Below are 60,948 nucleotides of genomic sequence, written 5' to 3'. Positions count from 1 at the left end.
GGATGCAAACACATCCACAAGTTGGGCAAGGACTGCAAATCCACACCATTAACAAGTCCAGATGGGTGGGTGTTGGCAAGGGGAAAACTACAGCATTTTCCTCTTTCAGTTGCCCCATCACCCTTAACTGTATGAACATCACCCTGACATTATTATAATTCCTGATGCTCCATTGCTGAAGATGCTCCTCCCTGATTTGGAAAAAGTTATTTATTCCAGCTCGGAGCCACCTCTTTGTCCAATGATATTCTAACTAACTGGATAATCTTCAGAGCCTTAGGAACCTCTGACATCTTCAGGAACAATATCCTCTTCTCCCTGCCATGAGCAGGGACACCTTCCACTATCTCAGATTGCTCCAAGTGCAGTCCAACCCAGCCTTGGACACTTCCAGGGATCCAGGGACAGCCACAGCTTCACTGGGCCACCTGTGTTGGGGCCTCACCATCCTCACAGGAAAGAACTTCTTCCCACGACCCACCTACAGGCCTCTTCTTTCAGTTTGAAGCCACTCCCCCTTGTCCTGTCACTCTATGCCCTTGCCAAGTCTCTTTCACGATCTGATCCTATCCCTCTGATCCTCTGAGATGTCCTCCTCCCCTTCTGATATCCGACTGCCACCCTGTGGCTATTCCACAATGTTCAGGTTCCATTTTTAAGGCCAAAAGGTTTCCACTAGATGGCAAAGTTGGGGCTGGTCTTCTTCCAAGGTCGTGTAATTCAGTGTATTTCTTGAGCCTGGAAAACTCTCTGGAGAACTCTTCTCGAGCCTGGAAAACTTCCAGGAAACTCACCACATTCATATCTGGTTATGCTGAGTCAGGTCCCCGTTCACTCTTACCCTTCAGGACTGTGAATCTACTCATCTGTGTTATTCTTCCTGGTTATCCAGGCATTTGGTTTATTGCATGGTGGATGCTCCCTCCTTACTGTGGCAGGGAAAACACAAGAGAAGCACGTTCTGAAGAAAGAGGTTTATGGCATTTCTCTCTCTGTAGCTGTGGACAGCCATTTGTTCCACCTTTTACACAGTGAAGACTCTTGCACAGATGTATTTTACTCTGATGACAGCAAAATTGGTAAGACAAGAAATTTTATTAATAGACTTTCCTCCATCCACAGTTGTAATACGAGGGAAAGAAATGGAGCAGGAACAAACCAAGGTAAAACAGTAACTAAGGCCCACTTCCTTTATGGTCTTAATCAACAGGTATTTGATTGTATGATGTATTGTTATTATATAACAATATATTATTATATTATAACAATAACAATATTATAGATATTATACAGGTATGATTGTATTAATATTCCCATTACAATTTTATCCTGTGCTTAACAACACTCTTGGCCTGAGAAGATCTATTTCTTCCATTCCATCAACACCTCGTCCTCATTTTCGATGTTAATTGGCAAAAAATTCCTCAAAGTCAACCCATCCCTCCTGGATTCTAATCACCAGTCCCTGGGGGACCAGGGTGATGGAGCATCTTCCTCAGTGATGTGGCAGGTGCCACACCCTGGTTTCATTGGGGCAGTAAATTCAAAAGCCACACGAAAGGCAGTAAGACTATTCAGTAAATCCCACAGGATTGGGGGTGAGTTTGGAAGGCACATCATCCAAGACAAGGGAGATCAGCAATGTTTTGGCTGAGGTGTGCCTGTGGATATGCAGCTGAATGAAAAGTTAAACACTTTTAAACAGCAGTCAGACCCCCACCACCTTTCTAACTTCCTTAGCTTTGTCTGCTGCTCAGGCAGGAATGCCTCACTCTCCCTGGGCAAGGAGGCAGGAATTCTCTCCTTTTAACAAATCACCCAGAGGTCCAAAAAAGCCCAAAGCTTCAGGCAATCACAGAGTGATTATGATCACCCTTCACACAGAATCATTGTAGAACAGTTTGAGATGGAAGGGACCTTTAAACTCAGCACATTCCATCCCCTGCCATGGTTTACTGTATCCAGTAAACCAGGCTGCTCCAAGCCTTGTCCAGCCTGGTCTGGAATGCTTTTGCTTCCTTAGTCACTCTTGTAGGCATCCTGGGTATGGATGGGACAGGTTTCTCTCTCTTCTGACTCAGTAATGGCTTCATAACACTCCAAAGTCTGGCATGAGGAAACCCCTTGCAGGTCCCCCCGGAATGTCACCAGTGGCCAAATAACCCAGAGGCTTCCAGAGATGTGGAGGGCATCATTTCCACAGAATACAGCACATGGAAAAACTCCCACTTTCCTGTTTCCCTACCTCAATTAGGGCCCTAACTAGATCCTGTTCCTAGAGAACTGCTGCCTGCACTTCCCTACCCCACCCACATATGTACAAATTGGTCTAGGAACTCCCTATTAGAAACAGGAATTTGAAAATACTGAACATAACCCATTCCCTAGAGCTTCCACATTTCCCTAATTCCCACATTCCCTGATTTCACGCTGTCCCAACTTTCTTACTACACTCACAATGAGAGCCACCCCAAAAAGCCTATGTTAGATAAGAAGCTTCCCTTCTATATACTCAGCAAATAAAGGATCAGCAGATGGAAAGGAATCTGTTCCCAGTCCCAAAGCTGCACCCAGCTCGGTGGGACACAACCTCCTTCATCCAGCTTTTCCCCAGAACTCAGCACCAGAGAAGAGGAATGAAAGAAGCACAAGAAAAAATTAAGAGCACATATTACAAAAACAAAACAAAACAAAAAAAAACCAAAATCAAAACAAAACCTAAAAAAAGGAAAAATCATATTAATTACATTCATCCATGGAATTAAGCAGCACCACCTCCCCAAATCTGGCTTAGCCAGTTCTCTTCAGTGCAGGATCTTCAGGGTGACCACCACAGGAGGCAGCAAGGCTGGGGAATTCCTCTGCAGGGATCCACTGCTGCTTACTTATGTAGATAAGCATCGAGCCAGAGCTCCCCGGAATCCTTCAAAGAGCTGCCAAGAGAGAAACAAGGCAATGAACCCCATGTTCCACCCAGATCCTCGTGGGGAGAATTCTACAGACACAGCAAAGGAGATCATGAAGTGATTTGGGTCAGAAGGGACCTTCAGAGGCTGCCCCTCCCTGTCCATGTCCCTCCCCTTCCCAATGACAACCCTTGACTTGGGAACACGGCGGGTCAATACTCACTGCACGATGTCTGCGAAGGCTGTGAGCAGAGGCTTGCACTGGTACTCGAGGCCATGCTTGGCACACAGGGACTTCACCAGAGGGGCCACCTTCCAGTAGTTGTGCCGTGGCATTGTAGGGAAAAGGCTGTGGGAAAAGGAGGTGCTGATTCAATGGCATCCCTCACCACCACATGGAATCCTGGCCCCGCTGCTGTGCCTAATTCTGGAAGTGGCCCAAGCTCCCCTTATGCCAAAGCCATGGATGCTCTGCAATGGTCCTTCTCATGTCCCTTCAGTGCCTGTGCTGGCAATTCTCCCCCCATCCCATGCAGCTTAGATCTGAAGTGGTGCTGGTGCTCACTGGTGCTCCAGAAGTTTTCTTTCTGAAGTTCCTGTTCCACCCCCACACAAAGCACAAAATGAACCCACATTATCTTTTGTTCCTGTCTCAGCTGACAGAGGGACCTTGGAGACTCTTCAGCCCTGGTGTATCTAGCACTCCTTGGAACTATTCCCAAGCCATGTTTCCACTCACTGGTGCTCGATCTGGAAGTTCAGGTGGCCACTGAACCAGTCATTGAACAAGGACTGATGAACATTGCAGGTTGCCTGGAGCTGAAAGAAAAAAAAGGAAGTCCTGTTTTAAGCATTGTTTTAGCAATGCCCCATCTCAAACATCCCCACAGGGCTTCTGTGGGCTTCTCATCCCCACAGGAATTCTGTCTGGACACAACAGCTCCAGGACTTATTTCCAGCCAACAAGAGGTGGCCAGGCTGAGACAGATGGATTTTACACACCCAGAACTGCCACAGATCTCCATAAATAAGGTCTCACCTGGGTAGAAAACCAGTCCACATTCTTATCATAATCAATGTGCATGGGGATGTGATTCATTTGTGTGACCCAGACAAACCAGTTGCTTTCTATAAACCTGTGCAAAAACAAAAAACCATCACAGATCACACACCCATGATGTGACAAGTCAGTACAAAACACTTGTGCACACACCAGCTGGTTGTTGCCTGACAAAACGAACACCAGAAACCCAAAGAGATCAGACCTACACACACCTTCCACCTCCTGCAGCCTGACAGGAAACCACCCCTGTCCCACTGAAAGGATCAGGAGAGAGAACAGGGAGTGATGAGAAAAATAACCAGGGGGCTGGAGAACAGCTAACATGAAGGAATTGATACAAACTGGGCAGAGAAAATGTTGGAATTTTAAGTTGGATGATACCTGACTAACAGGTGGAGCCCCAGGGTACCCTTCACACCCAGGAAGGGCAAGTAGGTGAGGAAGAATCGGATGTAGAAGGACAGCATCCAGGCCAGGTCCTGTAGTAGAGGGGACAGGGAAAACTTCATTAGAAGGAAGAATTTCTGACTTCTGAATTTACCATTACTCCCTTTAAAACCTCCCATAACATCTTCTACTGATCAATTTTTCCACCCCAGCCTGATCACAAAATAACCTGACACCAGCCATTCCCTGTGCTCAGGAATTATCCTGGTTCCCTAAGCCCAGCAGAGGGCCAACACCAGACAGGACATGCTCTAAAGCACCACGTTTTCCTCTGGATCTAAAGAGGAACCAAGCAGTGAGGAAACCAAAACCCAGAATACCAGAGGACATCTTCTGTTACCCAGAGGATCTTTCACAAAGAAAGGCTGTGAAGATCCCCCTTTGCACACACCATTCCCAAATGTATACCCACATCCTTTGCTGCAGACACACACACAACTCCCAGTAAATCTGGCACTGGAATTCATCCCTAAAGCCAGGAGAAGCTCCCCTGGCCCCTGTGGAGCTGACTCACCACCCACTGCTTTCGCTGCACGGCGAAGTAGAAGATGTACCACTGGAAATAAAGGGGCACCAGCGCCGGGGGACCGACTGGAGGGACAAACAGAGCCATGAATTATCCCAGCAGGATGGGATGGAATGGGAAAACAAGGGGCAGAGTGACTGCTGGCCACGGAACTGCCCAGGGGGAGGTTACTCACTGATGAAGAAGTACTTGTGCTGGTGGTTGTAAGGCATGAATTTCTTCTTCTGCACACCGAGCTGTTGAAATACACAAATTACTCAGGCCATGAAGACACCCGTGCACACACTCCTAAACTTCCAGGAGATGCTCTATCCAACCAAACCAGCATCCACCATCCCCTGGAACCTCGGCCTGGATGAGTTTTCACCCTGCAGAAGGGGCTGGGCCGTGCCTTGCACGCACACAGCAACCTGCACAGGAAGCTCTGCCCCTACAGAGGGCACAAGCTGCCTAAAAATGCTGAAATAGAAGCGCACACAAACAGTTTGCTGACAAAGCAGAGCTTCAGAATTAAAAAAACCCCAAGCTATGGTACTGTTATGATACTGTTAATGAAGTGTGTGAAACTCCCATCTCCTTGCAATTAGTCTGGAAAACAGAGAAGTGAGCATCTAGGCATGAAACTGTGTCCACAAGAATGAGGGTGAACGGATTATCTTCCCTCTGAGGCTGCTCATTTTTCAATGTTTGCTGTACAAACATAGCAGATCAAGCCACTGGCTTCCTTAAGGAATGCCATGATATCCCTGTACATGTTCAAATTAGTTCCCAATAGTCCATCCCTTAATTTCAACACAAATCAGAGCATTTAAAGCGACACAATGAATTTACATAGCTTTTTTTTTAAAGGACAGCAAATGCTAAAGCCACTCATTTAACTGCAGAGCTGTACCAGAAATAGAGCTGGACTCCATATGGGAAGCACTGTGACACCCACTGCCAGGCTGAGACCACTGAAATAGCTTCTTTGATCAGGAATTGTAAAAGTTCCAGACAGCCCTGGCTTGTCATCTGCTGCTTCCATCCCCAGATCACTACAATTAGTCACACTGATCTTGGCAAAAGAGAACAACTTGTAATTCTGATCTTCATAAAACTGAAATTCTCTCATCAAGGGAAATAGGAACTTGTAATCATGGCAAATATTTCATTCTTATCTTCCAACACTGCAAAAATAACTTTGAATGAAGTTTTAAGAATATAAAGATGTCAGAATTGCTGGAACATTACTGAGGCATCTTAGGGACTAGTGGAAGGCAAAGAAGCACCATATAAAATCATGGACACTAATTAGTGTCCAGGCTCTCTGCAGTTTCCCAAATTTGAATCCTACTGCCGTCACCTCCCAGCTTTTCCCTCAGGTCTCACCTCCACAGAGAGGGTTTTCCCCAAAGCAAAAAACAAGGGGTGCATGTTGACATCGGGATCCTTCCGGAAGCAGTTGGGTTTGGCATGGTGCTGGAAGTGGAGGTGATTCCACCAGCTGGCTGGGGCTCCCTGTGGGAATGGATGAGAAGAAAGTGCCCTAAAGAAAGTGGATCTTCTGCTCTCAGTTCTCTCCCTACCCTGGGATTGGTTCTGGCTGCAGAGCAAGGCTCGGGCAGCCCCTCCCCACAGCCAGTGCTCACCTTGAGGTGGCCGATGACAAACTTGTGCACCCAGTGGTTCCACCTGGACTTGCTGAAGACTGACAGGTGTCCAAAATCATGCTGGAGCCAGCCAGCCTGGGCCTGGAATTAAGAATACAACAGTGCTGCTGGGGAAAAAGAGCTGTCAGGAGGGTCTGTGTCTGAAAAGGGATTTCTTCTCCCACTCCCACGCTCCTCACAACGTATCCCTGGATAGCAAAAGCGCTTCCACTGCCAGGGCCCAATCCCAATTCTCCTTTTTCACTACACACCAGTGCACTCCAGACTCTGCCTAATGACTTTTAGTCCTGGACAGTTGTTTCCATGAGGAAGGGAAAATAAGTAATGGGAAAAAAACAGCCACAGAGCTGAGAACCAGCATTTATTCCTTCACAAAACTGCTCTGAAATCGGCAACAAAGTCTCCTTTAAGGAGCAGCTTGCTGCTGCCTCCTCCAAGTACTTGTAATTCCAAGGGGATCAGCTGGCCACAGGAGGAATAGCTGGGGCTTTGAGAGCTGCTCTGCCCTCTCCTCTAACTCCCTGCAAGTTCCCATGGGAACACAGTGGCTTGGCCCCTGCACACTGCCTCGGAGTTCTGGCACCGTGGAGCTCAGGAGCGGGGCACGGCTTTCATCGTGGGGAAGGCTGGAATAAGGAAGGCTTTGATGGAATATGGGGAGGAAAAAGCAAGGCAAAGCCTGCTCTACCACGGCAGCATGTGTAGTTTTGCCTGTTGGTGGAATTCAGAGAGAAGCAGGATTTGGGGAAGTCCACGATGATAAGATCTGTCCCCTGCTTATGGCAACAAGCACCCAAGTCCCAAACTTGGCTTTTTGGGGCTTATTTTGTGTAGCTGCTCACCTGGACAGTGCCCAGAAGCACAGCGGAGAAGAGGAAAGGCACCAAGGATGCTCCAAAATACCAGATGATGAGCCAGGCTGCAACATCCAGCATCAAGATGTGGCAGAGACAGAGGATGAAAAAGGCGTGGTTGGGCTGGAGAAGCCCCATCCTCTCCACGGTGGCACGGAGCTCACGGAAATCCTCCACCAGCTTTTTCTGTGGGGAGACCCAAAAGTATCCACTGGTCAGAAAACACCTCAGGAACATCAATAGGAGCATAGTTCTCCCTCTCAGGGATGAAAAGGGGGAGACCTGAGGGTCACCTGGAGACAAATCTTTGCTAAAACTACAAATAATGATGTGAAATGAAGCTTCAGCCAACAGTGATTCCAGGAAATCCTAAGATCTTATGTACAGGGAGTTCAGCCTACCAGTCAGAAAAGTTAAAGAGTACAATTTCAACCCCAAAATCAAGGTTTTATGACACTCACGTTCTTGCTGGGCTCAAAGCTGGGCTGATCTGGTGCCAGTTCCCCAATCAGGAGAGGGTTCATGTACTTCCTTACCAGTGCCTTGTCAAGATGAAAAGCAATGAAAGGATCCTGAAATGCAGAGGAACACGACGAAGAAAAAACATCATTCAGGTGGCAGCAAAAGAAATCTATTCCATGATATGCTGGACCATTCAAAAGACCCCTGTTGGGGAAACCATTTACTTTTATTATTTAAATGTGATGTCAATCTCCACAGCAACCAGGTGAAAAAACACACTAGTGGCTGCTATCACTACAGATTCTGTCCCTGTATTTAAATTACAAATCCTGTAGGCACACATGGCACTTTGGCATCTAATTCCTGATCTCCCATTTACCTCCTTTTTGACATTTCTCTCCTGATGCCCAAATTAGCATATTTTTACCATCTCCCTCAACCTAGGGATGCGGGTTTTTTAAATTTTCTGGGACAATATTTGCTTGCTGGGTATCACTTAGTAAGATTCCTGCACCATGCATTGTTCATCACTATAATTTCTAGGCCATCATTGTGTGCTTTTAAAATAAAATGTGCTTTTAAAAGATCTCTAGTCAGGAAAAGTTAAAAATCTGGCTGGCTCTAGGTCAGCTGTAGCATCCTCCCTGCTCAGCGTCACTGAATAAAGGAGGGAAAAAGAGAGGGGAACCAACATTTGCATTTTCTCATTAGAAAAGGGGTGAAAAATGGGGAGGAGTATGTGGGCAGAGCAGGGGAGGATGGTACCACACATTTAGACCAATCCTTTCCACGGAGGCTGTAAAACCTGGAGTGCAATCCCAGCTGGGGGTTAGGGGACGGCTGACTGCACCTTCTAGAACTCAGAACAGCGAGCCAGAGGACTTCTTCCTTTACTTCCCAGTTTTTCCTTGTTTTGTGGAGTCTCGTTCTTTTCATCCCCAGGGACAAAATCACTGGGAAATAAAACTTGGCAGAGGTTTCTGAGTTGTCAGCAGTTCAACTGCAGCCGGCAGTGGCACTGATATCATCACCATCACCTAAAGAATGCAGCCGGCTGCAATCCCAAAATGCAGCCCCGCTCACTCCGTGGGCTGACCCTTTTCTGCTCACAGAAACACAGAATGCTTGGCTGAGAAAGGCTCTTCCAAGCTCATCTCATTGCCCCCTGCCACGGACACCTTGCAGGTTGCTGCAAGCTCCACCCAGCCAGGCCTGGAACACTTCCAGGGATGAGGCTCCACCACTTCTCTGGGCAACCTGTGCCAGTGGCAACCTGTGCACCCTGCCCTCGCGAAATGTTGCAAATTCACTTGTTATTTTTGGCTCTGAATGATATTCCTGCCACGGGATCTTCACGGGGAGATCTCAAGTTCCAACCTGGCTGAAACACAGTCGATCAACACCATCCTAGAGGTGGATTCCCACCCTATATCCACCCTTGGGTCCAAACGCGCGCATTTGGAGATATTCATGGAAAAGGCACAAGCAGACAAAGGAAGGAAACACCACTGGCAAACCACCCCACACCCTACTCCAGCAGCATTTACTCCAACAACAGCCGCTGGCACTCAGACACGAGTGATTCATTCCTTTTTCGTGACTGAAATACGACTTTCAGTGATATTCTGCTCTAGTGCCATCTCTCGGGCTCGGGAAGTTCGAGGAGGGCGAAGGCACCCGCCTCCCGCCCAGTGGGCTGCGCCCGCCGTGCGCCCGCCCCCGGGGCCCGAGAGGGGCGGCCGGGATGCGGGGGCGGCCGGGGGACACCGCGGGACGGAAGGGAGCTCGGCCCGCCCGGGCTGGGATGGCTCCCGGAATCGTTTCGTTGGGAGCAGCGAGTCCCCAGCACTGCCCAGCCCATCGGCCACAGAGCCACGGGAGCGGCTGGAAGGGAGCCCTGGAGATCATTCAGCTGAACCCCCTGGCAAGGCAGGGTCGCCTGGAGCACACAGGATCCAGGTGGGTTTGGAGACTCCAGAGAGTTTGGAGACTCCACATCCTTCCTGAGGTCCCTGAGCCGCCTGTCCCAGTGCCCTGCCATCCTCAATGTAAAGTTCTTCCTCACGTTGAGGTGAAACTTCTGGAGTTTTAGTTTATAGCCTTTGCTCCTCATCCTGTTGCTGGGCCCCACAGAAACACATACACAGGTTTTTAAATCCAGCTGATTCCACCACTGCTCTGGACAGTCTGTTCCAGGGCTTGTTAAGCCTTGACAACAATTCTCGCTCATATCCAACTTAAACTTCCCCTGGCACACCCTGAGGCTGTTTCCTCTTGTGCTGTCACTTGTTACCTGGGGAAGACACTGACCCCCAGCTGTCTCCACTGTCCTTCCAGGTGATGCCTAGAGAGGCTACACAGAGTTAAAGGAATAAAGTAGGTATTTATTAAAAGGCCTTCAAAGGATACATCTTGGGCACAACAAGAGCCTGGCCATGTCTCTACCCAAGATGGAGCTAAGATGAAGGACTGGTCGTGAGTTTTCGCCTTTTTATAAGTTTTTGTCCACAGACATATTGGGGTTAATTGTCCAATTACAGCTTCAGGTTATGAAGTCCTCCCAGACTGCTCTCCTCAATTTGATTTTTTATACTTTTGGACTCCAAGCTGCAATGGTGTCATTGGTTCTCAGGCTGGAAAAGGATTGTTTTGTCTAACTGAACTGTGAAGACAACTTGCTAACACTTTATGTGAAATTCAGAGTTATATACTAATGCAGTGCAGAATCTGGAAAACACAAAAGCTAAAACTTAAGGCATCACAGGGAGTTTCCCTTCCTCACACTCAAGTTCCTTCTTTTGAACCACTTTTACAAGCTGTTTCTCCTTATTTCTATGCTGAATGTAACATATCTTCCCTACCCTTGATTTTGCTTCCCCTTTCCAGCAGATTCCTCCCTCTCTTCCATCTGTTCTGCCTCTCCCTTCCAGCTGCCTCAGCCTTTCCTGTTCCTGAGGCTCCTTTTGGCTGCTCATGCCTGGATATGCAGCCAGAGGGAGAGAAGGTGTTGCCACAGGTAAATCACATCAAAACCCTGCAGATGATTCTTCAGACAGCAGAATAACGCTGGAAGAGTGAATGATGCTGAAACAGACCAATCCCTCTGTGTGGGACCTCATCTATATGAGTTACAAATTTAAATTCCTCCCCCCACACTCATCTCCCTTTCCATAGCAGCACCAGCCTTCTCCCTGAACTCTCGTTATTGATCCCAGATTTCTTTGTTTCCATTCACACCTTCCAATCTGACCTACTTACAGCAATTCCAGTTGAAGGTAACCATAGAAACAAAGAGCCACCAGGCTGCATCACCTGATGGCTACATCACATCTTGGAATTCTGTGCCTACAAAATGCTGGATGAAATGTTTTTATTTCTGTCCCTTCAGCAATCCATATTAATAAACATTAATGGATGTTTAGTATCTTTTTAAACATATTGAGAACAATGCAGTAATTATTTCAAATTCTCTTTTTCCCATCATCAATTGCACAACAGAATATTTATCCTAAATTTAGTCAATATTTATGATCTTTTATCATGAATACAGGGGACATGCAGAGATCAGTTTTCTTTTTCCTATATTTGTTAAAAGTAAATAAATTTCATCTTCCTACACGAGTTACACCTTTGGATACTTGCTTTGAGGGATCTTAACAGGCAAAAAGCACCACTAAACTTGATAAAATCCATTCTTGTTCCCTTCATATGCTTCCTCTGATTTCAGCAGCCATAAGGGCTGTTAATGCCTTATTAACACAAATTATACAACAGCCCTTGGAATTTTCTTCCATGCTCCTTGTGACATGAAATCCCTGGCTGTGATTGTTTTCCCCTCAGCAGATGATTCAAGAGAAGCCAGGGAGGCTCCTGGAAGCACCACAAACTCTAAGCAGGGAAGGTTCCTGTGTCCTGCCAGTTGCCAGCAGTGCTTGTTTGCCCTGCCCTTGCCCCACTCGGGATCTCAATGGGTGTCTCAGAGACAAGAACGGGACCTTTGTCATGAAAACTGCCAGGGAAAAAACAGCTGCTCTTATAGACTCACCAGCACCCTGCATCCAGCTGGCATTCCTGGCATCAATCCCTGCTGGAACACAATTCACCAGGTAAAATGAGTCCTTGTTTTACCTTCACTGCTTCCATCTCTGTATCTGCTGTCACCACCATGCTGTGACCCAGCACCCCAGACTACCAAAACCACCACCATGTACCAAACCCAGTACCATGAACCACCAGAAATTCCAGGGGAGGGAAGAGATGCTCTTTGCTTCACTCCTCTGATCAGCCTGCAAATCTGGTGACTGGGGATCACCAGAATTTGGAAAAAATAGATTAATATTCCTTATTTCACTACCATGATTTGGCTGGAACATGCTTTAAAATACCCAAGGGACCTGGGTGGTAAGGGATCACTAAGTATTCACTAAATATTCACTAAATATTTGGGCATCTGGTGACCAAACCAGTAATCAGGGAGAGAGAGATGGTTTGAAAGGATTGCAGTCTTTCTTTTCTCCTTTTAGAGAAAATGAGTTACAATGATGGATGGCGAGGTCTGAAACCACAGAAATAAAAATAAAAGGAAAACAACAAATGCTGAAAAACAGTTTAAAAGGGCAGAGCCTAAAAGAAGACTCAGTTCTTGGCTTTGATTCAGCCTAAGAAAAGCTAAAGATTCCAGGCACAGGGGAATTGTGGTGGCATGATTTACAAGTTTCTGTCATCAGTGCAATTAAAACAGCCACGTTGATGAAGCAAATGCAGCAGGAAACCACTAATTTAGTCTTTGTGTTACTACCAGGGAAGAGTCTGACAGCTCCCTGTAACACCATTCCTACACCAGGCTTAGGATCCACTGCAAGCATCTGTGTAACACCAGCAGAAGAGGGAGAATCTGGAAATATTGCCTTTATTCTTGTTGTATTATTGGGAATGAGCTGGAATACTGGAATAAGTTGGCCTAAATGAGTTAGTGTTGTACCCAGAACTCTTTGTTAGGGTTGCTAACACTTCATACCCACAATAAAGTCTTGATTTTCCGTACAAACGGTGTAACTTCATGGAATATTTGCTCAGCGCTCTGCTCTAATAACTCAAGTGACTGTTAAATGCAAGAGTGACTGTTTAGATGCAAAAAAGACTGAGACTGTGAGGAGTTTGCATCTTGGCAGGAAAAGCACCCAGGAATTACTCTGTGCAAGGGAAGAGATAAAAATAAGCTTATTTTTTGTCCTTCAGAAGTCATAAATTCAGATTAGCAACTGAGGGAGTGAGGTGGTGATTGTTTGGAGTTCTACACTTTTGAAAGCAAAACCTGAGTAAGGAAAAAAAGGAAGGGATCTGACGATAACATGGGAATACCAGCAAGACTTTCACTAGAAATCACTACAAAGCAGCATCAGAACAGAGCATTTATCTCCTTATTCCTGGCCTGCTGCAGTGTCTGCTGCTCTCTGAGCGTGATTCCCTCCCCTGCTCCCCTGGCAGTTTGTGCCCTGACCCTGATAAACCCACGGGCAGCCCAAGATCCACTGCAGAATGTGGAATCCCTGCCAGCCATGGCCGCACAATGGGGATTTCTGTTCCATTGTTGGTTGTTTCCCTCAAAAAGTTCCTCAGCTCTCAGCCACCCTCCCAGGACTAGAAAAAAAAAAGTGGAGTATGTCAAGTAAAAAAAGATTGAGGAAATCTTTGGTAGCAGTTTGTTTTAAATACATGGACAGCTAGAGCATCCCCACCTAATCACTGGGTTCCCTCACCTCAGGTTCCAGGCTCCAGCCCCCTATTCCCAGCCCAGCTGTTTTCCACTATGCTTGAATTTATTATTCTACTTGTTATTTATTTTTATGTTCAGAGCTCCTCAGCCTTGTGAAAGACAGGGAAAACCTGGGGTCCTTTCTCTCCTTACATGTATTTTTCTTCGGCAGAAAGGGAAAAGGTATCAAAAAGACTATTAAAAGTATCAAAAAGTTTAAAGGTGCAGCTAAATCTGATTTTCACTCTGTTTTTCTCCCCAGATCCTCAGTTCCCGCCTTCTTCCCCTTCAGAAAGCTGCTCTGTGTCTTTCCCTTGTTCACTGCTCTTTCCTGCTGCCTCTTTTTCCCACCACATGCCTTGGAGCCATCTGGCCTTACCAAGTGATGGATCTCATACTATAAACTGGGGGAAAAGGAGGATTTTCCCTGCATCCATGAGGATTGCAGCACAGCTACAGGGCATTTCCATGTGCTAGTGCCAGTCTGCATGCTGCTGTCCAAGTCTAATCCTTTCTAAAAACCAAATTAAAAGCAACTTATCAGACCTTTCCAAAAAACCTACCAGACCTTGCCAAAAGAACTTATCAGACCTTGCCAAAAAAACTTATCAGACCTTGGCAAAAAAACTTATCAGACCTTGCCTCCTACATAAAACTCCACAATGGGATGAGACAATGAACACAGAAAATGTTGTGGTTTTGCTACTTTTTTTAAGTGCTTTCCTCAGGGAAAAGGAGCTTCTTTTACATTAAACCAATGCATGAGAGTGTAAAGATGCCTGAGCTACCAGTTTTCCCTGTTTTTTCACCATTCCAGTCTTCTCCAGTAAGAAATCCTTCACTGACTCATTAGCTGAAGAGCAGACATGCCACTTCTACGTGTGCTCCCTGCAAAAACTCTTCCACTTCTACATCCCCCTTCCCAAACTTTGCTCCCTTTCACAATCCTCACCTTTTCTGCCCACATCCCGTGACTCTTTGGTTAAACTCAGGGCTTTTATGTCCCTCACACAAGCTCTTTGTGCTGCTAAAGCTACACCGGGCAGCGACCGCAGCCTTTCACCCACTTGGCCACAGAGCAGAGCCTGTTCTCCTCTCTTTGCTGGGGCTGGTTGGTGTCCCAGGAGCCAAAGAAAACTCGGAACAAGCCCTGCCTGAAGCCTGACAGCCTGGCTGGCTGTGCTGCAGGAGGCTGAGAGCAGCAGGGATTATTTTAGAAGCATCTTTCAATGGCTTGTCATTAAGTTACGGTGCGATTTTCCATGGGAAATATCCAGGTGGGGAGTTCTGGGAGCTGATTTTGCTTCTTTGTCCATCTGCAGGTAAATTCCAAAATGGACCAACCTCCTTTTCAGCTTATTTCATAGAATCAACATAGAATCCAGGAATGATTTGGGTTGGGAGAGACCTTAAAGCTCATCCCATTCCAACCCCCTGCCATGGGCAGGGACACCTTCCACTATCCCAGGCTGCTTCGAACCCCATCCAATCTGGCCTGGGACACTTCCAGGGATGGGGCAGCCACAGCCTCTATGGGCAACCTGTGCCAGGGCCTCAGCATCCTCACAGGGGAGGATTTCTTCCTGAGTTGTACATATCTAGGCACACCTACAGGATTAAAATCCCCAAATTCAAAGAACTCGGCAAACTTTCCCCTCATCACAAGCAACAATTTTCAGATCCACCTTAATGTGGTATCTGGCTGTAATTTACTCTGATCCTTGTCACAGGGCTATTTTGAACCAAACTAAATAAAACTTGCATGTCTTAGCAAAACATTCCTGTCATTTCTGACTTTCCTCACCCCACAACACAGGCAAAGATTGTCTAACAGGCTGAAGCCATCCTGCAGCATTTACACCAGCCAGAAACAGAGGAAAGCTCTGGCATGGCTTGGCACAAAGCTAAAGAGAAGAGATTTAGATTGGAAGAAATTCTTCCCTGTGAGGGTGCTGAGGCCCTGGCACAGTTTCCCAGAGAAGCTGTGACTGCCCCATCCCTGGAAGTGTGCAAGGCCAGGTTGGACAGGGCTTGGAGCAGCCTGGGATAGTGGAAGATTTCCCTGTAGATAGCAAGGGATTGGAACTGGATGGTCTTTAAGGTCCTTTCCCACCTAAATCCTTCTGTGAATCTATGGTTAACCCTGTGGGTTCCTTCCCCTGCTTAGGCCCTGCTCTGCCACTACAGAAAGGATTAATAATCCTCCCACTTATTCATGCAAAATAATCACAGGAAAATATTCCTATCACCAGGAAAGCTGGGGATCACACCTGCCTGGCCCTGGAAAGTGGCCACAGGTCCTGTCAGAGGTAATCAAAGCCGCAGGGAAAGAGGTCTGTGTTGTTTCTGTCCTTGCCACACCACACCTTGCATAACCCAACACAGGAAATGTGTACAATCAAGTGCCCCACGGCAAGGAAAAGATGGCAAAGATGGCATTATCCCACCTGTTAATAAAAGCATGGCCTGGGGCAGGAGAAGCTCTGCCTGTGCCACAGGAAAGCTGTGAAATCTGGCAGCCACCAGCCTGGCAAAAACAGAGCAAAACAATGCAGATTTTGGGCAAAACAGCAACAGCTCCTTTCTGAGCTCAGCAGTGAATAGTGGGGTGAGAAGTCTGGGGGGAAAAAGGCAGGAAAAGGAGGAAAAAGCATGGGAAAAAAAGTATGGAAAAGAGAGAGAAAAGAAAAAAGGTAAAAAGGAGTAAAAATAGTAAAAAAAAAAAGGTTAAAAAGAGTAAAACCGGTAAAAAATAGTAAAAGGAGAGGGGAAGGAGGAGAAAAGGGTGGGAAGAGGGGAAGCAGGAGGAGGGGTGACAGGAAAAAAGAGGGAAAAGGAGTGGAAGGGGAAAAGGCAGGAAGGGGAGAAGGAGGGAAGAGAAGGGAGGAAAAAGGGGGCAAGAGGGAAGAAAAGGGGAAAGAGATGATGAAAGGGGAAAGAGGGAAGAAGGGGAAACGGGAGAAGGGGGAAAGGTAGGAAACGTGGGAAAGAGGAGGAGGAAAAGGGGATAAAGGGAGGAAAAAGAGGGGAAAGGAGGGAAGTGGGAAGGTGGGGAAGGGGAGAGGGAGAAAACGGAGGAAGGAGGAAAGGGCAGAAAAGGAAATGAAGAAAAAAAAAGAAAACAGGGAAAAGGAAAGGGGGGGGGGAAAGAAGGGGAAGGGCAAGAAAAATAACGCGGGAAAACGAAAAAAAAAGGAAAAAAAAAAAAAACCACGGCAGGGGCAGCTCTTTCCATCAAGAGCCAAAAAATCTCGAGGACACGAAGCTCGGAGCGGGAGGAGGAGGAGGAGGAGGAGGAGGCGAGGGGCTCCCGTCCCCCGGCGGTCCCGGCCCGCAGCCGCTTCGAAAGATCGGGACGGGCCAATGGGCGGGAGCGGGAGGGCGGCGGGACAGCCGGGATTGGCGCTGGGGCTCGGCTGATCCCGCCGGGAGAGCCCCGGCACCGGGCGGAGCGGAGCGGGGGGGATGCCGGGGAGAGGGGGCGGCACGGCGGGCGGGGGGGGGAGGGGGGGATGCCGGCGGGGAGGAGGATGCCTGGGAGAAAGGATGATGCCGGCAGAGGGAGGGGATGCCGAGGGAGGAGAATGGCCGGGGGGGATGCCCGAGAGGGGGGTGCGAGGGGGCGTGTGGGTGGAAGGGGCCGAGCTTCCCTCAAAACACAGGGCTATGTGCGAGGATAAAGTGCATCAGTGCGGGGACAGCCAGCCTAGGGGGCACTTCCGAGCAGGCGGAGAGAGGCGAGAAACAAAGAGAAGGGAGGACATGAGCGAAGGCGAAGGGAGGGAGCAGGGGATCAGCTGAGTTCAATCCCGCCAGGAAAGCTCTTCCCTCCGGCACATCCCCGAGAGGGACAGGGACAGGTTCTCCCCCCTCCCGTCCCCCTTTGGTCAAGAAGACAAAGAATCGAGCGGCCCCATGGGGAAAGGGGGTGAGCAAGGGGGGGACTCGGGGGAGCCGGCGGCGCAGATCCGCTTCTACACCTGGGAGGAGATCCAGAAGCACAACCTGAGGACGGACAAGTGGCTGGTGATAGAGCGAAAGGTTTACAATGTCACCAAGTGGGCAAAAAGGCACCCGGGGGGCCAGCGAGTCATCAGCCACTGCGCCGGAGAAGATGCCACGGTAAGGACCGACCCCCGCGGCTCTCCCGGCTCCAGCAGCATCCTCTGACAGCTCCTTCCCTCCCCGAGGGGAGCCAGCTGCCCGCTGCCCCCTGTCCCCACCTCCCCAACACCTGCTGGACACCCGGCTCAGCCCTTTCGCCGCTCCCGGCTTCGGCTCCAGCGGATGCAGGTCCCCCCCGATGGGCTGGTAGGGATGGCTCTGCTTAAATCCTGCTGGTTTGCCTTTGTCTCCTGCTTGCGCCGTGCCTCGAGCTCTGAATTCAGGGGCAAAGTGTCCCAAATCTCCCCTTTTCCATGCCTGTGACATGCAGAGTCACGCAGCCAAGCACAGGGAGGGTTAAACAGAGGCCAGGCTGTGCCTCAAAGTTGCTTCTGTGAGGAGCCTTTAAAACAAGGAGCTTTTTAGCATTTTTTTTTTTCCCCAGGAGAAAATTCTCTGGAGAATTTGGTTACAGGTTGCTACAGAAAAGGAAAAGAAAAAAAAAAAAAAAAAAAAAAAAGCAGCAAACCATTTGCTGCTGCTCCAGCCGCTCCTTCGCTGGGTTCAGCCACCTCTCAGGTTTCAGTCAACGATAAGAAACCAAACAACAACAAAAAAAACCCCAGCCTTGAAACAGGAACAAATTAGAAATAAATTGTTTGTTGTCTGGAGTTCCCCTCAAAACCACCTTCCTCAGAAGCGCATCCAGAGAGCATGTTCTCCCTTCAGGGCATGCTAATGAAATCCAAGCAGCCTCAGAGCTCTTCCTAAAACGTGCAGAGACCAAACAGGAACAGGAACTGCTGCTCTCCCACGGCTCCCGACACCTTGGCAAGGAGCAGGCTCCATGTGCGACAAAATTTTTTGGCAGAGCCTTCCCTTTTCATCAGGCCCCATTTCCCTGCATTCTGTGGTTATTTTCCATTCTTTTCCTTGAAGCACTGAGCTGTGTTTTGGCCCTTCTGTCCCTTTGCAGTAAATCCTCTGAATGAATAGCTTTCTCCCTCGGAAACATGGGCCAGGTTTTGCTTTCAAGTGCTTTCAACAGAGCTGCTGAAACAGGAGGAGTTTGACTTCTATCCCCAAGAATTTAACTCCAGTATCTCCATTAGCAACAAAAAAAAGCATCTGTTACTGCAGAATCCTTGAAAGGGAGGCTGAAACACAGGTTGGTGGTTCCAGGATTGCTGGCTCTCCTCCCACCTCCCCAGGCTACATTGCAACCCACACTTCATCAAGGCATGGCCTTAAAAATGCTCTGAAATTGTTAAATCACCGCTCCAAGCACTAAACCATCAGTTTTGCAGCTTCCCTGTGGTGAACAACCATTTACAGCCAGAAAACCCTCTCTCATTCAGAGGGAGAGCCCTCTGTGGGTTTAGATTGGATTTTAGGAGGAAATCCTTCCTTGTGAGGGTGCTGAGGCCCTGGCACAGGTTGTCCAAAGAAGCTGTGACTGCCTCATCTCTGGAAGTGTCCAAGCCAAGCTGGATGGGGTTTGGAGTAAACCTGGTCTATGGAAGGTGTCCTTGCCCATGGCAGGGGAGTGGAATGGGATGATTTTTGAAGTCCCTTTCAAGCCAAACCATTCCATGGGTCTCTGATTTCTTTAAACACAACACAACATCTGGGCCAGCCTGCTCTGGTGTCACCCCATGCACAGAACACAAGGGCAGGGACACTTTGCAGTGTCTCTGTCCCAGAAGTGTTCAGGGATGTAAAAGAAAATCCTTGTGCTGACTGCTCTAAGCACTCCCAGTGCTCAAGTACAGCTCATATCTCAACTATACAAAGCTTTTTTTTTTTTTTTTTTCCCACCAAAAGCAGCTGGAATAATTCCCATATCCCATAAAACACTCAGGCTTATTTGGTCAGTAGATCACAAAGTTGGGAGGTCAAGTGCCAATACCACACAGCATTTCCCAGGGATTATCTTTTCCCTTAAGCTTTTTATCTCCTGCAGTACAGAACTGAGAACAATTCCAAAATTCAGGCGCTGTCTTATATTTGGGACCTATTAGTACAGGAGCTTCATGAGATAAACATAAAAATCCAATCCTTCCATCATTTGAAGGATCTCCAGGCAGTAAGCACCCAATCAGACCTCCAAAGACTTTTTTATTCCCAGCAGTTAAAATAATCCTGAATCAATATATTTTATTGCTTCTTATGTGTCACCCTCTCTCTTTTCTTCCCCTTTTTTTGTTTTCACCCAAAACTGCAGTAGGCACAGTCAGCTATTCACTTCCCCCCTCATTCTGCTTTTCCTTCCTCTTTCACATCTTCTGCAAATTGTTCCAGAGAGGGAAACAAGGAACCAGAGTCAGCCTTTCAGTGACCCACTTCTGGGTCCAAGTTTTCATTGATTTTGGTGGACTTTGGGCCTGAGGTTGTTGCCTGGCATTTCTGGCCTCCATATGGAGGACAGCTCCCAGAAGGGTCAGCTGGACACAGGGACCCAGTCTGCCCTCTGTCTTTAGAGCCAGGAGGGAAATATTAGTTGGTCCCTACAATTGTTAGGCAATGGGACAAAGGTAGAAAGGCTGGAGCACAGTTCCCCTGACTCCTGTTTTTAATGAGTTTTGTTTTCCATACTCTCTTAGCACTTCATGGAACCAATCTTTCCTGCTCTCCCAGGTGAATTCCAAGAGCTGACTCCAGTTCTGTGCAATGAGGAAAGAGCAAGGACAGAGTGAGGGTTTCTGATCTGGGTCAGCTTTCTGTCCCTGCTGCTGTCCTTGGGGTTAAAATTCCAGCTGTGCCATGTGAAAGGATCTGGCCAAGATCTCACTACGAGCATCAGGCACCTGTGGGATACAGGTAGACAGAAATATGTGGAAAGGGGAAGGAATAGAGCAAAAGAGCCAGATACACTCGTGAATGCCAGGATCAAAATGACTCCACAAACAAGGCATTATTCTTCTGAAATGTCACCACGTTTTCCTCAGCTTTTTTACAGCTGGGATCTCCAGGCCTGGCCAAAACACCCAGGAATATTCTTTGTGCTTGCAGTCACATCCAGTTTCAGTCACCAGTCAGCCCCTCTCCTGACTTGCCTCCAGGAGCAGACTTTCCAAGGGTATTTATATCCTAGGAGGGATTTGCACAAATTCCCCTCTGCCTACCTTCTAAGGGAATTAGCAGGATTTAAGTATTTAGTTGCTTAGAAAGAATTTCTGGAGGTGCCTTTCACCATATGGCTGGATGCCATCACCATTCCTAGGCCAGCAAATTCATCAGTGGAATTAATGTCCCAAAAAGTGATCCCAGAGCTGGAGGTCACCTGGCCGCCTTTTCCACAGGTTCCACAGCTGCTGGGGGTGGGTGGGAATGACACAGTGAATAGGAAGCACATCTTACTCCTGGATCTCACACAGTTCCTCCTGTTTCCACTCCAGGATGCATTCCAGGCCTTCCACATCAATCCCACCTTGGTGCAGAAGTTTCTCAAGCCGCTGCTTATTGGAGAACTCGCTCCAGGGGAGCCCAGCCAGGACCGAGACAAAAATGTGAGTATTTATTCCTCAACTGGGGTTCAGGCTGGCTATTCCCACCATTTTTTCCCCTCTTGGGATGCTCTCCAGAGAGGGAGAGAAGTTCTCAGTGACTGAACTGAGAATGTGGAGTATTTTCATCCCATCATAGATTCAAATATGTGTGGAAAGGGGGTGACACTTTTGCCTGTACAAATCTTCTCTTTCCCACAGAGCCACCAACAGCCAATTTCTGGCAGCCCATTCCAGGCACCCAGGCTGAACTGAGCCCATCCTGAAGGGAAATGGGAACTGAGACGTGGAATGGGAAATGTGCACCAGCCCTGGTGACTGTGGTCCCTTCTGCTGCTCCTTTGCTGGTGACCAAGCTCCAAAACACAAGTCCCCAGATGTCCCATTTTGGTGGCCTTGCACAGGAGCAGCAGCCACTGCCCATCCTCAGGGCAGCTCTGTATCCCTGCTCATCCATTATTCAGGCCCAGAGCCTGGCACAACTGGCTCCAGCCAGGAAACTCAATCCTGCCCCATTGTTTGTGGCTGGCCATGATTGTGATATATCTGTGTCATTCACAATAGAGGGGACAACGCTGGCCCCCAGTGACCCAGGAATGCCCCTCATGGATGGCTGCACAGGAGCTGGCCCACGGGCTGCATGGATGACGGGTGATAGTGGGTGCTCATTATCAGAGCTCTGGAATTAGGCACAATAGCACTGAATTCTCTCTTGCTCCAGCTTCTCCTTAATGCGTAGGAAGCTCATCCAGACAAGAGCTATCAGGTGATGTGACACTCAACAGAGCTTGGATTACTCTCCTGGTTCCAAGTCCAAAAGGTCAGGATGTGGGCTCAGACCAGCCAGGATGCTTATTCATAGGAATACAGGGCAAAAAGCTGGAATATAGAGCCAGAGTCCTTGGCATGGAGCTCATCCTTCCTGCATCCATCCCACAACTCAGGCTCACTTCCAAGCCTCACCCTCTCTCACCTGTCCCATTGCAGTCCCAGCTGGTGGAAGATTTCCGGACCCTGCGGAAGACAGCGGAGGACATGAACCTGTTCCGAGCCAGCCCCTTGTTCTTCTCCTTTTACCTGGGCCACATCATTGTCATGGAAATTTTGGCTTGGCTCATGATTTCCTACTTCGGGACCGGCTGGATCACAACCCTCATCCTTGCCTGCATCCTTACAACTTCCCAGGTGACAAAGAGAGATCTTCCTGGCACTGCCAATGCGCCCTTCATCTCCATTTCTTTCCTGCTTAGCTCTGATTCCCAACAGCTTCCTAACTATTTGGTTTCCCCTCACCCCAGGCCCAGGCAGGGTGGCTGCAACATGATTTTGGACACCTCTCTGTCTTCAAGAAGTCTTCCTGGAACCACATCGTCCACAAGTTTGTCATTGGGCACTTGAAGGTAAAGGGAATTATGGAGCCAGGGAATTCTGGGAATGCATCACTTTGGCTGTGGCAGAGTAGGAAAGGGAGGCTCTCAACCTTCCCAGAGTGAGCAGAGGCACAAAAAAAGTTGGTGACCATTGCCCACGGAGCAACCTGGGCCAGTGGAAGATGTCCCTGTTCATGGCATGGGGTTGGGACTGGATGAGCTTTAAAGTCCCTCCTAACTCAAAGCATTTCAGGATTTTCTGGGAAGACACAGTGACCTTGTAACTCGCTCAGTTTGTTTATTCTGTGTTCTTTCAATATGGATGATCCTTAGGGATCCCTCTGCAAGCAGCAGTCTCATAGCAACCAACAACTCCACCACTTCCTGCTTGCTGCTCTTTCCAAAGCAAATCCCACCTCGGCCACAATTCGACTCGCACTGCTTTAGTTCCTATAAATGATTGGGTAACCCCGCCTTGGGAGCAGCTCTCTGTGGATGAAAACTCCTTGTTCTCCTTGCCCAGGGTGCCTCTGCAAACTGGTGGAACCACCGCCACTTCCAGCACCACGCCAAGCCCAACATCTTCCAGAAGGATCCAGATGTGAACATGCTGCATATTTTTGTCCTGGGAGACACACAGCCCGTTGAGGTAAGGAAAAATGGGGAAAACATGGAAAACTACTGTCCGAGAGGGCCCTGGAGAGTGGTTGTGCAAATCCAGGAGTTGGCTCCTACTATTAGACATGACTTACACAGGCAGGACTTCCAGGAATGCTACAAAGGAAATGCTTAATCCAGGGATTTCGTCTGGCTACGTGGTCTGACAGGAGTTTGGAGCCAACCCTTGGGCTGAGGAGCAGCATTGACTACTAATTCCCAATCCATTTCCTGTGCTGACCACAGGAGAAAGTGTCTTGGGTTACCTCAGGGAAAATAATGCAGATGGGGTTGGAGAGAAAGCAAAAAGCCACTAAAGGCCACTTCATGCTGCTGGCTTGAAGTAGCAACATGAGGGGGGAATATGGTGTTCCTCAGTATTCCAGCAGGAGCATTTAAAAACTGACCTTCCATTTCCATAGCAAATATCTTCCAGCATCAAGTGATTTTAATTTTAGTTCAATCCACCCCTCCAGGGCAAAAATATTTACTGCCTGTTTATAAAAACCTACCAAAGCACTTAAATCATGGTGTTTTTCACAGTGGAACAAGGATTTCTAGTTTTAAAAACAAAACTCCAAGAAAATGGACAAGAAGCAAAGACAACACAGGGAAATAGAACACTAAAAATGGTTTCTCAGCCAGATTTTGCATTATTGAGAAAGCAGACCATGGTTCTATTACTTAAAGGAAAACCTAAACATTTGTGATAACAAAGAAAAACTGGATTTCCACTTCAAAATATCTGATATTAGGCCAGAATCAGTCTATCCCAATATTCTCACATTGGTATAAAAATCCTTTTCCAAATGATGCCAAGCACACAGCCTTGCAGAGCTCAGCCCAGAGGGAATAATGTGCCTGATTTATTGGTGTTACAAGCCTTCCTTTCCAAAAAATCAGACTTTATGCCTATCACATTCATATTAGTAAAAATGGAGGTGCTAGCAGCTCTTCTCAGAGACACGAGGATGGAAGAAGGTGAAGTGCATCAAAATTCCATCAAGTAAATAGAAACTATCTTTAAAAATTGAGTTTACGCCTAACACAATGACAAAGTTAGGACATTTAATCACTCCAAATCTCTTCTTACCCACTCATGGGAATTCAGTCAAAACTCCCCGGTCAATAAATTAAGAAATATTGCAGAGAATCTGCTTTTACCTGGGAATGTCCCAATCCCAGGCTGAGCTGTCTCTTTGTGTCCTGCAGTATGGCAAGAAGAAGTTGAAGTACCTGCCTTACAACCACCAGCACGAGTACTTCTTCCTCAGTGAGTATCCACCCTCCTCTCTTCCCTTTTCCTGGAACACCACTTGTCCTTTCCAGCCCTCATTGTGTGAGCAGAGCAACTCCTCAAATCCCAACTCATCCCACCCTTCCTCAGGACCCTGTGCAGGTCCCAAAATCAGCTCAGGGATATCCAAGCACCTGAAACACTGCCCTGTGGAGCAAGGGAATGTAAACCAGCTGAGGCTGGGAATAACCTCCATGTGAGAGGCTCCATGGAAAAACTGCACGTTCCCAGTTCCATGGAAGCAGTCCCTCATGTCACACACCTTCCCACCCCTCTGATGGCCAAACCATTTCCCTTTGCCTTGCAGTCTTCCCACCTCTGCTCATCCCTGTGTATTTCCAAATCCAAATCATCTCGACCATGATCAAGCGCAGGTTCTGGGCGGTGAGTGAAACATTCCCTCCATCCTTACGGGGTCTGGGAAACTGGAGCAGAGAGGGAGGCCAGGGGGCAGGCAGGAATTACCCAGTGTTCTAAACATCACCAGCAAGGACACGTTATCCAAGATGGGCAAAGTGATGCCTGGTGTTTTCTCTGTCCCCCAGGACCTGGCCTGGGCCATCAGCTACTACCTGCGCTACTTCATCACCTACATCCCGTTCTACGGCGTCCTGGGATCCCTGTGTCTCCTCACGTTTGTCAGGTAGGGGATCCAGGGCATCCCTGCTGCTCTCCCATCCCTCCAGTGCTGTTTGAGCCCGGCCTCAGCTCTGCTGTGTCCCACTGCATCACTTCCCTGTCAGCATCTCTGAGTTCCAGCTCCTCTGGCACTCTCCCTGCACCTTCCCCTGTCCCGTGATGGTCCTGCCAGGATTCCCCTGCCTTTCCACATTCCCTGCTCTCACACACTGCTGATCCCACTTTGGTCATGGCTGGACCCTCCCAGAGTGCCTCATCCCACCCTCTGCCCAGCAGACTGTGGAGGTAATTCTGTGCATGCACCAAGTCGGAAATCAAGCTGGAAAACGTATCACAACCAGCCCATTATTCTCAAAATATTTGAAGAAACTCGAAATGCAAGAAAAAAAACAAGTGAAATTGCAAAATTGGATCATCTGCTTTTGCAGAAAACAAGCCTGGAACAAAGATGATTCCAGGCAATCCCTTGTCAACATCCATCCAAGTCTCTGCTGCTCCCTGCAAACCCCACTTTAATTATCTGCTGTCCCCACATCTGGTAAAAATTCTCATGATTTTTCCTGGTTTTGCAGGTTTCTGGAGAGTCACTGGTTTGTGTGGGTCACCCAGATGAATCACATTCCAATGGAAATTGATTCTGAGAAGCACAGAGACTGGCTGAGCTCCCAGGTAACTGGGAGGGGACAAAACCACCCCTGACTCACCCCAAAATGGGATTTTCTCAAAGAATGTTAGAGTTACCACCACCCCCAGTGCTACCACCACCCCTTACTAGAACAGAGTATATTCCTGTCCATGACTTCTCCCATAAAGATGTTCTTCCCAGAGCCAGCAGTGCTGGGGAAAGACATGGAATTCCAAAGTTCTGCAATTCCTTTGACAATCAAAAGGTTACCTGCTCCTGGGGTGAGTGAAGCTGGATGTGACTGCAAATCCAAAAAAACATTCCTGCATGTTTTGGCCAGGCCTGTAGATCCCAGCAATAAAACAGCTGAGGAAAAAATGTTGACTCTTCATTTTGGAGCCTGCCTTTGTCCTTTTGGTCTGGAACACAAGGACTGAGTTCTCCCTTTCCTCTTCTTTATTCTAGAACCATATTCTTGATATTTTGGCAGTTCTATCTCCCTGCAAATCCAAGTAAAATGTGTGAGAGAGGAACCCTATCAAAAATTTGGTTGAATTTTAAGAATATTAAGAAAAAATATCAAATTTTATGATCATTAATGGCAAGAACACCTAAGAAATATTCTCAGAATATCACACTTAAGGCAAACTGAGCAATAACTACACGAGAATGGAGAAGCTTTGTGTCCATGTTCCTCCTGTTTTCCACCTTGGTATTGCTGTCAACCCTCTGATCTCCAGTGGGAGAGGCTGACATTTAGGAATCTGGGCTTGGCTACATCACCACCAGTGAGAGTTTGATTACCTGAGGCCCTGAGGAAGGGTTAAAACTCCCCTTGCTGCACCCAGCCACGGCAGGCTCTGCACTCCCAGAGCTCAGGGAAGAGGAATTCCACCCTGATTTTGGGATGAGCCATCCCTAACCCTCACAGCTCTCTCTCTCTCCCTGGCAGATGGCAGCAACCTGTAACATTGAGCAGTCCTTTTTCAACGACTGGTTCACCGGGCACCTGAACTTCCAGATCGAGCACCAGTGAGTACAGAGCCAGGACAGCGAGGGCACTGCCGGCTTGTCACAGCCCAAGGGAGGGAATTGTGAGCTGGGGAAGGATTGTGTGCCCAGGAAACACAGTCCCAGACACACAGGCATGGAAGATGTGGCTGCCCCATCCCTGGAAGTGCTCAAGCCCAGGCTGGATGAGGCTTGGAGCAACCTGCATTAGTGGAAGGTGACCCTGCCCATGGTGGGGCAGGAACTGAATGAGCTTTAAGATCCTTTCCCACCCAAACCATTCCAAGATAGTGTGCTTCTCTTACAGCCATGACACTTTTCTCTCTTGCTTCAAAGCTTTCACTCTCACAGCCTTAATTTAGGGTTTAATTAGCAGTTGTTGTTATGCATCTACCAGTTGCAAAGGCTGTGGGCTGAAATCCCAAGCATCCACCTCAGAAAACTCCCTTCCTCTAAAGCATCCTAGTGTTTTATAGAGTGTGGGACTGTGTAGGATGCTGGGTACCAGATTCCAGAAAAAATATGGAAAATGGCCATATGGACAGTCTGTTGCCAATGGCAACAGCAAATGTAAAAGAAATGGCTTTTAGGGTGAGGCTGGCTGGTTTGGGAGCCAGCTTAGGAAATCTCCATGGAAGCGCATAGGGCAAGGTGCCCCCAAAATCCTTCTTTACCTGCTTCCAGAAGTGGAAAAGCAGGTCACTGGGAATTCAGCTCAGCAAGAAACAATTATTCCCAGAGGAATGGTCAGCCATCTCTGAGACTGTTCCTTCACTCCTACTGCCCTCTCATTGCAGTCGTGTCCCTTCTTGCACAAACTGGCTTTCAGTGTGTCCTGAGCATGGCTTTGCTTTGAGGCAGGACAGGAAAATCAGTTTTCAGCACCTCATTGAGACAGAGGAGTGTAAAGCAGGGGTGCCTCTGTGCCTCCCTTCCTTTGTTTGTGCAGTTTGAGGAGGAGGCACCATCGATGAGCCCCTGAGGATGCGAACCCTAATGCCCATCCCTTGTCGCTTGTCTCGAGAGTTTTCTCAGCTTTGTTTTCTCTCTCTCCTCTCCAGCCTGTTTCCAACAATGCCACGGCACAACTTCTGGAAAGTGAAGCCTTTGGTGAAGTCATTATGTGCCAAGTATGGAGTCCACTACGAGGAGAAGCCTCTCGGGAAAGCGTTCGTAGACATCGTTGGGTAAGGCCCTCCTGAGCCCACCTGCAGCTCATTTTTTCCAGGGAGACCTGATATTTTCTAGCACAGAGGATCCAGGACATGGCAGACCCTTCAGAAATTTGTGTTGTTGCTGTCAAAGCAACAAACACTTGACCTTTAGACAGGCACAAACCTGATGGTGGCATTTGGGGACACGGTGGCTCAGCAGTGCTGGGGTCGATCTTAGAGGGCTTTTCCAACCCTAATGATTGTGATTTTTATACCACCCTGTTCTGACAGCTGGTGGCTCCTGCTGTTGGGAGTTGCCAGCAGATCTCCTGCTGTAAAGTGAGATGAATCAAAGGGAAACGAGTCAGGTTACAGCCCCTGCTGCGTCCCCTGAGAGCTCTGCCAGCAGCAACAGGCAATTCCCTACAGGCAGAGCTGGAGAGGATCTAGCAGTCCTTGTCAGTAGCCTCGGTGTTAATGTTGCTGTCTCAGTTCCTCCAAGGGGAATAATTCATGGCAGGGAACATGAGAAAGCTCTGCAGTCCAGGCACCTCCTGCACAAAGCACTCTGAGCACGGGCAGATTGAAGTGGGGTGACCACAGTGGGCAGGAGAGCTGGTTCCAAACCTGCTTTTGTCCCCAAATCCTGTTAGGACAGGCCACACAGCACCAAGGCACAGCGGAGTGAAGCCTGGAGGCTCCCAGGAGAACTTACAGCCCCTTACAGTCCTTAAAAGGGCTTCAAAGGAGCTGGAGAGGGACTTTGGACACAGGTCTGGAGTGACAGACCAGGGGGAATGGCTTCACACTGACAGAGAGTGGGTTCTAGGAGTGTGATCCTAAATTCAGTAACAGCCTTCACTGCAGGAAAAACATGACAGAAGCAAGATTCCCAAACTTCTCCTTTTCTTCCTACAGGTCCCTAAAGAAATCTGGAGATCTCTGGCTGGATGCTTATCTCCATAAGTGATCATGAATCTTTCTGGGGAGGTGTGAGTGACCGGGAGGGATGGGGTGACATGGGGGGGGAATCACACTTGTGTCTTTTACTCTCAGATCTCAGTCTAAATCCAGGGTTGGAGGGGAGTTTCCTGCCTTGCCAGCTGCTTCTGGTGCAGGCCCTGTTCAATCCAGACAGATTTAAAATGTGCTCCAGAGGGTGGAAAGCAAGGCCAGCAGTGCAAATGTTTAAAAAAGGGGCATTCATATCTGACCTTGACCTACTTTTCACAAGATTCGTTCTCATTCTGCCTAAACCACACAAACCCTGATTCACACCTAAGGGATTTTAGGCCTCAGTGAGTGTTTGCAATCCAAGGACACCCCAGTCAGCTCATGCCTCTTTCCTATGTTTGTGTGGAAGAGGAATCACATCCCACAGGACTGGCAGCTGCTGGACTGTGCTTCCAGCCCTGTCCAGAGCCCAGCTCCCTCCTTTCCCTGCCTCCTCCCCTTCTCTAACCATAGCATCCTTTAGTGCAAGCTGTGACCCTGGCCCTGCACAGCTAACCCCTAACCACAGCAGGGTTAACTTAGCCGTGTTTTTAGGATCAGCCCCTCTTCCCAGGGGTCTGTAGAAGATGGGTTTGAACAGCAAAATGCCTCCTTTAGGAGAGGGTCTGTTTTCTCTTAATGAGGAGAAGGTCTGGCACAGCGAATGGGACCGTCAGTAAATCACGCAAAATCAAAACAATCACACAAGCAAGACGTGCTAATTGCTCCTCAGTGCTCCAGGGGAACCACAAATATCCTTTTCACCATCCTGCCCTGCAGAAACCCAGAGTTCTGCCTGTCTGCACATGCCTGGCAGCACCGAGCTTCTTCCAGCCTGCCCGAGGCCAGGAGCCATAGCACTGTTCGCCCTTCCCTTGGGAGGAAGGGCAGGAGAAAAGGAGTTCTCCCTGCAAAAGGAGGACCTGCTCAAATCCCAGCTGGAATCAGCCCTGCTCAGGCTGTGCTGCTATGTGAGACCTTTGGAGAACCCTCTTACAAGCTGTCTAAAACTCCATTTTCTGCCCAGCACCCAATTACCAAAATTCACTAATGGCTTATCAGGAGACGGAGGACCTGCTCAAATCCCAGCTGGAATCAGCCCTGCTCAGGCTGTGCTGCTATGTGAGACCTTTGGAGAACCCTCTTACAAGCTGTCTAAAACTCCATTTTCTGCCCAGCACCTAATTATACCAAAATTCACTAATAGCTTATCAGGAGATATGGTTGGACAGCTTCCAGGTGCTTCTGGAACAGGTGACCTGACCCCAAATAAATCCAGGGGTTCAGGTTCAGCTGCAACACAACAGAAGAGATATTTGGTTCAGGACAAAGGGCTATGGTTCCAAAAGCAGGCTCCAGCTCCAACATCTGCCTCGGTGCTCCCAGGAAACACCAGGAGGGAGACTCTGGTTACTTTGCACGCCTCATTACTTCCCTCAGCTCTGAAACTGGATCCTCTCTGTCAAATCCCTGAATCCTAGCAGCATCCCACAGAATCAGCAAGGTGCTTCATCATGAATAGAGACTACTCTGGGACTGTGGCCAGCATTGCAAAAAAAAAAAAAAAAAAAAAAAAAAAAAAAAAAAAAAACAACAAAAAAAAAAGTATTCCCTCCCCACCTCTTTGGAGAATAAAATGAGATTTTATCTTTGCTTACAGTGGGGAATTCAGCATCTTGCAACTTCAGTAAGCAATGCTAAGGGTTTGTAAAGGGCTTGTTCTGGGGGTCTTGCTCACCCAAATACCACCAGGAATGTTTAGGGTGAAAAGCTACCTAAGTAACATCCTTCTAGATGCTGTGATTTCCCAGGCAGGTAGTAAGGAGCTCTCCTGGAATTTGGCTAACCTCATCAGGAGTGCCTTAATTTGTGCATCCCTTCCTTGAATGTACCTCACTGTGCTCCAGCAGGGATGACCACCAGAACAGAGGCATCAATCAGCAGTGCAAGCTTTTAAATATCCAGCTTCTTCTTCTGACAGCCCTTGGGGTATTTTGTCTTCTTTCCAGAGCAAATATTTTCCTCCTTAGCCCTGCCCCATTCTTTTCACTTTTCTTCTTAGGAAGCTGTTTGGGTTGATATTGGGGAAAGATCAGCTGTTAGGCAAATGGGCATTTTTTTTCCCCAAAAAAACTTATTATTTTTTCAGGCAAAGCCTCTCTGGCTCATATATCTTTTTCCTCTTCTTCCAAAAAATCCCAGCTTTCTGTCTCGGAATTTGAGCTGGTTTTTACGTGCCTTGATTCCTTGTTGACACCCCATCCCTGCAAGTGTTGCAGGCCAGGCTGGATGAGGTTTGGAGCAACCTGGTCTAGGGAAGGTGTCCCTCTCCATGGCAGGAGGGTGGAATTGGATCTTTGTTGCCCTTTGCAATCCAAACCATTCCAGGATTTTATAAGCTTCTCCCCTCTTTAACTGGAGCAGGTCAAAGAGATCCCTGACAAAGAGCCCTGGAAGTCTGGATCAATCTGCTTTGTTATCATTGTTCTCCAAGTAAAATTAGGTTTATCTGGAGATGTTCCAGAAGTTTGAGTAAGACTGGAAATGTAGATGGATATAAACTTCCCATGAGCTTTGTCTCCAACAAGGGAGCAATGAGTGAGACACGAGCAGGTTAAAATCTGCCATCAAAATGACTGAAACACAGAATTTTCAGCACAGCTTTGCCCAGCTTTCTGAGGACTCTTAACTAACCAGTTTCTCTGAAAATAATGAGGTGAAATCTTGTCCACTTTCTCTCTTGATAAAGGTCATTCATTTGCACTGTAATGAGACACAAACATGAAAAAAAAAAAAAACAAAAAAAAAAAACAAAAACCAAACCTAAGCCAGTAAGAGGTGCTGGAAGGCTGCCAGGGTTTACTGAACCCAGCTACACCACATGACAATGGGGAGCTGGAAACACAGAGCTGGTTTCAAGGCAGAGAATCAAACAACAGCCAGGGAAGGAGTGGATTTGCTCTCCCCACTCACTGTGGGGGACTGGAGTAGGAGCTGGAGGACCAGGATGATCGAGGATGCCAGAGAAAAGCACAAACTGCAGCAAAGAGAAGCCTCTGGGTGTGTTTTGGGAGGAGAATGAGAGATGAGAGAAGTTTGGGAAGGTCAGGGGTTGGGGAGGGATGCATGAGGGTGGGAGAAAAAATACTGAGGGATGAAGGAGGAGAAATTTGGAATCAGGTGTCCCATGATCTCACAGGCTGGAATCTGCCTGGAGGGTTGTGCTGGAGACACAGGGCAGGACAGGGCAGAGCTGGGGCTCAGAGGGGTGGCAGGGACTGTGACATCCACAGGCACCTCAGAGTGAGCTGGATCTCACACTGAGCCCCCCCCCCCACAGCTCTGGGAGGAGGGACTCGCTGCCCTCAGCTTCCAGGGAGAGGCACAGTGGGAATTAGGGAACCTTCCTTGGAGTTTTCCCTCCAAGCATGGATTTGAGGAGTCTAGATCCCAACTGCTCACTGAAATAGGGCTTGGGAGGCTCGTCAGGACCCATGTCCAAGCACCATCATTCCCTGCTGCAGGGGCTGAGCTCTCTGGCTGGATTTGAGGTCTTCATTAGGGCAAAGACATCCTTTTCCTCAGTAGATGCCTTCCCAAGAAAGCCTTCCTAACAAAGCCCTAACATTTCCAATGTTAAAACAGCAAACCCACATTCCTTATAGGACAGCTCCTGGTTTTTCTTAATTTTTTGGAAAAAAAAAATCCAGTAACTCAAAAAGAACAATTTTTTTCCTTGTGTATTCTACCACTCAATAAAATCATAACTATTTGTTGACCATACAGATGTTTTATGTGGTTTTTTTTCCAGAGCCACTGCTGCTCAGGGAATTTGTTCCCTCTTGGAGTGCGTTCTGCCATACAAACCCACAAGCAGGTGGCATGGACATGCCAACTAAGCAAGTCAGGACATTTCTCGGGTGGGAATGTCACAATCCAGCTTTTGCTCTGAGATCAAAAACATGTTCAAATTCAGGATTGTAATGAGTCAGGGTAGGTATTTGACATAAAGGGTGATTCAAGCTCCAATGTCAGATTTAGCCTTGTAACTGTTTTTTTTTTTTAGCAGTTCAAAACCAGATACCAAGCCAAGAACACTGTGGAAGCAAACTAAAAAAGGACCTGGGATCAGACTGCTTATTATGGCCTCCCTTGTTTTTCCTGGGGCTTTTTGTGGAGTTAGCCAGTGACTGTGGAACGTCCTTTTTCCACTTCACATGGTGAAATTAGTGGAATTATTTTGATACCATTGACTTTAATAGCACAGATGGATTTCTTTATTAGCATTCACAATCTCAGGATCAATGCTGCTGCTTCCCCTCCCTCCTGGGAACAAACACCAAAGGACAGGGGATTTTTCTGTCCAAGATTTGCCTGGCCACTCAAACTCAGCCTCCAGACTGTCTGAGGAAGCAGCTGAGAACAAAATTGCTGTGAAAACTTCATAGAAGCATATTACGATTTTCTTACAGTCCATTTTGTGCCCATTCATGCCTCATCCTGGGGTGTGGTGAGCACCTTGCAGCAGCTTTAACAGAGCTGGTTCTGCCAGATGAACCCATGGAAGCACATCCCATCAGGTGAAGGGGCAGACAAAGGGAACTCACAGGTTCTCCAGGGCCAGGAGACAAAGTGATGGCCAGATTATCCTTATCTGTCCCCTAAAACCAACACTGGAGCTTGCCAGAGTCCAAAGGAATTGCTCCATAGGCAAACTCATCCTGCTCAAAAGCAGGTGCCACGAGGTGTCACAGAACTCAAATCAGAAATGACCCCGATTTTAGGGCTTTCATTTCATCCCAGAACAAACAGCTTCCCCTAATGCAAACACAGGTGGCTCTTACACAAAAATTAACTGTTACAAATCAATAGCTTCACCCATGAACAATATTGCTTTTTAAAAAAATCATGTTTTACTTACTCTGCAGGGGCCCAGTTCTAGAGGCTTCAGGAAACTTCTTCACAACATAATTTGTGTGTGGCATCAGCATGGGGAGAAACACCTTCATGGTGTTCAGATGTACAGTTTTTAACACCTCCAAGCGGGCCTTGAACACTTCCAGGGACGGGGCAGCCACATTTGTGAGCTTCCTTCTTGCAACAGGTTTTTAAAAATCTGTTAAAAAAAAAAAACCAAAACAACAACAAACAAACAAAAAACCCCCAAAACAAAACAAACAAAAAAAAAACCCAGCAAGCTCAGCCTCTGAAAAACCCTCAATTTTTTTCCAGTGTTTGTGCTGGGTTATATCATGTTATCATATATATTTTATTGAAAAATTAGCCTAAATTCCTCAAATATCACAAATATAAACACTTCCACATAAAACAAAAAAAAAAAAAAAAAAAAAAAAAACAACCAGCAACCTCAGCCTCTGAAAAACCCTCATTTTTTTTCCAGTGTTTGTGCTGGGTTCTATCATGTTATCATACATATTTTATTGAAAAATTAGCTTAAATTCCTCAAATATCACAAATAGAAACACTTCCACATTGAGTCTTCCCTACACCATCCCTCTGTCCAGGAGTTTCTATAGAACAGGGCATTGTTGGAGCTGCTGTAAGGTGAATATTCTGTTCACATTCCCAGCCACACACTTATCCATTTGGAAACCACGATGTAAAGAGTATGAAGGTAATAATCCAGAATTCCAGAGTGAGCCAGGAGGTGAATAATTCCCCCACAGCAGAACATAAAAGATAATAAAATAAGTAGAAATTATATAAATAATACCGTAAAATAAAAATAAAGATGTTATCTACCCTCCACAGAGGTTGGAGGGTACAAATGTAAGTTTCACTGGGGTGAACGAAGATGATGTGTTCTAACATACCCTGTGTCAGAGCTTTTCCACCTTCTGCCAGCCTCTGAGGTTTGAAGGTCAAGCCCAGGCTGCTCAGGTCAAGGGAGGCTCAGCAGAAATTCGAGAAAGGAGTGGGAAAAGGCCAAGCAGAAGGATCCTCACCTGGAAGCACCACCTTCGCCTGCAGCATCCTCCTGAGCACAGTTAGGTAACTCCCCAAGTTCTTGGCCAGGTGCTGGCTGTGGGGCTGACAATGAGAGGATTAATCACGGTAATTGCCCGTGATTGCACCCATCCTCCTCAGAACGGGTGTGGCTGGTTCATTTGCCTGATTAATTTAATTGGCCTCAATTGGCCTGGCCTTAAGCAGCAGTTGGTTTTTCTATAAAATATACAAGCCATACTGCACTTTCTCTGTGTGTTTTGTTCCCTTATTGCTGAGAGATGCCTAATAAAAGCTGGAAGTTTGGGTTCTGAGCTGAAGATGTTGCTGGTTTCTCAGCTGGGGCCAGTTCCTGGTCCAGCATCCCTAGGTAAATCACTCAGAGCTGAAATTATCACCCTTTGCAAATCCACAAACCTTCAGGCCACACTCACAACCCCAAACGGAGCAAAGCAGCACAGCCTGTGCTTCACCATCCCCCTGGGGAGGGAGAAATAAAGTGTGACCAGAAATCAGAGCGCTGCTGCCAATTCCAATTCCATGCCTTGCTCATTCTTGTCTCCCCATCACGCTGGAGCGCACCGAGTCTAAAACTGAGCACCTGATTTGGTGAAGGTATGCGAGTGAAACGGAGTCCAACAGCACTAGAGGGCAAGGAATGGTGAAGCCACGGTGCTCCAGCAGCATTCCAGCACCATGACTCCTCCACATCCCTGCAGAAAATCAACAGCTCCACAAAAACAGGATGTCTGGGCTTGAATGGTGCAGCAGGAGCTTCTGGGCAAGTCAGGAGCTGGATGATCTTTAGAGATCCCTTCAAGCCCGAACCATTCCCTGGGAACATTTCTGTCTGCATAGAATAAAATAAAGAATTAAAAGCAAAAAGACGTTGAGCCTGCTCTGCCCCATGATGCACAAATGAATCAAACACAAAACAGAGGACAGATTAAGAAGAAATTTCCTTTCTGCAATGTCTCTCGAAACAGAGAGGAACAGTTTGAAAGGTCTCTATTGAAATATTTAGTAAATGGTTTCAGAGAAGCTCTGCTGGATGTGGTAGTGTTGGCACAGGGATGAGTCCCATGTGCTGCAGTAAGAGAGAGGGTTTAACTCATTTGTGTTTTTGAATGTGTAAAACCAGGCTTTTAAAACCAGTGCAGTGAGGAGAAAGTAGCAACGCCCAACTGCTGACAACAGAAAAATGGTTTTTTGGGTTTTCGCAACTCAGTTGGTTCAGGCATACTCAAACACAGCCCATGAGGTGTTCTCCACATCCACATCATTCCAGTGTGAAATTAATCAGATTTGGAACCCAGTTTCCTTCTCCTATTAAGGACTAATGTCTGCCAGAGCTGCCAAGATTTTGGGGTGGATGCAAAACTTCCCTTGTCTGAAAACACTGTGGGACCATCAGACGCTGCTCCAGCTCTCCTGAGACATTATTTATCACTGCCCTCTGTTTGACGGAAAGTTGGATTGGTGCTTCCCTCCTTTCTCCTGGTTTTGCCAGATGGCACAGGTGACCTGACAAAGGGGAATGTCACCAAAGGCGAGGGACAAGTCCCCTCTGTCCAGGTGCTGATGCAGAAAGAGCAAAGGTGTGACTAGGCTGTGACCCACATAAGTGTCCTTTGGCATGAAGCACCTTAAATTGACTCTAAGGTGATTAACAGAGCAGAATTAGCACAGTGAGCCAGGGGAATTAAGGGCAGGGAGCTGTCCTTGAGCCAATCCCATGGCTCCATCTGCCAGAGGGAAGCCTGCAGCCCCAGAACCAGAGAGGGAGCAGAAAGTAGAAGCATTAGCAGAGTTAAAAGCTCAGGATGTTCTGTGTGCTCACATGGATATCCCTGGAAGCTCTGTGAGCAGCACAGGACTGAGTGCTGGGGTTTGCACTGCAAAGCTTCCTGGGGAACACCTCCACCTTCAGCTTCCTTCTCCCAGCTCCCCTCTCTGGCACAGTCCCATGGGGAGCTGTTTTGGGATTCTACTTCTGCACAAATGGCTTTTCCATCACTGGAGTCACTTGTAAATAACCAGATTTGTATCAGTGGCTCAGCTTTTCCTGTGCAGCTATGTTTTCTCCTACAAGGGGAAGCATTTCAAGATTAAGCCAAACAAAAGCTAAGGAGTGCCTCTTCTTTCCTAAACCTTCCCTGCTGTCCCTCTGCTCCATCACTCCAGCCAGTGCTATGTCATCTCCTGAGCCAGGGCACCACTGGCAGCTCACATCTATCACAGAATCCCAGAATGGTTTGGGTTGGAAGGGATCTCAAAGCCCATCTCATTCCAAACCCCTGCCATGAGCAGGGACACCTTCCACTGTCCCAGGCTGCTCACAGCCCCATCCAACCTGGCCTTGGACACTTCCAGGGATCCAGGGGAAGCCACAGCTTCTCTGGGCACCCTGTGCCAGGGCCTCACCACCCTCACAGGGACGGATTTCTTCCTATATCTCATCCAAATCTAACCTCCTTCATCTTAAGGCCATTCCAAAGCCATTTTCCCTTCTTCCCATCACATCCAGCCCACAACCAGGCTGAGTCTCATTCTCTCTCCGTTCCCATTCCCTCCTAATCCACTCCCAAAGGAGGTGAAACATTCTCTGGAAGTTATATAAACCAGCACAAAGTCCAGCTGCCTTCTCAGCCTGGCTAAAGTCAACTTTCCAGCTCAGCCCAGTGAGCCTTGCACAAACATGGGAATATTGACATGACAAACAGCAAATCTGACCCCTTGGCTCCCAGCACTGGTGGCACCACAGGGATTTGCTCCTATTAGGAACGGGTTGCCTTGGCAGAGCTGGCCAGCCCCAGCCGTGGGTGCCACGTGCACACTGAGAGTTGTGCCAGGACATCTGACTTTTTCTTGGCAGGGCCACACTCCCTGAATGTCCAAAATGACTGGAATTTCCCCATGGCTGGCCCAGAGCTGCCTGTTCTGCAGGGAATCCTCTCTGCTTTGATGGATTCATCCTACAGGACGGTCAGGAAAGCATGGGAAGTCCTGACTTTTCCGAGGCCAGCTGCTCTTTTCTTTGATTGCACCTGGAGCAAATAATAAAAAAATGAAAATCTTTCATTTGTTGGTTCCTGGGAACAGGAACCATCCATCTCTATGTGTGGGCGTGTGGGGACAGCCTGACCAGCTGCACAAAGACAGCCTGATCTACAGCCCTGAGCAAACTTGGAGTAATTCCACAGGCAGGGAAAGGACGCAGCCAGCAGACACAGGGAACTTCCAGGGGCAACCAAACCTCTGTAGTCTAAATCCCAGTTTCTCCAGTAATAATAATATCCAAAGGCTTAGAAGCACCTCATTGTGCACAACACTAACCTCCACCATCATCCAAATATCCCTTTTCTCTCCCAAACTTGAGGGAAACAGGGATGAAAACAAAATCAAGCAAGTCAAACACATCTATAAAAGCAGATTTTTTTAACTCCCATCCCTTTGAAGCTCTTTATTTCAGCCCAGGACAGGCTGGCAGACCCTTTGTGGGTGCAAATAGGTGCAAGGAAGATTGCAGAAGGTACCAGAGGACCCAGAGACTCTGCTCAAACCCCGGCTGATTTATGAGGGGAAAAAGAGCAGGAAAGTTTTGGTGGAAACGGCTGGGAATAGGGGACATGATGTCTTCTCATACCTTAGAAGCTTAGGTGCTAATGTCACAGGGAAGTTTCTGACAGCAATCCTTGCTGACATTCCACTGAAAGACCCAGACACAGGAAAGCATTCCCAGTGTCTCACCTGACCATCCCTTACAGAAATCTAAATCCTTCCTTTCCTTTCCCTTCTCCAGCTGCCCAATTCCCTCTCCCAGCAGCGCAGGGAAGCTGCAGGAATGTTTTCCTGTCAAGAGGCTGCAGGGAGGGTGAGGAGGGGTGGGACCTGGAGATGCTCCATTCTCCCAGGGAGGGAATGAGGGAGGGAGGACAGTCCCTGCCTGGGCTGCCTGTGCCCTCTCGTGGCTGCCTGACTGTGCTGCACAACCAGATTCTTGCATGGCTTTTTAACTGAAAATGAAATTAAATCCCTTTCTGCACAAAGCTCTCCCACTGACGTCATCTCTCAGAGGGGATGAGATCTTCCATGTTCATGTGCAGAGCCGAGCAGGGAGGAGAGCAAAAGGTTTTAGCGAAACCAGAGCAACCCAAAACCTCTGCCTGCTGAGAGGAGAAGGGGGAGACTGATCAGGAAAGAGGAAGGAAGAAGACCCTCCAATTACCCAGCACCCGTGCAGTGCTTCAAGCAGCAATTGAAAGGAGACACAACCTCCAGGAGCAGGAGAAGCCTCAGCCTCCCTCAGGAAGAACACGTACCTGCTCTGATGAATAAAAGCACCCCAAACCCCATCCTGTAGGATTTTCTCTTGCACCCCAACCCTCCAACTCCAACCAGGCTTGTAGAGGTTAATAGCAAATATTTATTTTCCTTTATGAAAGAGCAGGGTGCAACCATCCCGCTGCAAAGAGAGTGACTTCATTTTCCTTCACAAATTGTTCTCTGCTTTGAAATGCAAGACAACCTCAGACAAGGCATTGCTCCAGTTCCTTCTGTCTCAAAGTGCTTTTCAATGTGACACCAAGGGGGAAAAAATATCCCACAAACCAAAACATCTCCCAGCCAGAGAGATCATCTCATTCCCAGTGCTGCAATGTTTGTGCAGTGTAGCAGCTCACGGCACAGGAAGACATGGAAAGATTAGAAAGGATGGGGGAAGAGATGCAGGGAGAAATTCCAGGGGTGGAATTCATCTGAGCTGAAATCCACAGCTGGGAAAACCAAAGCTGTGTTATTTCTCTCTCCCCTAGACAAAATCCAGCAGCTCAGTGGAAGAAAATTGAGTTCCTCCTGTAATGTCCTTCAGGAGAGTATGGAATTATGGAGCTGAGGGTGGCAGGGGGACAGGGTGACAACCCTGTCAGGAATGGAAACCCCAGAGTGGGTGATGGCTGAGCTGATTCCAGAGTCACTGAAAAAAGGCTACAAAATACTGTCACGGCTTTAATCAGCCTGGGTCTGGGCTCAGGATGTGTCGGACCTGTGCATTCCTACAGCTCCAGTGACATTCCTCCCTCACAGCACATTTTGGGGCAGGCAGGAACCTCAGCCACATTCCTCATTGCACAAAAAGAGGTCTCAGATTCCCTCACCAGGGAATGGCAGCCCAAGAAAAGTTGTGATTCCCAGTGGACAGGCATCTCTAGGTCTGATGTAACACTGGGAAGGAATCTCTGGGCTTTGAGACTGCTCAGCCTGGGCATGCCCCTCCTGAAGACACAAAGAACCCAACCTGGGGCAAGGGCTCTGCCTGAAGAGTGAGAACAGGACTGCCCAAAGCTCCCTCAAGAGCAGGAACAGCTCCAAGACTTGTTTGTCAGAGAGGTTTGTGTTTAGGAGCATCATGGGGGACTTCACACCAGGGACTGTCACTGCATCTGCCTCTGACAACTCCAGCAGATTCCCTAGTCCAGGGGAAAAAATCCTGCAGCTTGCTGGGAGCTAGGGAATTTCTCTGCTCCCTTTCTTCTGCTGAAGGCCCCAGGTGCACAGCTCCAGCCATTCCCCAGCCTGCACAACCCAGTGGCAAACATCCAGCTAAAAACAGGAACAAATCCCTCTTTGTGACTCCGTTGGCAACAAGCTTCTCTCGCAGGCTCCTTGAAAAGGAACAAGGAAGTACTTGGAAACAAACTGTTCAAGATTATTGTGCTCTGCTGGCATTTTCAGGGCTGCTGTGGTCAGCAGGACCTCAGGGACAGCACCCCCTCCATCCCAAAAAAACGAGTGGAACAGACAGCCAGCATCTGTCCTGACAGACTGGCTCACAAGGAAGGTCCAGAATTCCCACCCTGCACAGGCCTGGCCTCGGGTTATGCCAAAGCAGGCTGCATATAAAAACAAAAGGTTAAAAAATATGGATATACACTGCATACAGGAGACTCCAGAGTCCATGGATGGCCATCCTGGAGCAGCCAGGGCCAGCCCAGCTCCAGGGGCAGCGTGGCAGCTGCATTCCAGTCACACTTGGAGGAGTGGGACAGCTGAAGGTGAAACTTGTGCCTCTTGTTCCTTGCTCCAGGCACAGGGAAGGGAGGGAGGGAGGGAGGGAGCAGGACAGGCACTGCACTCCAAGCTCCTGACAGACTGGCTCACAAGGAAGGTCCAGAATTCCCACCCTGCACAGGCCTGGCCTCGGGTTATGCCAAAGCAGGCTGCATATAAAAACAAAAGGTTAAAAAATATGGATATACACTGCATACAGGAGACTCCAGAGTCCATGGATGGCCATCCTGGAGCAGCCAGGGCCAGCCCAGCTCCAGGGGCAGCGTGGCAGCTGCATTCCAGTCACACTTGGAGGAGTGGGACAGCTGAAGGTGAAACTTGTGCCTCTTGTTCCTTGCTCCAGGCACAGGGAAGGGAGGGAAGGAGAGAGCAGGACAGGCACTGCACTCCAAGCCCTTCCTCCAGGAGCAGTTTCCTCCACACCCAGGGCTCTGCTTACATCTCGCTGGGATAAAATCCAAGTTTGGCCAGAGACATCTCCCTCCGGAGCCGCATGACCTCCCAGTACATCAGCTCCACTGCAAAGCACAACGGGGGCAGAGAAGGGGAAAAAAATCACCAAAAAATCAGTAAGGAGGGCACAGCTGGCCACCAGCTCCTGCTCTGCTGTGCTCCCAGCATTCCCAGAGTGGAGGGAAGCAGCACAGGCCCATCAGGACACCCCTTAGCAGCTCCACCCCTGAGCAAAGCTCCCAGGAAGCTGATAAGGAAGGAAGAGATGCTCCCCTCATGCCTCTCTTTTGTCACCTATCTGCTTCTCAGAGACACCCCCAGCCAACCCCACTCCTGTCACTCCAAACAGCTCCTCCCAATTCCTCCCAGCTGCCTCCACAGAAAGCATCCCCCTGGAGCCAGCTCTTACCATCCTGCCTCACCAGGCCTTGCTGGATGTAGCGGATGTAGGTGAAGAAGTTGCACACTGCTGTGATCTGCGTGACAGAGAGAAAGAGGGGGAAAAAAAAGGAACGAAGATTTTAGACATTACTTCGGTGCAAGTGGCAAAAATGAGTCAAACCCGTGCACAAAAACCAACTTTTTGTGGGATCAGCTCTTCAAAAATGCAGCTCAGGAAAGAATTAACTTCCAAAATCCTCCACTGAACAAGAGCCCCAACAGCAACATTAACAAATGATTCACCTTCTCCCTCCCCTCCACAGAAAGGACAGTTTGTTCCCACAGCCAGGCACAGATCAGACTGGAACTGCAACAGCCTCCAAAGAGCAGAAAATGATTGTGTTTTACAAAGGGGAATGAAATAATAACAATAGAGCCAAACAATCAAAGCTCTGTACTGAATGAAATCATGGCAAGTGAACACACTGAAGATTATCTGAAAGCAGAAGGAAGAGCTGGATCTGCCCCCTAATCACCAACTAAGAGACACCTCAACCTCAAGAATGACCTCAAATCTCAGTTTTTCCTCAATTCCAGGGCTGACCCTCAGGAACACTGCAGGGCATGGAATGATGTGGGAAGGTCAAGGCACTGACCTTGACCTTCACTGAGGTGAAGGACTCACCCTGGCCCTGCAGGAAGGGGAAATATAGTAGTAATTCCCAGAATCCCCCAGCATGATCCGGTGCTTGCAGGTCCTGGGGAGGCCACTCAGAGCGCATTTCCTGCAGGAAAAGGGAAAAGCACTTCAGCAATCCAGTGGCACAGCACAGATCCAGCAACTGAGCCACCTGGAGATGGAAGTGAGAGATCAGAAGCCACCCCTGGGTCAGACAGTGTGAAGAAGGAAAAAAAAAAAACCCTTGGCTGATATTCTTTTGCTCCTGGAAATATTCCATAAATGGCAAGTTTAGGAGACTTTAGGTGAAAGCACCTTTTCCCTGACACACAGCCCCAGAGGAAACCACAGGAAATAAATATTAAAGAGGTGAGGCTGGAGCAGAGCCTCAAAGTCCCCTGGTCTCTGCACATGTCCCCCACATTCCAGGGCAGGCTCAGGTGTATCAGCTTTCCTGGTGAGATGTAAACACGCTGGCTGGGCACCAAAGCTGGCCTCAAAACAGGTAAATCCAGCATCTGAGCAGGATTTGCACATACCAAGAACTCAAAACAAGCCAACACCTCCTTGGGCAGACAGGAAAGGAGCTTGGCTTCCCAATTTTGAGATTTCAGAGGGTGAAAACAGTCTTTTCCATACAATCATCAGCAAGGGGTACAGCATTCCTTTATTTTCTTCCCTCTTCTCCTGCTATTTGCAAGGCAGATGATTCCCATCACCACTTAAAGCAATAAAGCACAATTTACTAGTGCACAGTTATCACCATGTTCCTCAGGGACTCAGGAGGAAGAGGAGCATCACAACCAAACTGCAAAACCTCTTCTCTGGGGAGCCACAGGAGGTGACAGCAGAGGGGAGCAGATGTTTCAGAGAGCTCCTGACCTTGTCCCTGGGCTTGTTTTCCACTGCTCTCAAGGCAAACATTAGCCAAGAGTGGAAGCACGGGTTCCAAGTGTCCAGATGCAAGGAGAAGTAATCATTTACCAAATATTAACACAACCTAAGGAGACTGAATTCCCAAGAGGTGCAGGATGACCAAAAACTTTGTAAACAAGATACCTGTAAGGAGCCACATATTTGAGCATTGCAACATCCTGGAAAAGAGTGACTCTTGCTTGATTGGTACCACTTGGTGCAAAACCACAGCTATCACAACCAAACAAACCATAATTGTCATAAAAAGCAGTGTTTTGCATCTGGGAAAAAAGGGAACAAATTCCTTTTGGGTCTTTTATTGCCGATGGGCTCCTTCCCATCCTGCCTGGGTGGAATTTAGACAGAGTTAAAGGGTTAGGTCAGCTGAGCAAAAACCTCCAAGCAGCCACATGGCGCTGAGTTAGTGACTTGTTAATGCTCCAGAGACCTTTGATCACTGGCTGAACAATAAATATTTCACTTATGTTACGATTTGTGACCGGAAGCCACTGTGAAGACAAAAAAAAATTTAAAAAATCAAAAGGAAACCGATAAACACAGGATGGGTTGTTTGGGGAATCATTTGCAGGAAAGTGGTAGGAAACCTGCACGTCCCTTCTGTCACAGGGACACCTCAGAAGGAAAGAAAGGACTTAAATTTAATAACTGAATAAAATCCCTCCTCCTGGTTTGGAATATCACATCATTCCCACTAGTGGGAGGTGGCCCCAGGCTGCCTGTCACACCACTCCATGACAGGGGACAAACCAGCAGCAAGGACGGGACAAGGCAGGGAGACACGGTCCTTACTTGGGGCCACCACACTCTTCTGCTGCCACCTTCCCCACAGGGACAGCCTGGGAAGCCACTGGCTCGATGGTCAGGGTGTTCTGCTCCACTGCCTCTCGCACCAGCTCCGACAGCTGCAGCAAAACAAGGGAGAGCAGAAATGAATTCCAGGAGGGTAACACTCCAGAGCTGCCAGCTGCTCCTGCTTCTCCAGCACTCACCTCCTGCTTGGTGAAGTCCAGACAAGGTCCTACATCTTCTCGGTAAATTCTGTCCAGGAAGGAGCAGGATTTGTCCAAAGTTGGAGATTCCTTCCAGGCCTGGAACTCGGCAAATAAAATGGAGTCGACCTGCAGCGAGCGTCCAAGAGGAGCAGGAAGAGGGAGGAACACCTTGTCAGAAAGTACCTGATACTATGCAGGAAACCCATGAACATCAGCTCTGGCAGCTGGAGAGGCTCAGACATCACGTAAGTGTCTGAGGGAAGCTGCCTGGCTCCAAGGATCTCTCACGTCCCACCCAGCAGCAGTTCTGTGCCAGAGTGACACAGCCACCCTGGGCTGTGTGTGCCAGAAGCCTGCAGGCACCTCTCTATCCCATTTTCCTCCCGGTGGCTTTTCCTCCTTCCTGTGGCTGCAGGAAAGCCACCACACAACCACTGAATAGACAAAGTGCACGCTCAACCTGTGGCAGGAATGATGAGGGGCAAGAGGAGACTCTGTGGGATCTGGCATTTAAATCCCAGATGATGACTGGGCAAACCACCAACCTGACTGACAGAGCAGCTCCTACAAGCCCAACAAAAGCTTCTGAAAGGAAAGAAATAAAACTAAGCTGAGCAACACAAAGAACATGAGTGAATGCAGCTGGAAAAGTCCAGATTCCAGCACATCCCCTCTGTGCTATGGAGACTGCTCACCTGGGACCAGCAACAGCTTCAGAGCCACAAGATGGAAAAAAAATAGAGAAAAACAAAATGAAAGGAAAAAAAATGGAGATTAGCATAAAAGGAAGCTGGAACTGAAAGGCTGGAAGCGTGAGAGGCAGGTGGGTCCCACCCATTCCCAAAGGTTGGTTACCTGCCGTGAGGAAGAGGAGAAGGAGGAAGCATCTGCTCCCAAGGCCTGCCAGCCTGGCTCATAGGTGATGCGGATAGCCTTCCCAGGGAGGATGCAAAGGAGCAGGGAGAGGAGAGCAGGGAAACCAGACTTGGAGGGCAGAGGGAGAGACAGACAGTGAAGGAAGAGGTTTAGAGAGACAGGCAAAGAGGGAGGTAAAAAACATGAGATACAGAGAAAGGCTCAAGTCCTCCCCTGCAGGAACTGAGCATGGTCCTCCAGGCACCACAGGGCCACAAGTCACATCTTTAGACTTCAGTCTGAGGTGCAGAAAGGGAACAGGAATTACCATTTTTAGGCCAAATTTAAGATCTTTCCCATAGAGTACCAACTCTCTGAATGCCAGGTTCCCTTTTATCACCTCTCACATAAGAATTCTGAGGGACAAAAAACCATCCCATCCTCGATACATAACATTGGGCACTCTGGAGGCTGAGCCCTGAGACATGAAACCCCAGGAGATCTGCACCCTGTGGAAGCTGCCTCCATGAAGAAATGACAGATCCGAATCTTTAACAAGCCTTTGCGTTCCCTCAACAATTCTTCACGACACAGGCTGCAGCTCCCAAAAAATCGCTAGTGAGACATATTCCTGCAGCACGTTCTTCTTCAGTTTCATTTTTCCTGACCAAGTGCCTCCTATTTGCTTCCCAGGACAGCTGTGTCCACATCTGGCTAGTGGAACTGGCTTCTGCTCAGCAGCTTTCCACATCCGCTCACAGCACTGGCACCCCCGGATCTGCCCCTCAGTAATCCCTCGACTGCTTCCTGTCCCCACAAAGAGGAAACCCCAACAAAAGGAAGCCCTCCAGTGCCTGCCTCAGCACAAATTTAGGGAACAGGGCACGAACAGCTGCTCAGTGAGACCACAGAGCTCTGCGGGAAGCTCGGAGCTCCCAGAGCGGCGGCTCCGAGGCCGACACAGCCGATGTCCCTGACCCACCTCTCTGCACTCCCGGCTGACGGGCTCTGGAGCCACGTTCTGGCTGGCAGCTGACACCATGGCACTGCTGGTGCTCTTGTTGCGCCCGTGGCCCTTCCTGAAGCCAGCTTTGGAAGGGCTCTGCAGCTGAGGGTGCAGCTCCCGGTTCGGGGAGGATGGCGTGGATGTGATCACCAGCGTCTTCAGGGCTGTCACCTCTGCCTGCAGCATGTCAATCTGGGACACAAGCAAGAGTCACCCTCAGCACAAGCTGGGCTCCAGTTTGCTGCATCCCATCGAACATTGAAACCACAGGGAAGCAGCTACAAGCCCAACCATGAAGCCTCTTCCCATCCTCCCAGTGCCACCATCACCCAGAATTTTAAACAGCAGCTGTTTGGGAATCTATTCCTTTTGTCCCAGGCTCTTTTCAGAGCTAATCACTCCAAAGAAATTTCTCTCTCCTCAAGATGGAGCCATCTGAGCAGCCCTGTGGTTCAGCCATGTCAGGAAATTCCAACTCCCCAGGTTCCTGCTCTACCCTTCCATCCCAGAGCTGTGACAATTGAACTCATTATTTCTCTGTGGATCCATTTCCCTAGTGAGAGCTGGATCAGCAGGAGACTGCAATGCAAGGATGTCTGTGAGGCCTTTTCTCTCTACTCAAGTGTCTGCTAGAAAGGGACCACAGCATCTCAGAGAGATGAAGCTGCACTTCACTCTGCTCAGCCAACAAACAGCCCTGTGGCCAGGCTGGGCAGAGATGCCACCACACCAACCCCAAAAATGAAGTCACAGAGAGCCACTCACCTTGCCCCGGGCCTCCCTGAGCTGTTTCTCTGCCGCAGCCTGTTTGGTGTTGGCTTCTCTCACCATCTTGTGGGCTTCCTGCACCAGAGAGAGTTTTAATCCACCTGCTGCACCCCAGCTCACACAGCCAGCAAGGCAGGTCCCAGATCTGCCACATCACATGTTCCAGGCAAAGGGACAGACAGACATCCCTGCCACAACCAGGAGGTTTGTTCCTTCAGCTGTGAAGAGCCTTCCCTCAGAATTTCCCAGAGAAGGCTGCTAGTGCCAAAACCTGGAGTGCATTCCATTTCCAAGAGTGCAGCTGGCTAAGTTAAGGAGTTTAGCTGGCCAAGGTCATCTCTCACTGATAGGGGCTGTTGAGAAGAATGCCAGAAGCAAGGACCTGCCTTTCCTTGCCCTTGGGAATCGCTTTGACCTTAGAACCCACCTGTTCCACACCACACCTGTGCCTGCCCCTATTCCAAGAGCTGTGACTCCAGCCTCACCTCAGCCTGGTTCCTGCAGTCACTGCAGCCTGGCTGGGTGATCCCTGCACTGGTTCCTGACGCTGACTGCTGCCTGTGGCTCTGATCCTGATCCACACTCACTGCTCCATGTCATGGTGAGGGCACTGCTCCTGCCTGCCTTGTTATTGCACTTTGCTCCTGCTTCCCTTTCAGAGCAGCTGGTCCCACTGCCCCAGGCTGGCTGTGACACAGCAGGAGCTGGAGCTCACGTGGGGGCCAAATGGTGGAAACTGGCTTAGAAGCTTCATCCACAGGAAGAGGGGAGGGGGATGCAGCCTGCTGGGGCCTCCCTGCAGTCTGGAAACAGCATCTGGCCAAGGCCACCAAAGGAAGGGGACAGCCCTTGGCTACATGATCTCCAGGATCACCCAGTGCTCAGGCAGCCAAAATTCTGGGAGGGAGTGCTTCCTTGGCTCTCACAGCCCTGCATTTCAAATGTACAGATGGGCTCTGGCTTTCCTCGTTATCCAGACATTAGAGCTGCTAGTGGACAGGATTTTGCCAGGATACAGCTTGGCAAGAATCCCATTACAACAAAAAAACACCAAAACAAAACCAACAAGCCTTCTGGACACTCACTGGAGCAGAGTAGATGAGGACATCCAGCATGTTCCCACCCCCAGCAAGGGCTGGGATGAGCCAGGGAATCATCTCTATTACAGAGCAGCTGCCCAGACTGCAGAGCAGGCATGGAGAGGGACAGGGAGCTATGCTTGGCTCCAGCTCCAGGCATTCCCACATTTTGGAACCATAACTACTGTGCTCTTTATGCCACCCCACAGCTCCTAGAAGGGGACGGAAATCCAGGTAAAGACTCCACCTGCACCACTGCCCAGCTCTGCTTTTCCAAGTGGGAAAGAACAACAAGGGAGAGGAGGAAATTGTGGGAGGAGAGCTGGAAGTCCAGGGAAAGCCTGTCTTAAAGGAGCTGGATGTAAGCTTAGCTTAAGAAATGATGGGAAAGGAAGAGGGTGGTACCTCAAACAGGCTGGCTGTTAACTCCTCCAGTTCCTGTTCCAGCTGTTCCCTAACTTTTGACAATCTCTCACATTCTTTGTCCTTGAGCTTCAGCTCCTGTTGAGGAAATAGAGAGGGATAGGAATGCTGATGTCCTGCCCCAGCCTGTCAATCACAGCCCTTCCTCCCCACCTCAGCACCTGATCCATGACCAAGATTCCTGTCACCACCTCCAGGAAAGCCCCCTCTGCTCCAACCTGTGCCACCCTCCCCAGGAGTTCCCAAAAACCCTGGGGCTCACCTTCTGTGCTTTGTGCAGCTCATCCCTCAGGAACTCCGAGCCCTTTTCCCGGATCTCCACCGAGGAGCTGCGCAGCCGGGACACGTTGAGCTGCTCCGTGGACTGGGGTTCGTGCACACCTCCAGCATCCTGGCATCCACTCTCTGCCTCCTCCTTGTCGCCTTTGGATGGCATCAGGGGCTTCCAGTGTCCCACAGTGGGTGGATTCTGGCTCTCTTCCTCAAAACTGACCTGGCTGGGGGTAACAGCACATGGAAAATGAGTGTGGGGGTGATCTAGAGCCTTCCTCCAACACTCACAACATATCCAGCCCCAGGCACGGGCAGTGGGAATGAGGCAGGGAGGGTGATGGGGAAGAATTTGGGCAGCAACAGCTGTACCTGTTCCTCTGCCCTGCAACCCTATGGAAGTGCTCTACCCTTTTGGCAGGGTGTCCACATTAACTCAGGATAATAATCAGGAGAACAAATGACAGCTCCTCCAGGATCCCATTCTCACCTGCTGTCCAAGAGAAACACCCTGCAGATAGATTTTTAGGATTCCAGAATACACCCAGTAGACCTAAGGTCAGACTTCCCTACTGAACTAGTAAAAAAGGAATACAGCTTTCCCATTCTTAATATAAAGACCCCAATCCCCTCTGCTGCCAACCCAGCCTTCTTTACCCCCTGCATCTGCTTCAGAAGGAAAAGATCTATTTTTAACTGATTTTTAACCTATTTTCCCACCTATTTCCCATAAAAATCCCCCATAGAGCTGTCTAAACCAGTGTATTTTCCCAAGCTGAGTCAAAACCCTATGTTTTAGTTTCAGTGGCCAGCAAGCAGAGATATCCTAGAAAGAAGAAACCAGAAGAGTGACCCAGGACACTGCACCCCAGTGCTCAGTAGGGCTCTGTCAGCTCCCAAATTAACACAGATGCTGAAGAAGTTTTAGGAATGGAAAACATCATATGAGTGCCTGCATGCAGGGCACTCTGTCACTGCAGTGTTTGCATTTCTCCTCTTCCTCACTGAACTCTCCCCATAATATTTCCCTCCATTTGAAGGCAGGGGCAGTGTGTCCAAGCCTTCCCCACGTGGAAGTTTTCTGTCCTGCCCAGACACAGGCACTGCCCTGCAGATTAACCTGCTGCTGCTTATCTCTGGCTCACAAGCTCTGGTGCCCTTCTCTTCGTGCACCTCCTCCCACACTCCTGGTCACTGCTCCTCACCCACCACCTCCTCCTGCAGAGCAGCCATCACCTCTTTTTGCTCAGGCTCACTTTTTCCTCATCCCTTTGCCCCATCTCTGTGTTCTCCTCTCCTGCATTCCAGCCAGGCCACGCTCTTTCCCCTTGCTCCAACTCCATACAGGCTGGGCTTATCTCCCAGAGTGTTCTATCACCTCTTCCACTCTAATTTCTCCCTTTCTGTGTCCCCCAAGCTCTCCAAGACCAACAGCTGTCCACAGCCACCTTCCAAAAAGGGAACAAAGCTGCAGCTCCCAGCTAAATCAGGTATCATAGGAAAGCAATGTGGAAAAGCACACATGGAGAACTCTCTGAACACTGGGAAGAATTCACACCAAAAACGATCAACGAAATCAGAGCATGGAGGATAAAAATAATAACTAAAAGAAGCAGCAAGGAAAAGGGACATTTCACCAGTCTACTGATACAAATACACTTAATCTAACCCACAGGAAGGAAAAATAATGTTGTTCCTTTATGACTCTCTAATTCTCAGCTGAAAGTTGCCTCAGGAGACAGATATTTCAGCGTATTTCCACACACTACGGAAGAAAACCGGAGGATATGGAGGAATTAAACAGTCCCACCCACACTCTGTAATGCCAAAAACATATCCTGGAAAATCATCTACGACAGAATAGCTCATTCTTTCTCCACGCCGTGCAAACAGAATCCCTGTGGAAGCCTTGGCTATGCTGGATTCTGCTCAGTGTCCAGGTGCGGCTCTGAAATCCAACCCCAGAGACCAAAGGACCACCAGAAACACTCCCTCTCTTGCTGACTAGTAGCTATCTTTCCAGGAAAAATGGATCATATCCTAAGAGTCATGATCTGACAAGAAATGCAAACCTACACAAAAAAAAAAAAAAAAAGAGAAAAGAAAAAAAAATCCCCAACACCCCACAACCTTCTAAAGTTGGTTTCTGTAGAAAAAGCAAAAAAATGTGCAGGATCTGCACTTTTTCCAGCGGGCCCCACATGTTTCCTGCAGAACTGATCCGACGGGATTGTTTCCTGTGCAAGCAGCCTCCGGCTCTCTCCAGGTTAAACTCTTACCCCCAGGTTTGGGAGCACGGCCTGACTTTTCCATCCCCACCGGGATGGACGCCTGACCTGCACCACCATGGACCAGCATCAGTCCAGAGTGGCTCATCATCCCATGTGTGCTCAGCATCATCCCTCAAATGTTTGGCAGAGCATCTGACAGTGTTTTGTTATATTATGTTATTATATTATAGCAGAACACACACTGGCGTTTCTTGTCTTTGCCCCAGCAACGAAACACCAAGTCCTGTATCTGGAGATACTGCTGCCTCCGTATTCCATCTCCTTAATTGGCTTCCACACAACTTCCTCCCTACGAGGGTGATGGACTGGATTTCCCGGAGAAGCCGTGGCTGCCCCATCCCTGGAAGTGCCCACACCAGGTTGGACAAGGCTTGCAGCAACCGGGTCTAGTGGAAGGTGCCCCTGCCCGTGGCAGCAGAAGATAAACGTCAAGACCCCTTCCAACACAAACCATTCCAAGACACTACGGCGACACAGAGCCCCGGCACACGGACGCCACTCCTTCCCCGTCCAGACCCGCACCTACCCCCGCAACATCGCTGGGTCCCGCTGCTGCTGATGCTGCTCACGGCGGAGGCGCGCCCGCCAGAGCCCCCATGGCCGGGGCAGCCGCACCGGGAGCCCGCGGGAGAAGCCGGAGCTGTGTCCGGAGGAGAAGCCGGAGCCAGAAGCGGAGACGCGCTCGGAGAAGCCGCAGCCGGAGCCGTGCCCGGAGGGACCCGAACCGGAGTCTCCGGCGGATCCGTGCCCGGAGGAGCCGCAGCCGAGCCAGGAGGGATCAGAAGCGGAGGCTCCGGCGGAGCCGAGCCCGGAGGAGCCAGAAGCGGACCGGTTCCCGCAGGCTCCGGAGCCGATCCCGAGCGGCCGCGGCCCCGCCGCCCACGTGATGCGGGCGCGGCTGCGCCCTGAGCGCCGCCGGGCCGAGGGATCCCTGCGGAGCGGCGCGGCGGGACGGGCTGAGCTCCGGGCTAGCGGCGTTTGTCACCCATCCACTCACCGCGGGGCAGCGAGGGGTGCAAGGAAATGGCCGGCAGCCGCCCCTCCGCTCCGCTCTTCGTCCCCCGCTCGGAATCGCTCCTGGCTTCCTCCGCCTCCTTCCCGACAGCGGGATGGGGAATGGGGGCTGCTGTCTCTGCTGCTCCTTCTTCCTCAAGAGGAGGATGCCTCACACTCCGCCCCTGCTACAGCCTGGGGTTCCTCCCACAGGAGAAGTCCTCCTTCTCCAAGGAGCTCTTCATGCACTGCCCCAGCGTGGGTCCCTTCCACAGGGTCAGGAACAGGCAGCTCCACTCTCTCCACATGTCCTGCCAGGACCCTGCTCCAGCACAGGCTCCCTGCGGGGCCACAGCCTCCTTCGGGCATGCCTCTGCTCCAGGGTGGGCTCCTCCACGGGCTGCAGGTGGATCTCTGCTTCCCTGTAGCCCCCACTACCACAACGGTGCCACACAAAGCCACTACAGAGAGGAAACCTGGGATGTAAACGCAGGGAGGTGGAAGGATGGGGGAAAATCAGCTGCTGATTGTCCAGGATTTTTATACTTCAAGGGGAGCATTGGGCTCACAACCCAACAGCCAAATCACTCCTGCTGTCACTCCTGTTCCACAGCGGAACCCACTGCCACCTGTGGATTGACAGCACTGAAATTTTGAACCAAAAACTGCTGCTGCCCTCAGAGGACATTTCCCATCACATCCTACCTTGCCATTGCCCTGGGCTTCCCTCCAGGCAGCCGTTCTCCTTTGGAGCCTTCACACACAGTGACAGCTCCCTCCCTGCTCTCAGCCTGTCCATCTTCTGCCACTGGGACAGACCCAACACCGGAGGCAGGAGAGTCAGACATGGTGATCCTGGTGTCCACTGCAGGATTTTTCTGTGGATACCACACAGGGAGCAATTCTCTGTCCCAGCATCTCCTGGGTATCTGTGTCACCTCCAGCCCTGCCCTGCCTCATGGCTGGGATCCACAGGGACAGCACAGGCCAAGCCCATGCTCTGAAGTCTGGGAACGGAGTGTCCGGGGTGTTTGTGTCTCTGGCTGCAACCTTTGCTATCTTCAGAGAACTTTTGGGAGGAGGGGAAAGATCTTCAGCTCTGCAAAGCAGCAACAGATGTAATTAGTCTTTGTAATTATTAACTCCCAAGGCTTGGCCAGCAGCAACAGAGGGTCCTTGGATTAGAAAGGTAGAAGTGCTTCCAGGAGCCAACAAAGGCAGGAAGGATGAGAACTGATAGTGCTGGCAGGAAGCTTTGAGGTGGATGTGCTGAACCCCAGCAACTTGAAAAAGTAACTTGTCATAGGGGAGAGAGTACTCCCCTCTTCTTCCCAGAAGAGAAGCAGAAAAGGAAAGGAAAAAGGGGAAAGTGGAAATACAAGGAAGGGAAATGATGAAGAAGAAAAGGGGGAGAAGAAAAAGAAAACCAGAGAGAGGCTGGGAAGGGAAGGAAGAGCAGGCATTATCTTTGAGTTTGGAAAGCAGAATCTGACTTGCTGACACCCCTTACCCAGCAAACTCAAACCAGATGGTATTGGCATGGAAAGGAGAACAAATGGCCTGAAACTCCAGGCTCCCTCCAGCCCCTCCTGGCTGGCTCCTTGGCTGTGCCACATGTTTGCTCAGCTGGCTGCAAGGGCTGCAGCAAGGCTCCTCTGGGGTCTCTGATTTCCAGCACCAGCATGTTTGATCCTCCCTTTGGCACCTAATCCCCACGACAATTCCTAAGGCAAGGGACCTCACCAAGGACCCTTCCCTCATTTTCATGCTGTATGCACTGAACTGTGCAACATCAGAGGCAAAGTGAGAGATTTGTCACCATCCAAGCCCCTAAAAGCAAAATGCACTTGGGTCAGATGGAGCTTGGCACAGGGCAGCAAGAACTAGTGAGGAATTCTGCAGCAAAAGGGGAACAAGCCTGGGGGTCCTCACAAAAGCACTGCAGGGTCACTGCATCCTCTTCAAACACTTCTGGCCAGCTCAAACCTCTGAATCCTCTAAATCCTGTCCATGGAAAACAGCATCTCCCCAGACACTTCCCAGTTCAAATTTTTTTTTAAAATTACATCAGATTTCAAGGAAGCATGTAGTTTGGAGAGACACCTCTGATGCCAGCTGCCTCCGTGTCTATCCCAGCACTGAAATTGGAGAAGGGAAAGGGATTTCACCAAGCTTTGGGACCCGCTGTCCCTAAAAACACTTACTGTTCTCTGGGAGAGAGCAAGGAGAGCACTGTGCCTTTCCCAGGAGCCAGCTGCTGCTAACTCAGCATTGAGAGTGGCCCTTTGGCATTCCCAAAGCAGGGATTCAGCTCCCAGCACAGCGATTCAATCTCTACATCTTTAGCATGGAGAAAATGAGGATGATTCCAGGGCTCTGAGGCTGAAGATGGATGTCAGCACCTCTTTGCTTCCTGCTCTGCTGAGCAAGGCAGGCTTTCAGACCATCTTCCTCCTCAGGGTCTGAGGCCACAGGAGATGTCGAAAGAGATCCAAGCAGCTCTGCCACGCTGGTAGCCCTTCAGTTATTTACTTTAATATTAAATTCCACACATATTTCCTGTTGTCCCAAGGGCAGCTGCGGAGCTCACGAGCTGCCAGCAGAGCTGCTCTCAGAGGAGGGCAGCAGAGGCCCCCAGATGCCAGCACATCCCTCCACAAACAGCAGGACACTCAGGGGGTTGTTGTTCCACGTCCCCAGGAGCAGCCAAACTGCACCAAACAGCTGCAGCAAATATCTCACCTGAAGCATTTTGGTCTCCTGCTGTGTGTGGGGATGAGGGTTCAGACCCTAAGACCCTCAAGATCTAGCTCAGCCTGCCTGTTCAGCAATTCCAGCCCTGGAAGTAGACCACATTCCCTTCAGAGAGGGTCCCTCTGCTCCCATGTGCCTTCACAGAGCACTGATCCACATTTTAAACTATGCTCTCCCTGCCACTGGCAGCAATTCCCAGGACTGCACCAGAAATCCCACATCAGGCAGATGCCAGGCAGCACCTGGCTCCAGAGGAGCAGTGAAACAGCCCACCCCTCTTGTCAAGGATCAGTCACAGGAAAGAGAAAACTACAACTGGGACAAACTGATCCCAACTACTGATGTTAAGTGAGTGTCAAAGACAAAGTGCAGGAGAAAGTTGGTTATTAGAGGAGCTGCTCTCACCTGCAAGGATGAGACCTGTGCTCCCTCTCCACAGTGTCCCACAGCTGCCTAAACGATGGAAGACCAGTGCATTAAGAAAAGATTTTGATTCAGAGCCTCATGGAAGGGGAATGTCCTTAAAACCCGAGCAGAAGCATTGAGGAGGTGGTAGAAGGGAAGGACGGTCACAATTGGGAAGGAGCAGAAAAGGGACTAAGGACCCTGGGAAGACAGAGGGAAGGAGTTCCCTGGCCTGGTGGAAGTTTGAGGGCAAGGCAAGGACCAGTGTTTCCCAGAATATCGTGCAAGGAAGCACAGTGACAGCTCTCAAGCAGTGCTGGAAAAGCAGGAGCAAAAGAAAGGGAACACATGGAAAGAGTCTTGGAGAACCAGTGGCAGAGTGGAAATCCTCTGCATCCAAACCACAGCTGGAAGAGGTGGCAAACTCATCCAGGGACAGTGAGAGATGACAGGGAAATGTCCTGTGAGAGCCAAGCAGAGCATGGACCAGGTGTTTCACTGACCTAGGGAAGAGAGGGCAGCCCCCAAGCACACCGTGTTTTACAGCCTTGGTGGAAAATTCCAGCCCTGCATAATCTCCTGGGGTTCCTGTAAGATTGTGACATGGAGAGAGGGACCAAACAGGAAAGAATTAGAGGAAAAATGCCTCTCTTCTGGCAGCCACCATGGCTGTGCCAGGAGTTAGGAGCAGCAGAGCAGCCAGCCCTGCCTCCCCCTCCTCCGGCCGCCTCTATAAACACGCAGGGCTTACTCAGAAGATTAGGAGGGAACAGGGCAAAAGACAACAGAGTCTCTTTTGTAATGAGGAGGGATTACAGCATCAAGTGACCGGCTGCAGCTCCCAAGTGGGTCTCAGGCTCCTTAGCACACTGTGTGGGGCAGGTCCAATCCCCCTATGAGCCAAGGGGGCACGAGGATGCGGGCGGTGGCCCGGGCCACAAAGGACCCAGCGGGGACACGTGCAGGACCAAACCTCCCCAGCCTCCAGCACGGCTCAGGAGCCCATGACTGTGAGTATCTGGTCCCCCTAATAGCAGCAGGAGGATCAGTCTCTCCTGCAGAGATCCATCTTTCTGCCTATCTGTGACTTCCTCTGGCTCCATCCCTCTGCTCTGTCTGCTCGTTGTCTGTCTTTGCAATACCTGCTAGGGTCTGTTTGTGGTGGGTGATGCACCTGATGTCCCAGAATCTTGCTTGCTGTGGGTTCCCACAACTGAATTCCAGGTCAGTCGACTTCCAGGTGTGTTGGTTAGTCCAGTGGGATGAGCAGGGGATGCAGGCAGTGACAGGCAGCAGCTCCCTGGGTGGGCTCTTCCTGCCCATCCTGACTCCGGCGTCCCAGTGAGCCACCTCCCACCACAGACCTCAGCCACTAATGGAATGTGCCAGCTGCCCAGTGACACCCCAGGGCTGCTCAGCACAGGCTGGCAGGTGGGCAGGGAGGTGCCTTACCCATTCAGGGCTGGAGGGAAAAGCACTGGGAAAAGCCCCATATCCCCACACAGGAGCAGAACAGAGTAGAGGTGGGCAACATCCGTTATTTACATGGCCTAGAGCTGGAGTTTTCCTTCTTTGGTAAAAAAGGGAATCTGTATTTGAATTACGCAACAAAGAATCTCCCTGAGCGCTTTCGAGCCCTAAAGCCCAGAGAAAAGATGCAGCTTTGTGTAAGGGGCCCCAAAAATGTATGGGGTTTTGGGCAAGCTTTTCTCTTGTGGGCAGCCTGTGGGTTCAACCTCTGGGGCTGTTAAAACCTACTCCTCCAAGTTCTGTACCCAGAAGTCCATATGTAATGGACAGGAGGATTTACTGAAATGGGCATTTGTGCAGCTGGGGACAGGGACAGCTCTGCTCCTCTGTATCACCCTTAAGAGGGGACTCAGGGACCTAAGTTACGACAGGAAAACCCAAAGGAGGAGCAGCACCTAAAAGACAAACCTAGGACAAAGGTGTTGCTTGGTTGAAATAGCCAAAAATCCAGACTTTTCTGGTTTTCTTCACAGCAGCAGCTCACTGGGACCTGAGTTGTCCCCATCTAAATCTCAGTCTTTCACTGGGATGCTTAAATGAGAAACAAATGAGGAAAGTGGGCCCAAACTTACCTGCCTTCAGCTGCTTCAGGGTGTGGCCTGTCCCTTGAAGTGCTTCTTCATCCCCATCATTCAGGGAAGAGCCCAAGGCCCCATAATCAATTAAAGTTATTACCTCTGTTAAATAGCAATGCCTGGTGACATGTTAGGATTCAGAAATACCAATAGTTCACACTGGATAATTATTTCTAATCCAAGAAATCATTCACCAATCTGCCTGGCATAGATAACACTGGTGTCTTGTTGTTTGTTGGGGTGTTTTTAAAATAAAGTCAGGTTTATGCAACCATGACTCTGATTATTAATTGATTAGAAAGAATTATTTATGCAAGTTAGACTAGAAGTGAAATGGGGATGCTGCATGTCTGGGGAGCATTTCAGGAGCCTGAATGCCTATTTTTCAGCCACTGTGATTTATTGTGTGACATATGGTTGAAGGAGAAGGGAGGTGGAGCTGCTGGAATTTGGGCCCTGTGAGCCTGGCCAAACTCCATCCCATAGATCTCCAACAGGGAAGGCTGCTCTGCCTACATGACTAGGACCAGCAGAGTGCACACAGCTATCCTTGCTGGGATGCCTTCATCTGGATCAGTTCCAAGAAATCTTTCTGGGGTTTTTCCTTTCCTTTGGGTTGGGGTTTTTTTTGGGTTTTTTTTCCCCAGCAGTATTTCAGGAAGATGTTTCCCAGCAAATAGGTTTACAGAAACATATTTGGAACAAAAAACATATTAAGAAAATTACTGGGCTAAGCATAAACTTTGCAGTTTGTGACCCTGAGATTAATCTTACCACAAGTGTTTTGTCAAAGGGGGTGGCACATGGGCTTTGTCCTCTTCAACCAACTAGCCCAACCTGAATGCTGACAAAAATCAAATACTAAAAACAGAGGGATCCACCAGAAAATACATTCTCGGTCACTATAACCAGACCAAAGACAGAGAAAAGATGGCAAACTCATCAACTTAATTGCCTGCTGTCAATTTCCTCCTGGTTTTCTGTGCTGCTGCCTACATCTTACCCAGCTTTTGATCTCAGCTTATTCTGTTTTCTCCTTCCTTCCCATCTTCCTTGGTGGGACACCTGGGATGTCCCTGTGTCTCCTCCTGCTCAAGCTCCAAGTCCCGCTTGTCATGTGCCTGCACAGGAGCTGTGATGACAGTGACCTACACCAACCGCGTGGCAGATGCCCGCCTGGGCACCTTCTCCCAGCTCCTGCTCCAGTGGAAGGGCAGCATCTACAAACTGCTCTACTCCGAGTTCCTGATCTTCATCTCTCTCTACTTCACCATCAGCCTTGTCTACAGGTGAGCAACTTCACACCCACAGCCTGGCCTGGGGCAGGACACAGGAGAAACACAGGATTGGGGCAGGGATCCTGCTGGGCAGGCACTTGCCAGACTCTGTTCACAGGAGGGAAGGAGAGGGGAGAGAGAAGGAATAGGAAGAACCGCTTCTGTTTGTCCGTTTTAGGCTGATCCTGAGTGAGAGCCAAAGGCTGATGTTTGAGAAGCTGGCGCTGTACTGCAACAGCTACGCTGAGCTAATCCCCGTGTCCTTCGTGCTGGGTAAGGAGCTGCCTGGAATCCAGCAGGGAGGGGAATGGGACAGCATTTCTTCTCCTTGGTTCGGCAGAGCTCAGCTGGCAGAGCAGGTCCCTCCCTCTGCCTTTGTAAAACTCCTCAAGTGGGATATATCCTTTATTGGCACAGCTGTGAGTGTCCCCAGCACAGGAGAGCAAGCTCCAAGTGGCACCAGATATGCCCAGGGGATTTGTGGCTGCCTCATCCCTGGAAGTTTTCAAGGCCACACTGGGTAGAGCTCTGAGCAACCTGGTCCAGTGGAAGATGTCCCTGTCCAGAGCAGGAGGTTGGAATGAGATCATCTTTAAGGTTGCTTCATAGAATCAGAACAGTTTAGGTTGGAAGTATGAAATCCAGCCTCCTTTTAGCATGGAGGACTGAATTCCCCTCCAGACATTCCTGCACCCATCCCGTGTGAGCAGGACAAGAGAAGGAGATCAGACAGAGTGGGAGGAAGAAGCTCTTTTCAGATGCCTGACTCTCTCAGCTCCCCTCTAGGTTTCTACGTGGCCCTGGTGGTGTCCCGCTGGTGGGCCCAGTACGAGAGCATCCCATGGCCAGACCGGATCATGAACCTGGTGTCCTGCAATGTGGATGGGGAGGACGAGTACGGGAGGCTCCTGCGCCGCACCCTGATGCGCTACAGCAACCTGGTCAGCGTGCTGATCCTGCGCTCCGTCAGCACCGCCGTCTACAAGCGCTTCCCCAGCATGGAGCACGTCGTGAGGGCAGGTCACCACTGCTCCTTGCTGCTCCTCTAGGGGCAGGGGGTCCTGGGAAAGGTTCTTTGGAAATGGGGTGGTGCTGTTCCCTCAGGGCAGGTGGGAATTCGAGCCCCAAGTCTCTGAGCTTAATTGCTGGGCACACTGCATCTTCTGGGGAGATGCTCCTCAAGGTGCAGCAGAGTTCCCAGTCTGCCCACATTGTCTGGGTTCCTTCGGCAATCCACAGAGATGTGATGTTGCTGGCCTCTTAAAAAGAAAAGGCACTTCAGGGACACAAATGATCCCATTCTCAGCAAGTATCTATGGACACCAGGCAGCTGCACCCTCAGCAATGTTTTATCTCCCTGATGGCTCTGATCTGATGTGCTGCAGACATCCAAAGTGAAATCCCATTATCCCACCTCCATGACTCAATGTTTTAACAAGGAGACTTGTCCTTCTGCATGTCTTCCCAAATTCTGAGTCTTTCCTGGGATTTTTAGGGAGGGCCGAGGCATCCAACTGAGATTCTTTCATTTCAGACCAGATCAGTTCTTTCTGCCTTCTATGTCCATCCCCCTCCCAGCTGCTCTTTTCCATCTAGGCCTCATGACACCAGAAGAGCACAAGAAGTTTGAGAGCTTGAATTCCCCCCACAACAAGTTTTGGATCCCGTGTGTGTGGTTCTCCAACCTGGCTGTGAAGGCCAGGAATGACGGCAGGATCCGGGACAGCGTGCTGCTCCAAGGCATCCTGAATGTGAGTGACAGAGGGGACAGGCAGGTCTTTGAGATCCTGGGGAACGGGAGGCACCTATGAAACAGGTCCTTGACACATTCCAGAACAGCCAGTGCCCGTGGAGGTTTCTAGGATCCAGATGGAAAGCTACAAGGAAGAATATATCTGGAAGTCTAGGAGAGGTCAAAAACATCCTCAGCAACTGAGGTCCTGTAGAAAACATGGCTATTAAAAACTCTTAGACAGTTTTGGGCAACAGGCCATGCTCCACAGGCAAGACCTGGCAACAATCCCTGCCCAGCTGCACAGAAAAAGGCTCTGGAGCAGCTCCTCCTTCTGGGTAGTCATGTGCAGAGAAAGTCATGTGGTGTCTGTTCCCTGGAGCAGCATTCATCTCCCCAGAGACAGAGAAACCTCCCTCTGGGATATTTATCTACAGACAGGAGAGAGAAATGGATGCTCCTGAGGGTATTCTTGGCCTCACCTGTTGGCTGCTC

At 49.3% G+C, this 60,948-nt stretch overlaps 4 protein-coding genes across 16 annotated transcripts in view; 2 read left to right on the top strand and 2 right to left on the bottom strand.

Annotated features, from left to right (window-relative positions):
• Positions 1-1,076: 1,076 nt before the first annotated feature.
• FADS1 (fatty acid desaturase 1) lies at positions 1,077-26,196 on the bottom strand. The gene is made up of 12 exons (XM_041410755.1): positions 26,131-26,196; positions 7,907-8,017; positions 7,434-7,631; positions 6,571-6,672; positions 6,311-6,439; positions 5,118-5,178; positions 4,931-5,007; positions 4,351-4,448; positions 3,946-4,042; positions 3,646-3,725; positions 3,130-3,255; positions 1,077-2,933 (listed from the first exon to the last, which is right to left on the bottom strand). Exons 1-12 carry the CDS (start codon positions 26,179-26,181, stop codon positions 2,882-2,884), a joined length of 1,182 nt encoding a protein of 393 aa, XP_041266689.1. The 5' UTR covers positions 26,182-26,196; the 3' UTR covers positions 1,077-2,881.
• FADS2 (fatty acid desaturase 2) lies at positions 17,299-30,076 on the top strand. The gene is made up of 12 exons (XM_041410744.1): positions 17,299-17,784; positions 21,165-21,275; positions 22,260-22,457; positions 22,571-22,672; positions 23,166-23,291; positions 24,512-24,572; positions 24,904-24,980; positions 25,142-25,239; positions 25,808-25,904; positions 26,813-26,892; positions 27,933-28,058; positions 28,944-30,076. The coding sequence occupies exons 1-12, from the start codon at positions 17,578-17,580 to the stop codon at positions 28,993-28,995; spliced, it is 1,335 nt and encodes a 444-aa protein (XP_041266678.1). The 5' UTR covers positions 17,299-17,577; the 3' UTR covers positions 28,996-30,076.
• An 11,059-nt stretch (positions 30,077-41,135) lies between these two features.
• Positions 41,136-57,538, bottom strand: RAB3IL1 (RAB3A interacting protein like 1). Of its 13 annotated transcripts, XM_041412633.1 has the most exons (13): positions 56,482-57,532; positions 55,843-55,927; positions 52,886-53,279; positions 48,889-49,123; positions 48,609-48,704; positions 47,122-47,199; positions 46,333-46,548; positions 44,493-44,621; positions 44,293-44,405; positions 43,968-43,991; positions 42,574-42,673; positions 41,917-41,983; positions 41,136-41,572 (listed from the first exon to the last, which is right to left on the bottom strand). In XM_041412633.1, the coding sequence occupies exons 3-13, from the start codon at positions 53,026-53,028 to the stop codon at positions 41,490-41,492; spliced, it is 1,284 nt and encodes a 427-aa protein (XP_041268567.1). In that variant the 5' UTR covers positions 53,029-53,279; positions 55,843-55,927; positions 56,482-57,532; the 3' UTR covers positions 41,136-41,489. The 13 variants fall into 13 exon arrangements, with proteins under 13 accessions (XP_041268567.1, XP_041268545.1, XP_041268556.1 ...); XM_041412611.1 differs by having other exon boundaries at positions 53,691-57,532; XM_041412622.1 differs by having other exon boundaries at positions 55,843-57,532.
• A 14-nt stretch (positions 57,539-57,552) lies between these two features.
• The window catches only part of LOC121340180 (bestrophin-1-like), a 7,979-nt gene continuing 4,583 nt past the window's right edge, over positions 57,553-60,948 (top strand). Inside the window, exons 1-4 of the mRNA XM_041412752.1 lie at positions 57,553-58,733; positions 58,900-58,994; positions 59,508-59,741; positions 60,318-60,472. Of these exons, the coding sequence (XP_041268686.1) occupies positions 58,582-58,733; positions 58,900-58,994; positions 59,508-59,741; positions 60,318-60,472 (636 nt within the window). The 5' untranslated portion in view covers positions 57,553-58,581. The remainder of the gene's footprint in view (positions 58,734-58,899; positions 58,995-59,507; positions 59,742-60,317; positions 60,473-60,948) is intronic.

Source organism: Onychostruthus taczanowskii, unplaced genomic scaffold (assembly GCF_017590055.1).
Source record: "Onychostruthus taczanowskii isolate IOZ18803 unplaced genomic scaffold, ASM1759005v1 scaffold101, whole genome shotgun sequence".
NCBI lineage: Eukaryota > Metazoa > Chordata > Aves > Passeriformes > Passeridae > Onychostruthus > Onychostruthus taczanowskii.
This window is presented reverse-complemented; position numbering and strand designations above follow the sequence as displayed.

What these genes read in the sequence shown, in the direction of transcription:
- FADS1 (XM_041410755.1), bottom strand. Translation starts at nt 26,181, where the DNA reads ATGTTTTTTTGGATTTGCAGTCACATCCAGCTTCACTCACCCCAGGAG. An exon ending in TTCACTCACCCCAGGAGCAG is followed by an intron (nt 8,018 to 26,130) that starts GTAACCTTTTGA and finishes TCTGCATTTCAG; the next exon opens with GATCCTTTCATTGCTTTTCA. An exon ending in TGCTTCTGGGCACTGTCCAG is followed by an intron (nt 6,673 to 7,433) that starts GTGAGCAGCTAC and finishes TCTTAATTCCAG; the next exon opens with GCCCAGGCTGGCTGGCTCCA.
- FADS2 (XM_041410744.1), top strand. Translation starts at nt 17,578, where the DNA reads ATGGGGAAAGGGGGTGAGCAAGGGGGGGACTCGGGGGAGCCGGCGGCG. An exon ending in GCCAGGACCGAGACAAAAAT is followed by an intron (nt 21,276 to 22,259) that starts GTGAGTATTTAT and finishes GTCCCATTGCAG; the next exon opens with TCCCAGCTGGTGGAAGATTT. An exon ending in GAGACTGGCTGAGCTCCCAG is followed by an intron (nt 25,905 to 26,812) that starts GTAACTGGGAGG and finishes TCTCCCTGGCAG; the next exon opens with ATGGCAGCAACCTGTAACAT.
- RAB3IL1 (XM_041412611.1), bottom strand. Translation starts at nt 53,028, where the DNA reads ATGTCTGACTCTCCTGCCTCCGGTGTTGGGTCTGTCCCAGTGGCAGAA. An exon ending in TCAGGGAGGCCCGGGGCAAG is followed by an intron (nt 46,549 to 47,121) that starts GTGAGTGGCTCT and finishes CTTGTGTCCCAG; the next exon opens with ATTGACATGCTGCAGGCAGA. An exon ending in CCCCTTCCTGCAGGGCCAGG is followed by an intron (nt 41,984 to 42,573) that starts GTGAGTCCTTCA and finishes TCTGTCACGCAG; the next exon opens with ATCACAGCAGTGTGCAACTT.